At 40.5% G+C, this 72,089-nt stretch overlaps 1 protein-coding gene across 1 annotated transcript; it reads right to left on the bottom strand.

Annotated features, from left to right (window-relative positions):
• Positions 1 to 33,206: 33,206 nt before the first annotated feature.
• TRHR (thyrotropin releasing hormone receptor) lies at positions 33,207 to 70,643 on the bottom strand. Its single transcript, XM_004771310.3, has 3 exons — positions 70,401 to 70,643; positions 68,988 to 69,860; positions 33,207 to 33,899 (listed from the first exon to the last, which is right to left on the bottom strand). The coding sequence occupies exons 2-3, from the start codon at positions 69,774 to 69,776 to the stop codon at positions 33,492 to 33,494; spliced, it is 1,197 nt and encodes a 398-aa protein (XP_004771367.1). The 5' UTR covers positions 69,777 to 69,860; positions 70,401 to 70,643; the 3' UTR covers positions 33,207 to 33,491.
• Positions 70,644 to 72,089: the final 1,446 nt, after the last annotated feature.

Here is a 72,089-nt window from a genome sequence, read left to right as displayed (position 1 = left end):
GTTTTTCTAAAGCCCTATTTGATTCTGGCTGAGCTGTATAAGCAAACAATAATGTTGATGCTTGGGTTAGAAAGCACACACAAATATACCTTCAACAATATAGGCACAAGGAAATTATTTGTCAGGAGAACTTTCTCATGCTAAGAACAACTTCAAGGCTCCTAGCTCCCTGGGCATAAGCAAATTCAGTGCAAAACACAGCGTGGCTTCTTTTCCTCAGTTGTCTCTCACTTTGAGGCTTTCCCCACTCAGCTCAGCTCTTTGGAGTTTTCCTTGCACACCTTGTCAGATCTGAGTTCCCCTAAAAGGCAGCCATCTTAGCCTTCCTTCATTCCCAGCAGAATAGGGGGAGTTTTTCTTCATTACTGTCTCTGCAATGCAACCCATCCCCTACTCACTGGTGCCTTCAGGTTCCTGAGGGACCCGGTATTGTCCCCACAGAAATGAATACTTGTTTCCGGAAGAGACATTTGCCTTGAATCTCTACCTTTACAGAGCTGCCTGCACCACAGTAGAAGAATTGCCAGTGTCTCCTTTACTCTCTAATCCCCCAAAACTCACACCACTCTAGAACCCGCTTGTATCCTCTAGGTGTGCCTCCTGGCCCCTGTTAGATTCTGAAACGAAACAGCTCCCTAAACTACACAGGCAATTCTCCTACGCCAACTGTATAAAGGAATCAATTAAAGAGGGCAGACATGGAAAGCCTTTAATTATTTAATAACCACTTAGAGTGAGCTGCAATAGAAATTATCTAGGTTAACCCTGTGTGAGATCTCTTCCTCACCCAGTGGCCAGCAATCCTTACTTACATAAGTCAGATCATGTCACCCCTCTTCTAAAAATCTCCAGTGGTCTTTTAACTCACTAAGAAGAAAATCTAAGTCCTTATCACGGCTGGCAAAGCTCTATGGGGTCCGCACCCCTTGGATACTGTGTCTCTGTCTCTTGCTGCTTACTGAACTCCACATGCTTTGGTCCCTGGGTGGTCTCTGGGACACACCCCACACCTCAGTTTTAATAGCCATTTCCTGGGTCTGCCAGGCTCTTCCCCCAGAGGTTGTCACGTCCTCCCTCCCCTTACGGGAGAGACAAGCTGAGCTGTCTATTTAAAACACCATTTCTACTTATTTCTCCTACTCACTCTCTCTTTACCCTGCTTTCTATTTTTTCACAGCATTTCTATCCTCTTGACACATCATAAAGTCCTTGGTTTATTGTCTGTTTTCTCCCACTAGGATGCAACCTATATTACAGCAGAGGCTTTGTGTTGCCTGTGGCTGATTTTCCAGAGTCTAGATTAGTGATGATTAAATCTACATCGGTCTCAAGTAAAGTTTCAGAACATGTGTGGAGGGACCTTTCAGATGGCACCTCTTAGCAGAGATTTCTCTCTGGAACACTAAGGGCAGCTGTCTGACATTTCCACTTAAATGCCTCAGCATGTTAATAGATTGTAAGTCACAGCAGGGTTGGGACACTACGGTCTTATTCACCAATTTCTCTTCAGCACCCAAGTTAGTGAAGGGATAGAGCCCGTAGTCAACATATATTTGTTGAATGAATGTGCAAAACTGAACCCTCTCCCACTCTCTAGCCCAATCATAATGCTGGAGTCAGTCTTGACTTCTCCCTATTCCTCATCTCGTACAACAAATCACGTATCAGTCCTTGTAGACTGTATCTCATTTGCATCTATGAAATATGTTTCTCTTTAAACCTATGGCCTTATTCTAGTCTAAACTTTGCATATCTACAATATTCCTAGCCGACAAAATACAAAGATATCAAAATACATCAAAGACTATTCATTGTGGAAAGAGAACCAGAGAACTTCTATGGAGATATTTCTAATGGAGATCGTCTTTAAGTTTTCGATATTGGGTACTTTATGGTGTGAGTTTTAGCTATTTTAATGTAAGTCAGAGATTAAAAATTGTTTGGGCTGGGGGCATCAGGTGGATATTTTTGGACAGAGCTACAGAAGATGAGTGTTTACAAATGACCAGGGAATGTATCATACACGGATGATGGCAGAATGCAACGCACCATTCAGACCTTTCAGCCTACTAAGAAAACTAGAAAAAACTCCACAACTCTCCACAGAAAACGTGTATGGAATTTTCTGAAGCTCAGTAGGGGAGAGAGCAAAGTAGGAATCTTTTTTCGACTTCCCAAAAGGATTTCTAAGTTTCGAGAAATGAGTCATTTAGAAGGAACATCTGTTGCATCTAGAAATGGACTTTGGGGAGCAAAAACATTCACTAGAAGACAGAATTTGAACTTTTGTCACAGGCAGTTTCACAAATAGTTTCTGAGACAAAAATAAAGAGAATTAGATTGGGCTCTCGCGGTTACCGATGTTCTGTTGCAGCATGCCAATCTTACTGCTTTTGTCCTTTCATGAGCTCTGATCTTTCAGATTCCCAAGAGAAACAATCAGAATGAAATTCCAAATGTCAGGGTCACCCAAAATTCTGTTCTCTTAACTCAGCATGCACGTGCCTTTGTTTTTCCGAACGGTGGTTACACTGAAAATTAGAAGACCACCTGTCCAAAATAGACTCTCAGTGGCATTCTAAAGTGATGAAAAGATAGTAGACTTTGCAGTCAGGTCTAATGTGAATTCTCATCTCTGCCACCGATAAGATGCGGGAATTTGGGATTACTTCCCTTTAATTGAATGGAGTTGCCGCCTATGTAACGTGGGAAACATAGTATCTACCTCATAGATTTGTTGTAAAGAATTTGTGAGTATTTGATGTGCTTATTACAGAGTAGTTCTAAATGTATTCTCTCGTAGCTTCACAAACTCCAGCCAACTCGAACATGGTCTCCTGGGAAGGTCGGACAGGGACAAGAATTGTTAAGGATGGAAATGCATCTTGCCCTGCTCCTTGGACCCTATGGGCAGTCAGTCACTGTCACATTTCGTTTTCTGATAAATGATGTTCAGAAGGGATCGCGTGTACTTGATGATCAGCTTAGAAGAAAAAAGTTTATTAACCTTTTGTTTGGAATTTGATTTTGCATGCAAATAATTAAATAATTAAGCACACATATGCCTGTAATTTATTGACTGACTTCTATGATTCAGGAACTTTTTATACAATATTTCATTTAAATCTCAAAACCACCAGACTTAGTTTGCCTTTTTATCATGGCTAGCATACAGAGGGAAGCCCTGAGATGCAGAGTTTTGCTTACTGAAAGTCAGAGCCAGGTCCAGTGTTTAAACCCAGGCCTGATTCTAAAACTGGGCTCTTTTGCTTTACCACTCTGCCCTCCTAAAGCATGCCTTTTGAAAGGAGTGTTTGGAGCTACAGGATTATGTAACAGCCCTAAGCAGTATAATATAATTTTAAGAAGTTGCTTTCATTTGCTCCCTTCTATGATCATTCTACAACCTCCGTGTTGCTTTGTGACTTTAAGATTTTGATTCCAACTTGATGTCTAAATAATCCAAACTCCTACTTCTAAATTGTATTCCTCCTCTCATTCCCACCACCCTCCCTGCCTCTTCCCTTCTCCTCTCCTTCGTTTGGTCATTCCAGACCGCTAAATATTATATATGAATATATACATATGCACATATAGAAATGTAGAAAATGGGGCGCCTCGGTGGCTCAGTAGGTTAAGCATCTGCCTTCTGCTCAGATCCTGATCTCAGGGGTCTGGGATGGAGTCCCACATTGGACTCCCCACTCAGCGGGGAGTCTGCTTCTCCCTCTCCCTCTGCCCTTTCCTGCCCCATGCTTGTGTGCTCTCTCTTTCTCTCTCTCTCTCTCTCAAATAAATAAAATCATTTTTTTTAAAGTTTGTTTCTTTATTTGACAGAGATCACAAGTAGGCAGAGAGGCAGGCAGAGAGAGAGGAAGGGAAGCAGGCTCCCTGCTGAGCAGAAAGCCTGGTGCAGGGCTCGATCCCAGGACCCTGGGATCATGACGCGAGCTGAAAGCAGAGGCTTTAACCCACTGAGCCACTTTAAAGCCACTGAGCACCCCCTAAATAAATAAAATCTTTAAAAAAAGTATCAGAGAACTACAGCTGTCTAGTCAAGAAATAACATTGAGACAAACAGGGCTCCCTCCCAGTTTTGCCATTTATTAGCCCTTGTTCTGGTACTATTCACCTTGTAAAATACATTCGTGTATCTCAGAACTACAGGGGCCTGGCCCAACACTTCTTCCATGTTTTCTCATGGTTGGGACGTGTCTGGTCCAGGCCAGGAGTCCAAAGCCCTCCTAATTTTAGATGAACAATCTCTAAATGAATGAAACAATATTTAATAAGTTGAATTTTTACTCCTTTTCCTTCTGTAGAAGCAGATTTCATTTAATTTTTTCTATTTGGAAACATTTCACTAACCATTTAACTAGGGTTTTTAGAGCTTGTCCATGACATTACACATGACGAGTTAGAAACACTCTGGCTTAAATCACTAGAAAAGGCACAAAGGTAGAGCAAATTGCAGAATGGGAAAGAATGAAGCTTCAACATATATACAAATGAACTGCCGTCAAGCAAGATGAAATGGATTTCAATAAAAACATTCCCATGAATATATGTGACCTGGGTTTAAACTGAGTTCTTAAAAAAAAAAGGAAATAACCTCCTAAACAATAAATAATTAAGTGAACTTTTATATGAACAACTTATACTATTAAGATACTAGTTAAAAGGAATTTTCTTGTTTTTTTTTTTTCTGTGAAAATGTCTGCCTAAAGTGATTTAGTTGTGTTACTGTTTCCAAGTCCTCTGATTTTTTTCGCATTTCTTAGACAACCTCATTCACAAAAATATTACCTATGTAATAATTTAATGAGGCTGTGGAGAAAAATCAATCACACTTGAGCTCCTTTCTGCTGCTGAAATCCTAAAAATACATACTAAAGATAGGTATGCTATTAAAATATACACCTGAAAGAATATATTAAAGAACATACATAATAATAAAAAAGGTAGATATATGTTAATGATGATGCTTTATTTGGTAGAACCAACTTAACCTAAAAATGATGGCGGTCACAAATGTTACGTTGTAAAATCCTCGAGCACCATGACATACAGGCAACAGTTACATGTCTCATGTTTCAAAAACAGTCCTTATTTTGATATCTGCTGCTACCATATCAGATGCCATGTACATGTTATGGCACCTGTCTCAAGTTTAGGGTTGGGAAATTCTATCAAAGTACACATGAATAAAACAACAAATAAACCAAAAAAACCCACAACAACATCCAATGATTTCCTCCTTCCAAGAGACCACCAAAGGAAAGAAAATCAGGACACAGAAAGACTGCAAATAGTAAGATGACAAGAAAAAAAATACATTGAGAAAATATTAACAAAATAAAAGAGAATGTGGCAAACTTAATAGACAAAAAATACATTTCTGTGAATTACTATAATTCATTTTTCTGGGATAAGAGTATTAAATGAAAGGAAGAGATCTTGTAGATATTAGAGGACAAACATTTTACATCAGACTAGTAGATATGTAAGTCTATGTAAGTCTGAGTGCACAGCTGTAAAATATGTAAGGCAAAAATATTAGAAATACAAGAAGAAAGGCACACACCTAAAATTGTTGCAGAAAAATTTAACACACCTTTCTCAGAAATTGATAAAGTATAAAAAGGATAGGCAGATTTAAATAATATAATTATATTATATAATAAACATAAAAATATTGTATCCATGAATATAAAAATAAATGTTAAAAATATAAATATAAAATACTGTATCCATGAAAATATCATACCCATATTATATTTATATTATATTAAAAACATATTGGGACGCCTGGGTGGCTCAGTTGGTTAAGCAGCTGCCTTCGGCTCAGGTCATAAAAACCCAGCGTCCTGGGATCGAGTCCCACATCGGGCTCCTTGCTCAGTGGGGAGCCTGCTTCTCCCTCTGCCTCTGCCTGCCATTCTGTCTGCCTGTGCTCGCTCTCTCCCCCCCCTCTGATAAATAAATAAAATCTTTAAAAAAAAAACTATATAAAAATATTGTATCCATGAGCTAAGAATATGCAGCCATTTTTTGTATGTATATGGATAAGGAAAAGTCTAAGACATGACTCTACATATTAGTTCACAAAATATAAAAATTATTCAATAAATGGATGTGATAAGGATTATGTTATTTGATCATAATGCAATCAAATTAAAAATAAAGAAATTTAAAGAATAAATTTATAGTAAAAAAATTAATCGTGTAGACATTTAATCCTTTCTAAATAAATTGTGGGTTGAAAAAGAAATCAAGAAAAATTAAAATTTATACTATGGGATTTATACAAAATATATACTATATTTTATATAAAACTTATACAAAAATGGGAACATGATTTGAATATAACATGGATACCAAAATCAGGTAAGAACAACACATAGGCAAATACACATACACATCTAAAGACTGTTAGACCACAAGACAGAAGATACAACCATGTATTTATTTGAAGATAAGACTATAAATACAAATAACAGAAGAGGTTAGTTGTCCAGATTCAAAGTCAACATACAAAATTGGTATAATTTTCTGTACATCCAGAATAACCAATTTTAGAAGTCAGTGGAAAAGAATTCCATTTATTGTAGCACCAAAAATCTATAAAGTTCTCAGGAAAAAACAAAACAAAACAACTACAAAAAAACAAATAGTAGGAGCACCTGTTGTGGCTCAGTTGGTTAAGCAACCAACTCTTGATTTTGGCTCAGGTTGTGATTCAATGTTGTGAGATTGAGCCCTGTGTTGGGCTCTGTTCTGGGTATGGAACCTGTTTAAGGTTCCCTCTCTCCCTTTCCCTCTGCCTCTGCCTCTCTGCCATGTTCTCTCTCTCTCTTTAAAAAAAAAAAAAAAAAAAAAGGGAAAAGGAAAATAAAACTACCACTTTAGTGAGAGACTGAAAGGGAAATTTGAACAAATAGATAAATACCACATTTCTGCATGGGAAGGTTCAATATGGCAAATATTCACAAATTCATCTTTTTAAAAATTTTTATTCATTTATTTGAGAAAGACAGAGAGAGAGAGCAGAGGGAGAGTGAGAAAGGGGGAAACAGACTCCCTGCTGAGCAGGGAGCCCTATGCATGCCTTGATCCCAGAACCCTGTGATCATGACCTGAGCTGAAAGCAGACACTTAACTGACTTAGCCCCCCAGGAATCCCTACAAATTCATAATTTGATTTGTTTTGAATAGCAGAAATTTTCATGGAATTTGATATTTGTAGGAGAAACATACACAAGAATTTAAATAAAAGAGAAATAAGAAGAAACTAGCACTCTCAAATTTCAAAGTAAGGCATATAGCTAAGTTAATCAAGATACAGTGGTACTGGGCAAGAAAGAAAGAAATAGGTTAATTTAGAAAAGGAATCCAGAATCAGAAAAAAATATATATAGTATAAAATATTAGGGTATCAGCCCAAATAAATTCTCCCCTGACAACTGACGAAGAGGAGGTGTCTGATTTTCTGAAGGCTGATACCAGAGGACCTTACCTAGGACATGTTACCAAGAGTATGAATAGTGAATATGACAAATGCGCACTTTCAATTCTTGAGGAAGTAAGAAATTCTTTAATTAATGTGTAACAACAGTTGACTTTCTATTGGAAAGATAATTAAGTTTTATTTCTCTCTTATTTTAGATATTTCAAAATAGAAAATTTTTTAAAATAGCACTAATGAAAAACACCAGTGAAATTTTTTGTGCTTTGACATGGGCAAGACTTTCCCAAGCAAGGTAGAAAGCACAGAAATTATAAAGGAAAAGATTAACAAGTTTTGCAACTAAAGAATTAAATTTGTACAGTAAAAGATACAACAAAGCACAAATGACCAAAAGGGAGAAAAGAATGCCCAAATGGGAGAAAATTTTTGCTATAAATATAACAAAGAATATTCAAAGTATATAAAGATCTTCTATAGGACAGTGAGAAAGCTCAGTCCAAAAAAGTGGACAAAGACCATGAAAAAGCAACTTACAGAAAAAAAAAATAATGAGGAGGGGTAGGGAAAGAGAGATATAGAGACAGGTAGAACGCTCACCTGTATTAGTAATAAGGAAATTACAGTGTGAAATAATGTGTTTTTTTGTTTTGTTTTGTTTTATTTTGGTTTTGGTCCATCAGTTTCAGAAAACCTTCAAAGACTAATGTATTTGGTGTGGGGCAAAGTGTGTCATGATCACTGATGTATTGTTGGTTGGAGTGTGAATAGGTATAGTCCTTTTGGAGGTCAATTCAGCAGTATATAGCAGAATTCCCCTTTGATTCAGTGATTTTTTTCTAAAGGAGATATCCTGTAAGTTTGCTGGGAAATATATGTAAAAACATCCATAATGTTGCCCATCGAAGCATTTTTTGTGACAGTAAAGTGCTGGAAGGAGCCAGAAATTGCAGAGAGACAAATGAGATTAGATCACGGTACAGCCATGGGGGGCGGGGGGGGGGCGGGGTATGTGATTGATCGGTGTACTCCAACTTGAATAATGCATGGATCTTCTCTAAAGGGACTTGTAAGTTTAATTCCCAAGGTAACATGGAGGAATACCCACAGGAACAGGCTTTAGAGATAGAAAGATCCTAAATGAAAAAAATCAGGTTACAAAATTACACACTCAATACAATACTTTTTAAGACAACAAACTCAAACTGCCTATTCTCTTTCTCTCTCTGAATGCTCAGAAAAGACTAAAAATTATATTAAAGTATTAATAGTGGTTACATTTAGGGCTTGAAATGAGATGAAGAAATGTACTTTCTCTCTCTTTTTTTGACTCTCTATGATTCTGCTTTTTAAAATTTGTTTCCATAAAATTGTGTTCCTTATTTTTAATAATAAAAATAATCTTTGAAAAAATCTAAAAAGTAAAAATAATTTTAGAAGAAGAAAAAAGCCCTTATATTTCTAGGATTTCTTTTAATCTTAAAAAGTTTACTCTGAGATGGGAGTTATGAGATTTCAGAAGCAAACTGAGCCACACTTCCTTCAAATATGTCATTATAAAGTGAATTTTTCATTAGTGATCTCTAAAACCAAGTACTCAAATCATAAGATGCATAAGAAAGTCAAACATTCTTTGTTAGCTTTTTGAAATATCATTTGTCACTCTAGCTTGCTCTGAAATATTCCGTTATCTGCCTCATTCCATGGAGTGCTGCAGACAGACAAGTTCAGCATTCGTCTTGCTATGTCTGAAAAGTGCTCCCGGAGAGAGGATAATAGTATAAGCTAAGGGGCTTCGAACTTCACTATGGTTTAGGGCAATGGAACAAATCAGAGAAGACAGGAAGGCTTATACCATGCTTGCTCCTCTTTTGTTCTGCTGTAAAAATTAAAATATGTAAATTCCTAAGTTAGAGGGCAGGAATTAATATCTTTACTTTTGCATATGAACCTGAAATTTAGAGGACTTCAATGAATGAAAAGTCTGAGTAGCTTCTCCTGCCAAGTAACACAGTCATATATGGCTTCTTGTTGGTTATAAAACATTTACCAAAACACTAGGAATCGGGGGAAGGAGTGAATTGTTCTGAAGAATGCTGGTCTGAAAATAATGAAGGTCAAATTAAGTGAACAACAATTCGTATAGTAGGAATTGGGTAATAACAAGAATTTTATTGATTTTTCAGGGCAGGCAGGGTTAGCGCTTGTTGTGATAGGGTGGGCAACTATCAACATGCTATGATGGGAGGAAGAAATGAATTCATAGCTCAATGGATGGTGTGGTACCTTAATGTCCTTTATAAAATGAAATTTTGTTCTTCTCTGATTCAAAACTTAAATAAAAATTGCAAGCAAAAACTCCTGTATGCATAGTCATATTATTTATCTATATTCAGATATCTAAAATATATATTTTAGGGACACCTTAGTGACTGTCCATCAAGTGTCTGACTCTTGATTTCAAGTCAAATAATAATTTCAGGATTGTGAGGTTGCGCTCCATGGCAAGCTCCATGCTGGACATGGAGCCTGCTTAAAATTCTCTCCCTCTGTCCTTTCCCACCTCTGTGTCTCTCTCTCTCTCTCTCTCTCGAAGGAGGAGGAGGATGAGGAGGAAGAATAAAGGAAGGAAAGAATATTTTATGTAAAATTTATCTAAAAAACAAAGCAAACACCATGCTGTCTTGGTAATCACCAAGACAGCATGGTACTGTCACAAAAACAGACACATAGACCAGTGGAACAGAGCAGAAAGCACAGATATGGACCTACAACTCTATGGTCAAATAATCTTTGACATAGCAGGAAAAAATATACAGTTGAAAAAAGACAGTTTCTTCAATGAATGGTGCTGGGAAAATTGGACAGCTATGTACATTAGAATGAAACTCGACCATTCTCTTACACCATATACAAAGATAAACTCAAAATGGATGAAAGACCTCAATGTGAGACAGGAATCCAACAAAATCCTAGAGGAGAACATAGGCAGTAACCTCTTCAACATCGACCACAGCAACTTCTTTCAAGACATGTCTCCAAAGGCAAAGGAAACAAAAGTGAAAATGAACTATTTGGGACTTCATCAAGATAAAAAGTTTCTGTACAGCAAAGGAAACAGTCAACAAAATAAAGAGGCAACCCATGAAATGGGAGAAGATATTTGCAAATGTCACTACAGACAAAGAGCTGATATCCGAGATCTATATAGAACTTCTCAACTTCAACACCCAAAAAACAGATAATCAAGTAAAAAAATAGGCAGAAAGCATGAACAGACACTTCTGCAATAAAGACATACAAATGGCTAACAGACACCTGAAAAATGTTCATCATCATTAGCCATCACAGAAATTCAAATCAAAACCACACTGAGATACCACCTTACACCAGTTACAATGGCCAAAATTAACAAGACAAGAAACAACAAATGTTGGTGGGGATGTGGAAAGAGGGGAAGTGGTGGGAATGCAAGTTGGTGTAGCTACTTTGAAAAACAGTGTGGAGATTCCTCAAAAAATTAAAAATAGAGCTACCCTATGATGTGGCAATTACACTTTTGGGTATTTACCCCCCCAAATACAGATTAATCAAAAGAAGGGCCATATGTAACCCAATGTTCATGGTGGCAATGTCCACAATAGCCAAGCTGTGGAAAGAGCCAAATGCCTTTCAACAGATGAATGGATGAAGAAGATGTGGTCCATATATACAATGGAGTATTATGCCTCCATCATAAAGGATGAATACCCAACTTTTGCATCAACATGGATGGGACTGGAGGAGATTATGCTGAGTGAAATAAGTCAAGCAGAGAAAGTCAATTATCATATGGTTTCATTTATTTGTGCAACATAAGGAAAACATGGAGGACATTAGGAAAGGAAAGGAAAAATGAAGGGGGGGATATCGGAGGGGGAGATGAACCATGAGAGACTGTGGACTCTGGGAAACAAACTGAGAGTTTTAGAGGGAAAGAGGGTGGGGGGTAAGAGTGAGTCTGGTGGTAGGTATTAAGGAGGGCACGTATTACATGGAGCACTGGGTGCGGTGCATAAACAATGAATGTTGGAATACTACATCAAAAACTAATGATATTGTATGGTGACTAACATAACACAATAAAAAAATAATAAATTAAAAAATTAAAAAACAAAGCAAATAAATTAAAAACATAAATACAGAGAACTGGTGGTTGCTAGAGGAGAGGATGTTAGGCAGATGGGCAAACAGGAGAAGAGGATTAAGAGGTATAACCTTCCAGTTAAAAAGTCAAGTTATAGGGATGAACACTACAGCATAGGGAAGATGGTCAATAATATTGTAATAATGTTGTAGGATGACAGATGGTAACTACGCTTATGGTGGTAAGCATAGCATGATGTGTAGAACTGTTGAATCCCTATGTTGTACTCCTGAAACTACTATATCATTGTAGGTCAACTATACTTTAATAAAAAATTGCAATAAAGAACTCCTGTATACACATTTACATTTACATTATTTATCATTTTTTTCTAACTCATTTGAGAGTAAATTGGAGACATCATACTGCTTTGCCTCTAAGTAATTCATCGGACTATTTATAACAACAGAGATGTCATCTTAAATAACCACAGTGCATTGGTCAAAATCGGAGAAGTTACCACTGATACAATGATGGAATCCAAAGTCTGTACTCAAAAATTTTCAGTTGACTTCAATGTTTCCTTCACAGCTATTTTCTACAACAGTCTAGGATTGAATCAAGCATTACCTTTACCTATTTTATTCCCAGGGGCTAACTGGTCCAAAAATAGTTCTGCCCTCTATCTGCTGTGTATGGGTGCTAGTAACAGGGTAACAAGAGGCCAGTGTTCAAATCCCCCTCAGAGGAGATGGAGGGAAGACTGGGGCTGGTAGAAATGGAGTGTGTCTAGGACAGCACCTGTACCTGCCACAGTAAGGTCAGGGATTGTCTCATGAAGCATTTAAGGGAGATTAACATCAGTAATCTACAGATGAAGAAAGAGACCTACACTATAAAGTGGCAGAACAAAGATTAAAAGCTGTGTCTCTAGAATCTCAGTCTTTTTATTTATTGATACTTTTACAACCTATCTATTCCTTTCCTGAAATCATCTTAACCATTTTCCTGCACATTAACATTCTTTGACATTCTGATGCTTATTCACATTTTGTGCTTTTGCCCATAAAATTCTTTTTTTCTCAAAATGCATTTTTCAGCTCTTTTCTCTATCTCAAGATTTTACCTATTTTTTTTTAAGAGAGGGAGGAGGAAAGGGACAATGGGAAAGGGGAAGAGAATCTTAAGCAGGCTCTTCCCGCATTGCAGAGCCCTACTGGATGCCAAGCCCTACAGGGGGCTCAATCTTACAAGACTGAGATCATGACCCAAGTTGAAATCAAGAGCCAGATGCTTAACTGATTTATCCATACAGGTGCCCTGAGATTTTACTTAAAGACCTTTCTTAAATGTTGTCTTCTTGGTAAGGAGTATCCTGAATTTCCCTCTTAGTCCGTGTGATCCCAGAGCACTTTGCATATCCATAGGTAAAAAAGCATAGTTCATTATAGCTATACCTATGTCAATTCACAGTTGAGGATAAGGGTGACCTTGCACTGTGCCTCATACACAGTAGATACTTAATATATTAATTACTTAATAAGAGCTTTCATAATTTATACATTCACTGACTCCAGTTGCTATGGGTTTATGCATTGGAGAAGGTATAAACTCTCAGAAGCTAATTCTTAAAGTCAGTTAATAGCTGAAGGATTTATAAACTCAAATAACTGCCTCAGAGCACAAAGTCTGATTTTTTAAAAATTGGTTTTTGGAGTCCAACAGGCTAAGCTTTAATCAGATCACGTTAATTCTTTTGATAGGTGAAAAAGTTTTAACTTGAACAATCATTTATTCAATTTCCACAGAGTACAGGTCAAATTGGAATATGTAGGCTATTTGATCATTTGGGTTTAATTCTGTTTTTAATGCTGGAGAGTGCTAGGGGTACCGGATGGAAACCCAGGCTGAGTACCCACAGGGGTTCAGGCATATCTAGCTGTGTCTGAATGACTGACAGAGTGAAGTCACCAGCCATCGATCTCCTGGAGGTGATGTAAAAAGCTCACCGTAAGCAGTTCATCCCTTACGAAGGAAGGGATTGAGGAGGGAAATCTTGTGTAAATATAATGGGGTATTTTGAATTTAGCAAGATGATGACTTCTAACATAACACTGCGGGCATCAACGAAGGAAAATGACCATAACCGTTTTACGTTTTCATACTACTCACATACTGAAGATGGAAATACTTTTAGACTTTCAGAAAGTTGCTCTCTCAAGTTGCTCAAAATAGAGAGGTGTGCCTGCAATTTTCTACATCAGCTACTCCCAGGAGACCATAGCTCCTCTTTTTCCTACACCCATTTCCTCACAAAAATAATCATCCCCTACAGCTACTAAGCCAGGGACTGCTGGCTAGCTACCTGACATTCAATGCCCTTTTCTCTTTCCTACCGAAATCCCGATTTTGTTCAAGTATCCATTTCTGCCCCTTGCAGCTCATTAAGAGGAAACTGCCACAGCCCCCAGGGGAGCCAAGGTGGATAATTAACCTAAAGCAACCAGCACCTGGCATTCCTCCACAGCAGTTTCTGAGGCAGGAGTGGGCTTCTGACATTTTGGGCTCATACCACAGCAAAAAGATACATTCCATCTTTGGGCAGTGATTCCTCTCTCTCACTCTCTCTTTCTAGATATCAACAAGACACCATGTTGCTATAGTTGCTGCCACAGACATCTGCGGACCAAAGCAAGAAGCATGCTTAGGATAGAGCCGACACTCCAGACAGCAGAGCAGAAAGGTAGAAAATTCTGGGTGCCTGATGCGATAGCTTCAGCCACTGAATCACATCACTCTGCAGTTAACTACTTTACTTCCTGCTATCTGAATAATAAAGTTCCTTATTGTTTAAGCCTGGGTGAGTCACGGCTTCTGTTACTGCCCTTGAAATATACCAACGGATATACTATAGAAACATCTTATTATGAAGACTGAGAACCGCACATTTCATGTTAGACTCAAACAAAGCTTGAAGTTAACCTGACTCATTTGGTGACTTGTGTAATTGTTATCTCACCACATTACAAGTAGATATAAATGATAAATAATGCACAGGAAGGACAAATTTTCCAGGGAAGGTGACTTGGAGCAAGAAAAAGCATGCCTTATTCGGAAATGCGGGTACAAATCTACCCTGATTAATCATAAGAAAAGGAGCTGCGCATACATTTGCGATGAGCTCCCACCAGACAGCGCCTGCTGTTTGTCGAGTACTCACTGAGGCTGGGCACTGTCCTGGGTGCTTCTTACTCGGTGGGATTCAAGCAGTCGCGAAGCGAGGTGGGTGTGGAGTCCGGCAGAACTCCTTCGGGGTGGGGGGTGGGGAGACAGGGGTGCTTGTGCCCCAGCTGACCAGGTTTGAATCGAGAGAGCAGACGGGCTGCGTTATCTTCTCTCCGCTTCACCCACATTCCATGCTTGGATTCCCAAGTTGGCTGTGTTCTTGGCACGGTCACTGTTTCCCAGAGCGCAGCCGCTGCGCTCCAGGGGCCTGGCGCCCGAGAACCAGACGCATGAAGTCCAGAACCAGACGCAGGAAGTATTCGCATCAGCTCTACCGCCCAAACTCTTAGGCTCTGGTGTTAAAGCTCAGCCAAAAGCCTGGAATCACGAACCTTTTCATTCAGGTCAGTTTATTTCAGGTGACCCCTTGTTAGTTCTTGCCAGTGAAACTTGGTCAGCACAAACCCAGAAAGCTCCATCAGGCCTCCCTGAGTTCTTGTCTTTGGGGGTGCGGGGGCAGGGAATGCTGGGGCTGTGACCCCCTGTCTCCCAGGGCCCTGCAGATTCCTAGGTATCTTCTGAGATCATGACCTCATCCAGGTACAGGAATCTAAGAGGGCTCACTTTCCCACACTGGAAAAAAACAAAAAAAAAAGCAAAGCAAACAAAACAAAAAAAAAAACCAAGGGGGCTATCCAAGTAATTCTTCCCTGGGTAAAGGATTTTAAACACTTACATAAAAATAACATTCAAATTAACATAAATAGACATGGAAAATCAGATCATTACACAAATGCAGTATCTTGTTAATGGTCCCATGAAATTCCGTTTATAAGAATACCATAATTTACTTAATCTTCTGAAGTTGAGTTTTTATATTGTTTCTAATTTCTGGCTGTTATAAATATTTGTTTGCAATGAACATCAGATGCACGAGTTTAAATGTTCCTGTAATATTTTTTTTTTTAAGTGGGCTCCATGCCCAGCGCAGGGTGGGGACCTGAACTCATGGGCCTCAAACTCATGAACCGGAGGTCAAGGCCTGAGCTGAGGTCAAGACCCGGATGCTCAACGGAGTAAGCCTCCCAGGCATCCCATTTCTGTAACATTTTAAAAAGCCTTTTCAAACTGGCAGAGTGAAATCAGGGCAATCCAAGATCATTGCGAAATGAATCTGGGACTGCTTTAGACCATGTGGCTAAGTCTACAAGGGAGACTGAGCTAGAACTGCATAGTTGTCCTTTTCAGGGCAAATACTATCCAAGCAATGGGCCCTATTTCCTCATTCTTGACTATTTCTTTACTCCTGCCATGATGGACCCCATTTGTCCCCCAGATCTACATCCTCAGTCTTCAGTGTCTCTTGGTTGCTTTCCTCAAGGTGGCCCTTCTTGACGCAAATGAGCAAATCTTCTAAATCTCTAAAACAAAGAAAGAGTTTTCTTTGAGCCCAAGCTAGCCCAGCTGCCCAGGAAACTCAGTTTCACAAACAACAGAGTATCCTGGAGAATGAACAGCTTCTATAGTTACAAACTTTTTTACGTCTTGTGAAAGCTCAAAAGATGATAGAAGAACATTAGGCAGGAGTCATCAGTTTTACCGTCAGGGAAGGCAGGGAAGAGCAGCTCTGATGGACGAGATGGTTTTCCTTGAAGCTACGCATGCATACAGCAGGTGTACAATGCATGGTTGGGGGGGCCATAAATGAGACTTAGGGTTTAAACCTAAATCTAAAATGACTCCCTTACATATCAAGGCTTTAGAGAGTTTTTTCTCCCATCACCCTGGACCAAGGCCTTACTCTTTATTCCCAGCCAGGCACCGGGTGCTTCTCTGAGCCCAGGCCAGCACCTCCCTGCACTCGTCCTCAGCTCTCTTTAGAACCGACGGCTTGTGCCGCCTCGCTGTCAGGGGATGCACAACACGGTGAACACAGGAGGGTTCAAAAGTGCTCCTGGTCGGGCAGGAATTATGGGAAAGACGAGCAGTGCTGAGGCGAGGTAGGCGAAAACCCCCTTCTGGGGCACAATCGGGCACTTTCCCCAGGAGACTTTCAGACATGACATTCTGCCAAGGCGCTTTCCGTCCTCTTTCTGACCGAGGCTGATGGATCAGCCACTGCACCCAGGCTTCAAGTTTTGTCCATTTTTATTTTTCTATTTGCAAGTAGCTGGGCTCCTACATTTTACTGAAAGACCCTGGCTTCTGTCTCTATCTCTCCCTCCTAAGCCTTCCTGGATCTCCTGGAGACAGGGTGCCTTGCCTGCCTCAGGCTCTCTTCCTAATGAAGAGGCTGCATTTCTCTGCCCTTTATGCCGTCATTCATATTCATAGGAAAGCATAAAGACAATTTCCTTAATTACCGTACTTGATGCTGCCGTGTGTCTCCCAATTTTCTGTGTGTGGTTTCATCTGGGTAACAGGCGCTCTGCATGAATTCAACACCTTTAATTGCTGGGCAACGTGCTCCAGGAGAGGGACTATGCAAGAAGAGAAAGGACTTCCAGGATTCCATTTAAGGGATGCTTATTGGACTCTGGTCCTGCTGGGTTCAGGGGGCCTGGCTGAGCTGCCGCTTGCTGATTTGCATGTACAAACCAAAATCAAGACTGTGATTTGCATCCTTCGTTTGCTAACAGAAATTCTGTTTTGTATTTACCAGCAACTGAAGATGTAGACCTCCTTCTCTCCTGAGACCACCATGAATGGAGGGAATGAATAGTTTGAGACTCTAGCATACGGAGAGAGAAATGCTGCAGCCTTTCACCATAAAATTGAATTTTCTGAAGCCCTCCCTGAACGGTTACAGCTGGTGGAGAAAGTGGAGTGTAGTAGATTCTGGGACCTCTCTCCAAATGCACTGAATAAAATCAGGGTCTAGGTTTGTTGGTTCGAATGCTGTTATCTCGATCTGGTCTATAGGATTTCAGAGGAACGGCTAGAAAGTGGAATAAATACCACTGAATACGTTTGCTTTTAGCATCTTAACTGCTACATTATCCTGTTTGCTTTCAAAATTCCATTTTTATCAATTGTCAGTTTTGGTTAAACTAAGCAGTTTGCAGTTCTGTTTTCTTTCTGTTCATTTTGCTAATGGGAGCTAAATAGGTCTCATTTTGGCCTTCCACATTCATGTCCCCTGAATGCTTGGGGGGCCTGCTGATTCAGACGGTCTGAGGCCAAGAACGATCATGTCTAAAGTTGATATCAAAAGTTCTTATTTGAAAAGAAAAACAGGGCACCTGGGTGGCTCAGTGGGTTAAGCCTCTGACTTCGGCTCAGGTCATGATCTCAGGATCCTGGGATTGAGTGCCCCATTGGGCCTCTCTGCTCGGCAGGGGAGCCTGCTTCCTTCTCTCTGCCTGCCTCTCTGCCTACTTGTGATTTCTCTCTCTGTGTGTCAAATAAATAAATAAATAAATACATCTTAAATATAAAAAAAAGAAAGAAAATATAAATATAAAAAATATAAAAAGAAAGAAAAACAAACCAACCAACCTTGTTTGGGTAGGACTGAACTCAGATTTGCAGCAAGCTAAGGATCCCTTGAATTTTTCTTTCCTTTAATATTTGTTCTTTCAAGTCCCCCAAAGAAGTAAACCAGCAACACCTACGTCCTTCCTCACACTTAATCTGTTTTCAATACAGCTGTAATTTTCACTGAATCTGCACTGGGATCCAGTCTGCTGCTCCACTGGGCCACGGACCTTCATCATTTACATTCATGAGTTGATTTGTATTAAAGGAGAAAAAAACCAGAGGCAGAAGTCTTGTGAAAAGTCTCTGAATCAAGCAGAGCCTGGAGGAAGGCAAAGAGCAGCCCTGCACCTGGGCTGGATTTGACCTTCGAGCAAGAGAACTTTTGCAGGTGGAAGCTGGAGCCTGTTTTCATAGGACATATTGTTAGGCGCAGGACATAAGCAGTGGTATACAGACCCGGTTTACTACAAAAGATGATATGAGGGGCGCCTGGGTGGCTCAGTAGATTAAGCCACTGCTTTCGGCTCAGGTCACGATCTCAGTGTCCTGGGATCAAGCCCCGCATCGGGCTCTCTGCTCAGCAGGGAGCCTGCTTCCCCCTCTGTCTCTGCCTGCCTCTCTGCCTACTTGTGATCTCTCTCTGTCAAATAAATAAATAAAATCTTAAAAAAAAAAAAAAGATGATATGAAGGAGGGGCGAAGAGCATTTTCTGTGTAGCAGGAAAAGAAATGCTTTTCTTTCTGGCAACTCAAAAGCTCTGTACATTTTGCAGTCCAAAGAGATGGTTCTGTGGGCAAAACTGGGTTATCATGGTGAGAGAAGGCAGCATGGCAGCTGGGGGATGGTAAGCGTTGGTGGTTTGGGTCATTGAGGAGCCTGAGGTCGAAGAACGAGCTGACACAGCATCTCAGCAAAGGGATCCCCTTCCCCGCCAGATCCACACGTAACAACGGAACAGGATGCTGAGGCCCTCTGGTTAGCTCGGCAGGTTGACCAGCCAGTGACATTCAGGACTAATGTGACTTCATTTGTGTTCATGGACTGGTGGTGACACCCAGGAAAATTCAGAATACATTTGCTTCTATTTTAGACAGCACAAACACCTACTCAGGACTCCAGATTTCAATTCGCTTGGAAACAGAAACATTGCACTCTTGCCTTGGGGCACTGGGAGTTAATGTCAAATTCTTAGCAGAGAAGATCACCCTTTTTGCTGCCTTTCCATTATTTCAGTATATTTGCGTTTGATATCTTTTTCTGAAATCTGATAAGGAAGAAGACTTTTTTATTTGCTCTGTGTCCTTTCAACAATAGGAGACTACAGAATGCGATATCCTGCTTTGTCCTCCTAGGAGTGGCACTGACAAATGTACAAGTTGCCTTTCTGTGGTCCGGTGGTTTGCGACTGTATTTTCTGCCCTCTCACAGGGGGTGGGGGGTGAGAATGGAGAATGAGGGTGCAGGGAGTTTCGTTAAGACTTCTAGAATGTGAACTTAAAACGAGAACGGTAAGAAGAGGTACCAAGAGTAACCCTTCAAACTCTTAAAGAAAGAATCTGTCACCTTTTAGCAACTTAAGTATTCAAATAGCTGCCCGTCTAGTGTACATAGTGCATTTCATAAGCCGCCAGTGACAGTGGGGTTGCCTTGTAGATGCTCACTCCCCACTTGTCCTAAGTTGAATTATGTGGGAGCCATTTTTCTTAATGGGCCGGGTTCCCTCTCTGATTCTGTAGATAGATGGCCTTCACCTCAACTTCCTTCTCAGTGCTTGCTTCATGGAAGTAGCAGTTTTGATGCTGAATCTGAATCCCTCTGGATTTTCTAAGTGTCACTCTATTTGACTCTATCATTCCCATTATAAGATATAACAATATTCATTTTTTCTTTTCTTTTTTTAAATTTAAATTTTTTTTAATAAACATATAATGTATTATTAGCCCAGGGGTACAGGTCTGTGAATCGCCAGGTTTACACACTTCACAGCACTCACCATAGCACATACCCTCCCCAATGTCCATAACCCCATCACCCTCTCTCTACCCCCCTCCCCTCAACCCCCCTCAGTTTGTTTTGTGACATTAAGAATCTCTTATGGTTTGTCTCCCTCCCAATCCCATCTTGTTTCACTTATTCTTTTCCTAGACTCCAAATCCCTCACGTTACCTCTCCACTTCCTCATATAAGGGAGATCATATGATAGTTGTCTTTCTCTGATTGACTTATTTCGCTAAGCATCATACCCTCTAGTTCCAACCACGTCATAGCAAATGGCAAGATTTCATTTCTTTTGATGGCTGCATAGTATTCCATTGTATATATATATATATACCACATCTTCTTTATCCATTCATTTGTTGATGGACATCTAGATTCTTTCCATAGTTTGGCTATTGTGGACACTGCCGCTATAAACATTTGGGTGCACGTGCACCTTTGGATCACTATGTGACAATATTCATTTTTATAAAAATCCAAACATATGTAACTGACATAAAAAAATGAAAGAGCACAGGGGAATCTGGGTGGCTTTCTTGGTTGGTCCACTGGCTCTTGGTTTCAGTTCAGATCATGTCTCCGGGTCTGGGGTTGGAGCCCTGCCTCCAGCTTCAGGCTCAGTGGACAGTCTGCTTCTCTTCCTCCCCCTCTGCCCCCGCCCCCACTCAATAGCATGTATGCACTCTCTCTCTGAAATAAATAAATCTTAAGACAAAAAAAGTGGGGGGGGGTGCCTCGGTGGCTTAATGAGTTAACTGTCTGCCTTCGCTTCAGGTCATGATCCCAGGGTCCTGCTCAGTGAAGGAGTCTGCTTTTATCTCTCCCTCTGCCCCTCCTGTTCCCCCACCCCACTCATGCTTTCTCTTTCTCAAATAAATAAAATCTTTAAAAAAATAAATAAAAAGTCTTTAAAAAGAAATTAAAGGGAAGCAATTCATACTAAGGCATACTAATAATGTCCATCACTCTCTTATTAGCAAGTAGGACAGTGTGAATTATAGCCCAGATGAACAATGTGTGATGTGGGTAAACTTAGCAAGTGTCCAATTTGAAAGAAACTATAGCTCACCATTTGGCTGTAAAAATCAGTGTCTCCACATCCTTCACATCTTGGCATTAAAAAGAATGTGTTCCATGTTCCAAGCAAGGGCACTGATTCTTTTAGCTGTCTCCAGTCCTTCTGGTAACTAATTATATCCTTTCCAGAGAAAATGACTGATTGTGAATGAAATAAGGGTGCTTGCATTAAATATTGAATATTAAACACTAAAAGAACTCTTTCTCCTGTAGATCTAACACAGAATATGTTATTTGGAAGAGTTGTTTTCGTTGATCCCGGCTCTTTTTTGTTGTTGTTGTTGTTGCTTTTCTTCCCTTCAGCTGGCTGTTGGGATGTTGTCTCAGGATATTTCCATACACCTCTCTCCAGTCATGGCCAAGAGGACTAAGAAACTAAACAAACAAACAAATCGATATTCTAATATTTATTATTGTCACCGATTTTCACTTTTTCTTTTCCAGTTTAAGACTTAGTCTTTGTCAAACTTGGAAGTTGCCACAACCGTGTCACCTAACATGAGACATGTGACATTCAAGGTTTAGTGTGGGGCAAAAGTTGAAACATCATTTTAATTATCAGTACTGGAGTCTCTTTGAGAGAGTAAGTTGGAAAAAGCTGTAGAAATAGATCAGAAATAAGCTGGAGTCAACCAGAGTCTCTTTTATAATACCTGAGAATGACCAAGTCATGTACTAGATTCACAACATATTTTAGATGATAAATAAATGTGTGGATAAAGTGAGGAAAAAAGATGACTATGGACATTCTGAGCTTCCTATTATTTTATACTTCTATAAATTCTATGATCTAGGAGTGTGTGTATGTGTGTGTGTGTGTGTGTGTGTTTGGGGTTAGGATGAAGCTTTCGGGCTTACACTGTTATATAACAAAATATGAAGCTAATTGACTCAGGTAGAGCATTTTAAAACTCCCTGAAAAAAAAAAAAAAGCCCTGTTGCACTTGAATTATAGTTTGATGGTTACAAATTTTGTTAGTGATTCTGATAAAAGGATTGGCCTAATTTTGCCATTTAACTAATTGAAAAAACTGTAGAACTGTAAATGCCAAAATAATTTTGGGATTCATAAGGAAAATATTCTAGACCAAATTGTTTTCCTCCTCGACTTCCATGATCAACATTTAAATTTTGTTTTAGTAAACATATTATTTTGTAATAATTTAGATTTATAGACAGGTTCCAAGATAGTACTATCATTCTGCTTACTTTCTATTTATTTTAAACCAGAAACAAGTTAAGTCACAGAGTATTTGTCTTAGCTCATTGGGGCTGCTATCGCAGAATACTATAGATTAGGTGGCTTATAAACAAGAAAAATTTCTCATAGTTCTGGGGTCTGGGAAGTCCAAGATTAAGGCACTGATAGATTCGGTGTCTCATAAATAGATGGTAGCCTTGCTCTGTTCTACCTAACGTGGCAGAAGGATCAAAGGGAGCTTCTGTGGTCTTTTTATTGGGGGCTAATCCCATTCATGAAGGCTCTGTTCTCAGGACCTAAAAGCCCCACCCCCAAATACTACCACCCTGTGGGGTAGAATTTCAACATATGGATTTAGGGGGATGAATATGAGCATGAATATTGAATATGAATATTCAGTCCATAATAGTATTATTATTTTCACACCGGATATTTTCAAGATGTCTTAGTTTGCAAGAAAACAGCCCCCCCAAATTCCTCTTTCCTATGAGCACTACCTGAATTAGACTGTTATTCTGCTCTTGATATCCTATTGTAAGCAAGTTAAATTTTCATAGTTCCTATTGCTCTGCTCTGTCTCTGTGCCATCTTATGCCTTCTCATTTGCTGAGGTGTGCTGTGAATGCCTCCCTTGCTGTTTGTTGCACCTGATCCCTTCTCTGCTCTTTCATATCTCTCTGTGAACAATCAACTCATATCCCACTGCCTCTTCTTGCAGGCTTAGCCTGGAAGGCTTTTTCTCTTCTCTCAATTTTCTTGGCAACTATTCTCTATGTTAATAATTGGGGAACCCACCATGCACTTCCTTTTTGCTTCTCTTGGCATCTTGAACTGCTAGTTAAATATTGTGCTATTACTTAAATTTTAAGTGTTTGCATTTGGTCTTTTAGCAAGATTATAAATTATTGAGGACAATTTTTATTGCCTTTTTGTCTTATCCTAGCATGTAGGAAGTGCTTTGTGCACAGCATTTCTCAATGAATATTTGTAACTTGATATGGTTAGAATTCTGATTAGTCTTGAGTCTGATTAGTAATAATTTAGATTAATGTTGAAAATATATCCTTGGCTGTGTATCTTATAACTACTTTTATGTATAATTTAATTTAATCCTCACAGTGCATGCATAAATTAGGTGTTTCTATCTTTGTTTTACAGATGCAATGATTGTATGTTAAGTACTTAAGAATTACATAATAGAGAATGAGGAGACAAAAATGAATAGACAAGATCCACTATGGTTCACTAGTACAGAGAAGGAACTTTTTTGTAAATCATAAAATTGTACCATATTAGGGGTGTAACAACTGATATACATAAGCAGTGCCAGCTCTTTGAGATTTTAGAAGGCAAACTCTGAATAGAAATACAATGAGATCTATTCTTGGTGTCTCATTCTTATGATGGCATCTAATCCACCACTCGTTAGACATCTACTTAAAAAAAAATTGTAGCATTGAACGGTACCTGAAACAAAGCCTCAGGCAAGGATTTGGGAGGACATACTACATTTTGGAGGTAAATTCAGGAAGCAGAAGTGAGAACGTTGGGAGAGCGAGACAGAGGAAGGAAGGGAAGTGAATGAAGGGTATGCTTTTGAGTTGGTTACCAATGTGTAGAATGGGGGCTGGATCATGCTGACCCTAAGGAACCATTTTGAAGATGCCTCAGAAATATTCCACCAAAAGAAAGGGTGGAACATTTGTCCATCGGTTTTTTCCCCTCACTGTTTCCCTCCCTTTTCTCTCTTTAGTTCTTGTCCCTCACCAAAGGGGAATTTACCTCCTAACTCTTGGCTACTATGCTGCAGCTGAGTAGTTTCCACAGTTTTGGAGAAAACCAGGAGGAAGAAAAGCAGTCACTTTGGTTTGCTGGAGACGGGAGAATAGCCCTGCGTGAGGAACTGTCCACCACGCCTGTGCTGAAATCTTGGGGGTTAATGAGGAGATGGAGCCCACAGCTCCACAAGTGGCTTGCTACCACCATGCAAATTTATTCACACAGATTCATCTACATTGTCTCAGCTTTCATGACAAACCTAGCAGCAGAGCTGGCCATTCTGTGGAGCAGACAGGATGGTCACATTGAGCCTTGAGTGGATTTTCAGGCCGGAAGAAATAGTACTCCATCTTGAAGCTGAACATATTTTAAGGTTGAGATGAAAAGGTGGATGATGTCTGAGATTTAGGAGGTCTAGGACTTTTCAGTGTCTATATGCAATTTACACTCTTAACAGTTCTTATCTGTGGTGTAAGTTCTTTCTTTTCATTATATTCTTTAGTAAACACATTCGTTTACATCCATTAATAGATATTTCTGGAGGATTCATTGCATGCTGGGCACCAAGTTAGTCACTGTGCTTTGCTAACCACAGTGAGTACGAAACGTGTCCTTATTGATTTTTACACCATTTTCAGGAGTACTGGGGAAAAAGAATATGTTACTTGGTATAATACCACTAAACTATTTACCTGGGGGAAATGAGAAAAATTTACATAGGCTGGAAGTGCTATACATCATAATATAAGAACAAATTTGAAATATAGATAGTGTTAGTGGTGGCAAGATTGTTTTATTCTTACTTAAAGAATCCTCTCTTGTTCACTGAATGTTACAGTGCTTCAAGTGTATTTTTTATTTTATTTCCCCCATGTTTTCCAAGTGTGAAAGAATGAGGTTGTTCAAGCTAAGCTTGAGATTTACTTAAGCAAGCATTTCCTTTTCCACATGAAATGAACTTTATCAAATGGAGTCTGTTAACTAGAGTGGTGACCCCAGGGACTAACTAAACCCACTTTCATAGAGAGCCAGGCCTTATAGTCTGTATATTTTTACCTGTCTATTCCAGGTATGTTGGAGATTACTTGGAATTACAAAGGTAACAGGGCAATCTGCTTTACAGGAACACACAAGTATTTGAGTTTATTTGCTATTGTTCAAAAAGGGACCGTTATAGACATTTAAAAGAATTACTTCAGTCCTGCCGAAACTTCAGCATATTTAACCCTCATGGCTTTGTCTTATCTAAAGTCAACATTAAGGGAATTCATTAATATCAATGACATCATGAATTTGATGGGGTAGTTATATTTTTCCATCCAGTACATATTAAATTTGTCATTAAAAAGGGAAATGTCCGTCTGTGTATTACTTCTAATCATTTCAACCAACCAATAAACCAACCCACAGTGGATCATGTTGGGTGTCACTGGATTAAAAAGAAGTTTCGAGGTAAGCGGTTTAGGGTTAAATTACACCAAAAACTAAATAATTGGGAAGAAAAGGAAAGCTGAAGAGCCAAGTCTTTCAGTTTGATTCTTTATTGCTCACAGTACACGTATTGGAACAGACACATCGTTTCCCACAGCAGCGCACGTAATACTGCACTTTCTTGTACAAGAGTCTTTGTCCCACAAGGACACAACAGTTAATTCCCAAGTGATGAAGCAAGTCAGCATACGACTCTCTAAACCTGACAGAAGGAAGCCAATGCATTCAGAAGCACAGCAGAAGCAACATGCGAGTCTATGATGTTGTCAGAAGTAATCTAAAGCTAAGCGCTTACATGCTTTTCGATTTTCTATTTAATCTTGAAGCCTAAGTTCATGAAGGGCCTAGGTCCCTGAGCTAGCTCTGATTTCTATGGTTCACATAATTTGCTAAGTCCAGAGTTGGTAAGGACCCCTGAACAATATATACGAGTATAAATACTTTTAAATATATGGTGACAATATAACATAAAAACAAAGATATATATATATATACACAAATATATTTTTTCACTTGGAAAATTAAGACTATAAGAACACTTTTAGAATTATAACATCTATAAGACCAATCATGTGGTATCTTTTCTATAGATAATAAATGAAATTCACAAAGTTTAGAAAACAAACATGCTGACCCAGAAGTTTTTTTCCCTTCATATTTACACTCAGAGTGTATAGGTGGAATATTTTCTCGCCAACTATAAGTTGACTTCATTCCCTTTTTCCTTACTTGGGGCTTTATTGGTGGTGGCAAATATTAAAGGACTAGCTGCCTTCTTTAATTAATCCCTCATGAAACGGACATGCTTTGGATATCTACCTTTAACATCCAGAGACCTTCTCTAAGATCTGTTGTGTCTCCCTGTCCCCACTCATCTTATTTCTCTCACATATGTTCTTTTTCCTTTAAATATCTAAATCAAATATATCATTGAAAGAAGTTCTATCTTTTCTTCAAAGTCCTCCTTAATTACTCCAGTCCCACTAATGCCCCTTTTCCTCTGAAGCACTCAGCTATTTGTAGTCTGAAATCATACAGCTTGGCTCCCAATTATGTACTTTAATTATGTATTTTGTATTTCTCTCATGTTTCTCTGTTAATATGTTGTCACTAAATTATAATCTCCTGAGGGCAGAAACAATGTGTCAGTTTTCTTTATTTTTTGTTATTAAATTAGGAGAATTAGTAATTTAGGACATTAAAGTGTTACTGAAATTTCAAGCAACGTGGTATACAAGGGATAGTTCTAACCATGATCCAGTATACTTACTGCAATGCTTTCACTGAGCTGAAAACTATTTAAAAAAAAAAAAAAACCCAAATAGAACTAATTATCTTATTATGAGGATAGATCTACAGGCAAATTGGGCATCACCAGAAAACTTTAAAATCTATTCCTTAATCTGGGGTTGATTTTTTTTCATTAATTTAACAGATACTTAGGGACGTTGTTCAAGTTTAAATAATTTGTGGATTACAAAGATGAAATAGGTTGACTCACAAGAGGTTCTCCATGTGGCTGCTTATCAAGAATTGGGCAATTGGAGCACCTGGGTGGCTCAGTCATTGGGCGTCTGCCTTTGGCTCGGGTCATGATCCCCGGGGTGCTGGAATCGAGCCCCGCATGGGGCTCCCTGCTCATTGGAAAGCCTGCTTCTCCCTTTCCCACTCCCTCTGCTTGTGTTCCCTCTCTGGCTGTCTCTCTCTGTCAAATAAATAAATAAAATCTTAAAAAAAAAAAGAATTGGGCAATAAACAAGAGACTTAAAGGCTCTACAGCAGGGACTAGGAGTCAGTAGTTTTCAAGGTGCAGTCAGGGGACTACGGCATAGAAATCATCCAAACACGGAGAATCTCTTGGGGGCAGGGCCACATCAACTGCCTTTGAAGATAAGTTTCCAGGTCATTCTTCTGTGTACCAAGTGGGGAGTGGTTTATTATTGCTGACCAAGACATTCCAAGAATCCAGAAACTGTTCTGACTGCTGAATTCAGACCTTTGGTTAGGTGGATTCTTATTCTGATACCATGTTGTATCTGTTCTCCTTTTTTGGAAAGTCTCCATCTTTATCAATATCAGCCCATACCACTCCAGCTTTCTCTTTGTTACAAGTCAAAAACAGTCTTGTGCACAAAAGTTAAGTTCATTATTCCGAGAGGAACCAAATAATCACTTAAGAGTGTTGCTCTGGGGCTCAAATAAGTTGCAGGAGCTCCAGCCAACTCTGCTGCTTATCTCATCCTTCTTTCATAATTTTCAAAGTGCTTTCATTTCCATTACTCTACTGGAAAGCCTGCAGTACGGACTTGACCCAGATGCTCCTCCGTGAGGAAGGACATGCAGATGATCATTATGTGAATTTGTTTTTTATTGGCCACAAAACTGTCTTTTATTTTCTTGCTGAATCCAGATTTGACAGTTCCCACAATGTGCTGTCCCAGCTGTACCATTTCACGGAGCCCCTTTATTTTTCTAGACCAGATTTCTATGGCATAAATCAATCACCCCAGGTTGGCTTTTTCCATGCATGTGTTTGGTGTAGAAGAATGTAAACAGGCCTCACCACATTGTATACAGACATTCATGGCAACTCTTTTCAAGAGATTATTTGAATATCAAAATTAGAACCACCAAGATTTAGTTATTGTCAGCATAGCTCATTTAGTGCTAACTGTCTCAGCAACAAAACTATTCCCTAGTGTGCAACTTTGTAAACGAGATTTTCTGCTGAGTGATTTGAAATTATACTTACAGACCGAACATACAATAAAAATATCATAGGGCCTTATCTGACCTTTTTTCCCCTGGGTAATTAATGAAATTAATGATTAAATCAATTGGTATTTCTAATTGTAGTTCACAAAATAGAATCATAATATATAAGTTGTCTTAACAATTGTTCCTTTAAAACATTTCTGACACCTCTAATTTGTATTCTAAATATTGCCAACAGTTATATCTTGAAATGGTATCACATTGGTTTTTGGTTTTCCTCATTGGACCATGAGATCCTGAAGAATGGGAAGAGCCTTTTGTTCCCTTAAGTACATTTCTGCAGTAGTTTTTCACATATGATGTGTTCTTCTCTTGGCTTCTCATTGAGGTTCTGAGATGCAGAACCTCTGCCTGGTTCTGTGAGGACAAAGCCACATCGAGTGGCTCAACTCTACAGCCGAGCCACCCCCCCCCCCATGAAAATGGGGACTTAAGTTAAACAGAAATATCAGAAGCATCCATTTTCACACTTGAAACATGATCTTATGAAAACATGAAAGTGTTCAGAACAACAAAATATTTTCTTACATATAAATATATTTGAAGAATATTTACATTTTTCCTTAAGATAGTTCATGTCCAGGTTTAGTCTTGAATGAAGTCAGATGAAATGGCCTGCTTTAAGGAAAGCCATGTTTTAGGAGGAATAAGAGTTTGATTAAGGAGGAGGTGTGGGGAGGGGAGGGCAGGAGGAGAGAAAAATGTTATTTGTTATTACACAGCTCTGTAAGACTTCTTTATGAGTATTTTTCTAAACACTTACAATCCCTCAGCCAAATCTTGGTATTGATGGCTACTTACTGTAGACAACTGAAGATAAACCGAGAATAAATTGCCAGAGATTTTCCTCCTCTCCTTCTTCTATGAGAAATGAGTGATTCCAAACATTTGAAAACCATTTTCTTTGGACCTGGGACTGACCACTTGTTTCTGGAGGCTCTTTCACTCCTAGTTTCCTTATTCCATGGACAAATATTCCCACCCCTTAGGGAGTTATTGATTGACTTTCCAAAAAAGGAGAACAGATACAACATGGCATCAAAAATAATGTTGAATACAGTATTTGTAGAACTCACAGAATCATGGGTAGACTATTTAAAACCTCCTCCTCTAAAAAGTTAATATTGTCTCTCTTCTATCAAGTTTACAGAATTTAATGTAGTTTAGAATGATGTAACTCTTTTAATCTTTAAGAAGAGACCAAAATTGTATGGACTCAGCTTTACTAAGATACACTGTCCTTAGTATTCCAATGCATTCTTCTGAAAATGATACAATCCAAGTTTAAGATTCAGCTACACTAAACCTTAAGGCCAAAATTTTCCTTTTACTTTACTAGTTGTTTAGCTCAAACCAGTTATTTGTTCTGAAATATTTTCAAAGTGTATTGTTCTGTACGCGTAGCTTGTTTAATAATGAATATGGTTTGGACTTTCCTCATTTCTCTTCAGCATATTTGTGGTGGAGTGAAACTCTAGAAATACACTCACAATACTCATGGAAGAAGTTTCAAGGGTAATTTACATTTGCTTGTTCTATTTGTGATCCATGACCTTTACCTCAGGTGCAAGATCTAGCCAAAGACACTCAGCAATTAATGAAATTGGAAGTAATAAAGTAACCGAAGGGATTTTCTTAATGGAGGCCCTTAATATTGCTCTACTCCATAGCAATTTTTTTCAAGTTCTTTATTTTTCATTTGATGGTGTATTAAGTTTTGACAATTTAAGGAAATACTTTGTGATTTAGTACACTGTGGTAAAGAATACTTTAGAAAATCATATCTCTTGTGTGTAAACCCAACTATCTATTGGACATTGTATGGGAACATTTAATTTCATAATAGTATTTGCTTTAGTGTTGAAACACTATGAACTATGTTCTCTTGAATTTCCCATGTGGTCTAAAACTAACAGATTATTAGCAAATAACTCCTTAAAAGTGGAAATGGAAAAACTGAGCCCCTAAATTAAATTTCCAACAGTGAGAAGAGTACATTGTGTTCATGTACTATAACATGTAAAATTAATTGCAATTTTTTCAACATCTAATATTACCATTCAGCAAAATGTTTATGGTTTTTTTTAGTTATTTATCCTATCAGGTCATAAGCCGTCATCAGAATGTTGGCTTAAAAAAAGAGAAACAAACAAACAAAAAGGCAAATTTTCTGTCTTCAGTATCTACACAATTTAGAGACGCTGTATTGATCCCTGATCTCTGATCCCTGATTTTATCATCAGAGAAATCACAGCTGTAGTGAGACCATGATGGAGATAATGGGGTTTAAGTACCTACCGGCAAGCCTGAGACATAGCTTGATATGATGATATCAGCTCCTCTCCCTAACAACAAAGCTAATATATTCTAATTGCCTCGGTTAAACAGTTGATGCTCTTGTGTGTGTTTGTATGCGGCTGCACACATGCCTTGTGGGATTTGGGGTGGGGTTCCCTCTAGTGCTTCTATCCATGTGATTCCAAGATTAATATTTAATCCAGGCTGAAAAATCAGTTAGAATAGATTTCTTGGTGTCATGCAGATAGACTTGTAATGTCTTTCCCCTAAATATTTGCTTGCATTCGTTGACTGATGTAGTGACAGGATAAGAATGTCTTCCTGGAGGAGATGAGGCCACTTTTCTCAAAAGCATATTCTGGTCTGATGTTCTGCATGGCAGAGCCTTCACATAGCAGCATTTCAAAACTGAAGTTTCCGGGGCGCCTGGGTGGCTCAGTGGGTTAAAGTCTCTGCCTTCGGCTCAGGTCATGGTCCCAGGGTCCTGGGCTCGAGCCCCACTTTGGGCTCTCTGCTCAGCGGCTCTCTACTTCCTCCTCTCTCTCTGCCTGCCTCTCTGCCTACTTGTGATCTCTGTCAAATAAATAAATAAAATCTTAAAAACAAACAAACAAACAAAAAACAAACAAACAAAAACCCCTGAAGTTTCCAAGATAGAAATGATGTACTCTTCACAAAGAAGGTGGGGAGGGGTAATTGTCATTAGTGATTAGGTTACCCAAAAATCCATGAAACAGAAATATAGACTGAAGAACGCAAATGCCAGCACCCAGTACTTTCTGACCCCATCATTAAAAATGAGGGATTAAATTAGACCTTGACCCTACATCCTACAGAGATTCGCATTCACAGCCCTCTCATAATCACTGCAATAGAAGAGCAGGTATAAGTCATACCTAATAAAGATAATAATGATGAGATGAAATCAGCTTTAGCTCTAATGAAAGTAGAGCCAACAGAAGTCTGCATTGCTTTGACTTGGAATCTGTAAACCAACCATCACTAGTATTAAAAACAAACAAAACAAAACAAAACAAAAAACAAACCCTAAACCTACAAATGGCAAGCAGGCAGGAAAGAAAGGCAATTGCAAACAAGTGAAAGATCCATAGACTGCAATGCTCCACGGGGAGTCTTCATCTGGAAGTTTAATAGTCAAACTCTCACTGACTTAGAATAGCAACTAAGCTTTTGAGAATGTTTTAGAATTTTTTTCTCTCTCCTTTTTTTATTGTGTTATGTTAGTCACCATACAGTACATCATTCGTTTTTGATGTAGTGTTCGGTGATTCACTGTTTGAGTATAATAGCCCGTGCTCCATGCCATCCGTGCCCTCCTTAATACTAATCACCAGGCTCAGTCATCCCCCCAATGCGCCTTCTCCTCTAAAACCCTCAGTTTGTTTCTTGGAATCCGTAGTCTCTCATGTTTCAGACTTTTAGAGCTAGATTTGCTAGAAGGATTCACGACATGGCTCAGGAGTTTTTACACAAGAATGCTCATAAAGGATTTTCTTCCTTAAAAATCTTACAGAAGGAGTAAAGCCTTATTCTAAATACTGGGTCTTGTCTTGGCTCTACTTTTCAATAATGACTTATATTGTTGGCTTGTATCTTCATAGTTATTTAATCTGTTATTTCTCCTGTCTCAGCCATCAGGCAGGAGGCTTGAAGAGTTAAGAGATGGATTCAACTAAAAATCACATCTACATGTCTTCTCAAGTTGTAATTCTGGGTATTTTGAGGTTTATCTTACATTAGAGTTGAATGATGACATCTACTTTGTAAGACATAAAAATGGTCTCCGGGGATGAAAGGAGCAGCTGAGGGAATATGGTCGCTGATATTGTAACAGTGTTACATGGTGACCGATGGCAGATACTACTTGCGGTGAGCACAGCAGAATGTGTACAGCTGTCAAATCACTATATTTTACGCTGAAACTAGTGTAGCACCGTGTGCCAACCACCCTTAAATTTAAAAAATCATCTCAGAATTTTATAAGGATTATGACATTTGTTTTTGTTTTTCACTTAGTGAATATATTTGGAATCTCATGTTTACTCAATAAATAAAATCTTTTTCTATTTTTTTTCCCCTGTAGTTTCAGATATTCATCAAATAGCACTTATTCTGGGTTAAAATGAAATGCTAAATGCAAACATTTAAACATTTCCATGTGGCCAAATTACCAAATGGAGAAATAATTTGACGGAGTTTGAGAAATTACATTTATCATGAATAATGTTTCGTCAAAGTCTAGATTTAATCTACGCTTCACAGCCCCAGAAAAGATAGAGAATTTCTCAGATTAAACGGAAAGAGCCACACTTCTCTTTCTATCATTTGGGTCTTTCACAATCTGCTCCACTTCGGGGGACACATTTTTGTGATACTAGAAGGAAAATATGAAGCGTTCTTATGGGTTAAAGTATCTTGGGCCAGGATTTATTAGAGCATTGGCAAAGATTTTATCTGCACTGTCTTCAGGTACAAGCACTGGCTGTTTCCTCTTGGGCTGATGACGGCACAGATTCTCATTTACTCTGTGGTCCATTTTCTTCTCATTCATGAATCAGCTTTGGCTAAAGGTTATTTCCGAAGCCAAGCAGGTATCATCAAAAGATACTTTGGTGGCTGATAAATAAGTGTCCGTGACAGTGATATCATCCAGCTCTGTGCTGAAATGATCTGACTCCTTGATGACGCTATAATTCAAGGCCACACTGTAGTTAGCGGGTTTCTCCACTGGCTTCTGCTTGCAGTTGCAGAGGTTTCTGAAGGCGGCACGGAATTTCTGGGACATGAGATTGTAAATCACTGGGTTGATGGCACTGTTGAGATAAATGCAAATTCTGCAAAAGAGCAAGAACCAATTTTCTTGGAAAGGGCTAGAGAGAAATGAGTTGACAACCACAAGAGTCCTGTAGGGCATCCATAAAAGGGCAAACAGAATTACAACCACCGCCAGCATCTTGGTGACCTATGGAGAAATCAAGAGAAATGCAGTGCAAACACAAATGAAAAGAAAACAAACAAACCAATGAAAGTAAAACAGCTTCCCCCCACTCCCAATGCCGAACCCCTAACCATTAGCTCCCAAGATATAGTCTGAGACAAGGACTTCAATGCAGGCAGTTAATTTGTGAGATCATCCCAGGAAGCAGTATTAGGGTAAGAGAGAGAGTGTGATAGAAGTAAAGTTAAAATAGGGTGTATTATTGCAGTGGTTGCCCCTGTAGGCAACTGTGGATCAAGTCACGCATTTCAGGATTATCTGTCCAGGGAAAGAGAGGCGGGGCATTGATCCCCTGGTGGCCAATCTCCCCTTTGTTGAGGAGTGTCCTTAGGGTCCTTAATGGTCCACACTTCCACGATTCTCGTGCATGGAATTACATGGGGGGCTTTAGAGAGAAACTTGAGGCAGAGAAGGTAGACAGCCCGGGCACAATGGATACCAGAAACAGGATGTTTTCTGCAAACAGGAATGAACACTCCACTGTAGCAATGGCTGAAATCAGAGGCCAGCTAAGAGATTGTGACACGGGCCACCAAAGATGTCTGTGACAAGTGTTAGGAGACCTAGGGTTTGATCTCGTCTACTTACTTTATATGTGGCCCTGAGAAATGATCTTAAGCTTATAGTTTATCTGTAAAATGGAGCCAGTACTGCGCCCCTCAATCAAATGAGGTAACGTAATAGTTTGAAAAGGATAAAATGTCTTTTAAAAAAGCTGATGGTTATTGGATGTCTACTATGCTCCAGACACTACTACACTAGCTCCTTTACATACGTTATCATATTTAAAAGGCCCCAAATCCTCCAAAGTAATATTGCATCTTCCATTTTTCAAGTTAGAAAATGAAGTGTAGGTGCTGGTAAGTACTTTGGCAGAAGTGGTAGAGTCTTAGAGCCGGGACTGGAAGCCAAGTCAGCCTGGATCCCAAGTTTTGCCCTTCCCATCGTCCAGCTTTCCTTTAGGGTAATGGGAGATGCAGGACAGAGAAAACAAACTTAGAAATTTTATATAGAGCTGACCCTGCTCCTAAGAACAAGCAATGCATGAGAACCAGGACAATAGGTAGGATGAAATTAATATCCAAGATTGCCCAGGGACAAGATTATCAAAGAGCACAATTTTGCAGATTCTGGAGATTGTCCTCGACTCAGGGTTACATCATTTGGTTTTGTCTATGTTAAGTGGTTTTAAGACCTTAATACTTCCATTTCTATATCTGAAAATATGTCTCATCATATTTTCATTCATTTCTTTCATATTCATATTTCATTCATTTACTTCACAGAGATATTGAGAAAATAAAATTTAAAAATAATGAACATGATAAGGGCTTTGAAACTCTAAAGCACTTTGGAAATATTACCCTTTGATTCATGTCTATATAAAGAGACCATAATATTTCAATTTTATGAAGGACATATTAAAATTGTAGCTGTGGTTATCTTTGGGTAGAGAAGATAATAATTGATTGCTTTTCTTCAAAAACAACACTTTACATATCTCGAAATAAGTTTTCAGGGGCAGCTGGCTGGCTCATGCAACTCAGTCGCTCATGTGACTTGATCTTGGGGTCATAAGTTCAAGCTCCATGTTGAGTGTAGAGATTACTTAGAAATATAAGTAAAAAAATCTTTAAAAATAAAAAAAAATACATTTTCAGTTACCTTTAGTCTCTCACAGATTTTGAGAAATTTCAGCTTCCTTGGCCCAAACTTTCTAGATGCTCTGAACTTGAAAACTACCCAAAATGGAAGGAACAGATTCTTCCCCCTCACCCCTTTTGACCTTCTGGCTGTTTTACCAAAGCTAGCGCTGACAGTCTCTATCTAGTTCTGGCCTTCAGGGGGATCCTGTTTTGAGAGAGGGCTATTTAAGGGTCTTCAGTGTAGAAAGAAAGATTCTACATCTAGACACATACTCCGTCATCAGAATCTAGTATAAAGTCCTCACCCAACCTTGTTCCTAATCCTGGTGATAGACTCTATCTTGGTTTCCTGTGTTGTAAAACTTTCCTTTTCTTCCTGGCATTTTTTGTCGTCTGATCCTGGGGCTCTGTCTTACTCTTAGCCATATCTCTTCTACCTGAGCTAGGAATGCCCCTTGTAGCCTACATTGTGGGAGTAATGCTACTCTCTTACTGTTATTCTTCTCAGATCTATAGTTAACTACTTCTTTCCTTGGCTCTCGAGATATTAGCTGTAAGACTTTGCAGCCCAGGGCACAAATAGCCTTTGTCTTTTTTTTGGTTTGTTTTTAACCATTACTATCTCTTTTTGAACAACTCTTACTACTTCCTTGCAATGCCACCTAGGATCTATCCGCCTACTCTCAAGTTACTATTTCCCTCCCTTCTAGGGCCATTTGATCACTTCCTGAAGGTCTCCCTGCCCTCCAAGAATGTGCCCAGGCCCCCTCTTCTGCCTCACTCACTGTTCCCTGAGCTTCTCTTTGGACTCAGTGCATGGAGGGTAGTGATACTTCATATTTTGCTCACTGGGGTAAGTTGTTCTGTGGGAGAAGGTGTAATTTTCACATAGGTTCATAAAATACCAGGTAAAGTATTATCCCAGAGATTCTGACTTCTTTCAGAGATAAGAAGGATTCACTCAGTCCAGAGGTTGACTGAAGCCTAATTTTTTTCTGAGCAGACTTTTAAGATTATGAGTAAATATTTTAACCAGTCCTAGGAAATCAAAGACTTAATTTAGTGATAAATACTCTGAGCTTTGGAAGGAGCTACAGTAATATCATCTTTATCGTCATCATCACTTACATCCTTGTCTTTGTCTCCTGTCTAGTACTCCAGGTTCTCTGACCTCCAGTCACTGCTTCAGACCTGCCAACATCCTTCCACTCCTCACCAAGGACTAAGCATCCTAGAGTTGAATCTTTGCTTGCTACACGATGACATTGCTACCATCACATCCAAGTTCTTTATGATGACTCATAAAGATATATAAATATTATCTTATTTAACGCTTATAATAACTCCATGTGTAAGCTAATATTAGTTCCATTTTGCATATGGAGAAATTGGGATTTAGAGAATATATGTGATTTGTTTAAAGATACGTGAGTAGTAAGTGACAAAGCTGTGATTCAACCTGTCTACTTAAGTCAAAGCCCATGTTCTTTCCTTTATACTTGCTCTTTGTCCCTGTGAAAGTCTTTTGCTTTTCCAATGTTGAGATTTCTACTGTGTTATCCCCTTGTGGTCACTTAAACATTTAACTTCTTCTAAGCATAAACCCAACATATATATTGCTGCTAAATTTCCAAACTTAAAGTTTGAATTTCATCTGTCTTTGTGCTTTTCTCTACAACAGTCAGGGGGGAGCACTGAATCCACATTTAATATCAACTGACCTCTTTTCACTTAATGTCAGTGAGGAAGCACTGTCTTTAAGAAAAGGCACATGTTTCAAAGTTAATATCTCTGCCATGAGCTTCCACAGTCCCCCAGGCAAACTTTGCCATCACTATGAAAACTTTTTATTGCGATGATCTATATTTGTCCATCTCTCTAATACATGGTAAACTTCTTCAGGAGATGGGTAAGTTTATTAATTTCTTTGTCCTCCAGGGATGTAGTACAGTGTGTAATATAAGATAGCCCCCGGTAAATGTTGAATAAATTCAGGCATGGAAATAATTACTTCAAAATATGTAGCCATGATCCTTTCCTAATACTGCAAAATTTTATTAGAAGATTTTTGCAAACATTTTATTCTTTAATATTAAAAAATCTCTTTTAAGTGGAGATTGGTTAATTAACAAAATGAGTCTCCAATACATTTCAGCTTTTTGTTGAAATAAATATATTTTTAAAAATTTAACAAAGTGTGGAGTAAAACAGTGTGTACAGTGTGTAATATAAGATAGCCCCCGGTAAATGTTGAATAAATTCAGGCATGGAAATAATTACTTCAAAATATGTAGCCATGATCCTTTTCTAATACTGCAAAATTTTGTTAGAAGATTTTTGCAAACATTTTATTCTTTAATATTAAAAAATCTCTTTTAAGTGGAGATTGGTTAATTAACAAAATGAGTTTCCAATACATTTCAACTTTTTGTTGAAATAAATATATTTTTAAAAATTTAACAAAGTGTGGAGTAAAACAAATATAATGATGTTTCTAAAATTAATCAAATGGAAAATACATCTCCAGTGGGATAATAGAGAATATATTTAATCCCACTTGTAATTATCTTCAGTTAACTCCCAATATCTTAGATTGAGTTTAATCATTTTCTAAAATATTCACAAGATTTTAGTGTATCCATAGCTTGGATTTTAACAGCTGTTATTCAGTATAGAAGCAAATATAAAAAAAAAAATGTTCTGGAGATCTTTCATACACCATTGCTAAAGTTTTATTTCTGTTGCTATTCCTTATCCCAAGTAAAGTGACAAAGAGGCAAATCTGAAAATATCTCTGGGCTATTGTTTTTAAGCCTTGACAATTTTGCTAAGGCAATGCATGAGATATGAGATGAGATGAAGATTGCTTCTTTACAAGCCTCTGTACCAGGACGTAAAGTTCCTTGAGAAACAGTATGGCACAATCTTCAGGGGAAAGTGATTTTACAGTATGTTTTGATTGGGAAGGAATTTATCCATTCACTTAGGACATTCATTTGCATCCTTCCTATGTACCAGTCAATGTCCTGACCCTTGAGGATTCGACAATGATCCAGAGAGACATTGCTAGTGGCATCATGTACCTTATAATCTGATGGGTAGTCATCAGACATTGTGATGACTCAGAAGACAGAGAAAAGTTTTGGTTCTATAAGAGCATCTGATCTGGAGTTGAGGTCAAAGGGTGTTTTGTGAGGGCTTCCTGGTCTCAGGGGCATCTAAGCCAAAATCTGGAGGTAAAGACAGACAGGAAGAATGTTCCTGCAGATATGTGTAGCATTCTGGAGGCGTGTGAGATAGCGAGAATTCTCAGGGGGACCAGAGGTAATTTAGTATGCAAGTTCTAGGATGCCTGGGTGGTGCCGTCTGTTGAGCGTCTGACTCTTGGTTTCAGCTTGGGTCTGATCTCAGGGTCATGGGATGGAGCTCCATGTTGGGCTCCAGGCTCAGCACTGAGTCTGCTTCCGATTCTCTCTCCTTCTGCTCCTCCTGCTCATGCTCTCTCTCTGTCTCTCTCAACTAAATAAATAAATCTTGAAAAAAAATTTAGTATGCAAGTTCCAGTTGCAGATCATGTGACTAAGTGGAGCTCTATCTCTTTCTCTAGGAAGCTTGTGGAAACCATTACAAAAGTCATCATTGTTATCTGATGAGGTGATGTCATAGCCTGTGGGGTGCTTGGCCTCCCGTTGCTAAGACAGAAGGAGAGATGCAGCTGTCAAAGGAGATACAGCATCGTGTTCTGAAAACGTCAGCTCCATGAGGCCATTTTCGTAATGAGGAGGTAGGCAGCCACTTTTGCACAGTATAGTGAGGGTCAGAAAGGAGACTGATTAAATTGATAAAAATTAATCAGTTATTTAAAACATGGTGTTGAGAGAGAGAGATTACATACAGAGATGGTTGAAAAGAGCAAGGTGGGAACTACAGAGGAGATAAGCCAGGGCCTCTGTCCTTGGCCACCATGGGGAAGGGTTATCTCTCTCATGAGGAGCCACTAGAAAATGTTAAATGAAGCCATACTATATATATTCTACTTTTCATTATATTTAATTATGCAGAATAGTAGCATATAGTTCTTATAAAAGAGTTTGGATTCAGTCCTTCTCAACACATCTTTTTGTAATCATTATAAAGCCTCTAGATGAAGACCCTACTAAGGATTTATTCCCCTCCCCTTCCTTTTTTTAAATGTGAACTGGACAGATTTCTATCTTCTGATTGTTGAAGTTTATGGTTCCTCCTGGGGGCACTCATTCAGCTTGGCATATAAGTGCTGCATGTGAAAAACCAGATAATGAAGTTCTCTGGTTCAGCCTGCTAAGGATCCTTGTATTACTAACTACTATCCCTATTACTAGTACTACGACTTTAATACATGTTTTAGAACTATTAGCTAATGTTTGTATATTGCTTTTTTAAAAAATCATTAGATTTATGGGAAAGTTGCAAAGATAATACAGTTTCCATTCACTTTACATCAAAGTCCCCTTATTATTAACACCTTCCATTCGTGTGGTCAATTTGTCATAATTAACAAACCAACATGGATAGTTTTTCTAGGAAGTTAGTTAACGTCGTACATTATTCAAATTTCCTTAGTTTTTTCCTGGTGCACTTTTTCTGTTCCAGGATCTTACCCAGGATTCTGTGTGACAATTAGTCATCATGTCTCCTCCAGTGACAGGATGTGACAGTTTCTCTAACATTCCATAATTTTGATGGCCTTGATAGTTTTTAGGAGTACCAGTTTGGTGTTTAATAGAATATCCCTCAATTTGAACTTGGCGGATGTTTTACTCATGCTTAGAATGAAGTTATGGTTTTGGGGCAGGAAGGCCACAGAGGTGAATGGCCATTCTCAACACAATATGCCAAGAGTGCATGTTGTCAACTTGACTTATGACTACTATTAACCTCATATAGTTCTTTATTGAAATATAATATATATAGGGGCGCCTGGGTGGCTCAGTGGGTTAATCCTCTGCCTTTGGCTCAGGTCATGGTCTCAGGGTCCTGGGATCGAGTCCCGCATCTGGCTCTCTGCTCAGCAGGAAGCCTGCTTCCCCCCTTTCTCTCTCTGCCTGCCTCTCTGCCTACTTGTAATCTCTTTCTCTGTGTCAAATAAATAAATAAAATCTTTAAAAAAAAAGAAATATAATATGTATATATATATAATTAAATTTGCCCACTTAATGTGTATGATTCAAGAGTTCTTAGTATATTCCCAGAGTTGTGCAACCATTACCACACTCTACTTTTAGAACATCTTCAGTCATCCTGAAAAGAAGCCCCATACACTTTAGAAGTCATGGCCCCCTTCCACAGAGCTAGATTGCCCTAGGCAACTGCTAATATATTCATGGCCCTATAGATTTGCCTATTCTGAACAACTCACATGAATGGAATTGGTCTTTTGTGGCTGGCGTGACTGGCTTCTTTTACTTAGCATAATGTTTTAAGGCTCATCCATGTTGAAGTTCGCATTGGTACTTCCTTTCTTTTATTGCTGAATAATATTCTACTATTTGCTGGAAATGGGACTGGTAAAATAGAAGGGTTGCCAGAGGGAGGGAGATGCAGAGTCAATTTATGTTTTTCAAAAATGGAAGAGGGGTGCCTGGGTGACTCAGTTGGTTAAGCAACTGCTTTCGGCTCAGGTCATGATCCAGGAGTCCCGGGATGGAGTCCCACATCAGGTTTCCTGCTCAGCAGGGAGTCTGCCTCTCCCGCTGACCTCTCTCCTCTCATGCTCTTTCTCAAATAAATAAATAAAATCTTTGAAAAAAAAAAAAGAAAGAAAAACGGAAGATATCACATCTTTGTTAGCCAGGGAGGAATCCCACAGAGGGGAAAATTTGTGATCCAGGAGAGAAAGAAAGACAATTGGAAGAGCTATGTTCTTGAATAGGGAATAGTTCTTGAATAGGGGTGCACACGTGGTAAGGTTGGCCTCTTCTGGGTCATATACACAAAAACCACTTTTTCAATATCATCACCTTTTTCTTAGCCACACTTGATCTAAGATATCAAGATCATGCAGGAGAAAATTACACCATTCTTGTCAATACCCTGAATCCTGAATGGAGTCCTAATATCAGCGGATTGTTTTTATATCCTTGGTATTAACAAAGTACTTTCATTGTCATCAAGTCAGTTTGTGTTCATATCCCTATGAAATCTGTAGGACAGGTGTTATTTTTCCCATTTCATTGATGAGGGATGTAAACTGAACTCAGAGAAGCAGAGAAACAAGGTCATACAACTCATATATACATATAAACAGCAAAGGTAGTTATTGGATTAAGTTCTTTTGATACTACATCTAGTTTTCTTTCTAGATAATTACAGAAATCGACATATATACTGAGTTGAAGACTTCTAGTTGTTGTAAAGAATGTTTATGAAATACTTGGAAAGGCTAATATTGTTGGTAGGAATCATCAGTAGCCCTGGGATTACTTGTGGGGTTTTTTGCCCCAAATCAGAGTGCTCCATTTAGAAAGTACTGACTAGGGAGAAGAAAGTTGTCATAACAAGGCAGATAGGGATGCTGCATACCTATCTATTTCCTAGGGGAAAAAAATAAACAATAAAATTTAAAATGCAAAAGTAATACAATGGAGTAAAAGATAAAATGGAAACTTTTATCTTGGGGGTCACAGTTCAATCAGTAGCATGTCATTTGTGAGGATCTGGTTACATGGGATTTGGGGACATTTTGATTAATCATCAGAGATTAGTTTATTAGTCTGTCCAGGAAGTCATATAGGGAGTTGATTGATTCCTCAGTTCTATAGGGAATTGATTGATTCCTCAGTTCTCTGTAAGATTTTTAGAATTCTTTCTTCCTCTTGATTCAGAAAAAAATTCTGACTTTTGAGTTCATGTATAATTCAGAAGAGATTCTGAGCATGGTCATGGGTCGTGCTATTGTCTAGACATTCTTCCCAGGGGGAGAAAGCCCGTGGCATAGCCCTGTCTCTTAGTGAGTGGCAAAGTCTAGTGAGTCTGGAAGAAAGAGTTGGAACTGGCGTGTAGCATTGTTTCACAATCCCTCTCTGAATCTAAGAGATTGGGCAGATCACATGACTTATGCTTGAAACTCATTTTCCAGAGTCAGTAAATGTACAATCTATATTTTCCCCAAACTCTCTCGAGTTCCAGCATTTGAATAAAATCTAACTTATAGGTTACTCATGGTAACACAATATTCAGACATGCCTGGGATCATTTTCACATAATTGGGTTTTGTTATTTGGGGGTTGTAAGGCCAGTCATAGGGGAAATAGTACCTGGAGCCTACATAATCCCTCAATGTGTTGATAAGCTATAGGAATAGATCCAATTCCTAATAACAGTGATTGTCAGTAATCATCTTAATTGCTGTGTTCACAGGGATGATACAGTTTCCTGAGGTGCTGAAGAAATTACTAGAATTCATTTTAACTTCCTGTAGCTAATTAGAACATGGTGCATCTCTAGACCCAGAAGGCTGGCTTCCTAACCTTTTAGCATTTTCTCTTTTAAAGTTTATTATAACTGAAATATTGTTGAAGAAATTGAGTCATTGGAGTGTATTAGAGCATCACCTTGAGAAGAAAGCAAACAATTGAATCCTCTTTTAAGAGTCCTGTCAATTTAAAGACTGAATCTGTTGATTCAGAAGTTTTAAAGGAATGCTGAAATAAAAATTATTTAATACAGGGTCCATTAAAACATTTGGCTGTAAGTCAGTGGCACAATATAAAGATTTCAGGGCAATCTTAAATACTGTGGAAAAGCTTTCTTTAAATTAAAAGGGCAAAGCCATGTAACAGGAGATGACAGCCATATCAATAATTTTTGTTGGAAGACTATTACCATTTTTATAACAAATTATCTTCAACAGCATCAAAGCAGTAGCTTTAATTTGTGGATCATAGGCTCTTTATTTATTTTGGATCCCACACTGTATAACACAAAAGTTCTGTTTTTGGCTTCATGACCAGAGTAAATCAACAAACTTTTATTGGATCTCTAGTACACAGAAGTTGGGAGAAGTCCTTAGTAAATATACCTGCCACACAAAAGCACTCAATGCATGGTTGAATTATTAGTGAGTAAAAATTTGTTTTTCACAAATGTTAAAATATAACTGTGGAAGTATGTGTAAGTTTAGGACTCTTTAAATTAGCAAAGTGTTCTAGTTCTTGTACTTCTGACTGAAATTTTTTGGGAAAAAAAATTCAAAATTGTACTTCCTTCTGGAAACATTCTCTTGGTTAATGAATAGAAAACAGTTAGCTTTAATTGTCTAATGCCATTCTTCGAAGAGTAACAATACTTTCTGAGTTGGGCTCCTTTCCATGTTCTCCTGCACTACTGAATTTTAACAGAGTGTTCTGTTCCTGGGACTATTTTGCTCTCAGATGGCCTTCAACAAAGTGATCAATGACCCTTTGCATTTTGTTACATTAATTAAGCCGGTTGAAGAATACACTTGAAGAGACCGTTATATAAATCCGAATGTAGGTAAGCTTCTACACTGATTGGAGCTCCGGGATTTTCCTCTTCCAGAGGTGTTCTGCTTTGTTTTGACTTAGAGTCTGGCAATGCAGTTTTTAAAACACAGTTATAATCAATGTGGGGTGCTTTGTACTATGGAGTGAGATCATTGGTGGGGTTTAAAAAATTGAATGATGGGGCCACCAAAGGGCTTGGAATCAACTCAAAGTCAGTTTAAGAATGCTAGAAGTGAATAAGGTCTAAGTGGTGATTCATGGTGGCGAGATCATGGACTGTCAAATTCTGCCTTGTGGATTACTTATGCATTCCTTGGCAAGAAGCCACCTAGGAATGCTAACGCATGGGTTCTTGGCTCCACCTGTCAAGTCTATATCTAAATATCAAGTACCATAACTAAATCTAAAAATTAAGAACTTAGAGCCATTCTGGCTAGAATTACAAAGTATTTTCTGGATTCTATTCTGATTAAAAATGTCCATGAAAATAGTAGCTGAGATTCAAAATAGAGAGGTTTTGGTGGTATTGGTGATGCTGGGGAAGAAGTAGGGATTAAGGAAATAGTGATAAAGATTTTTAAGTATAAATTTGTAAGTGGGGTACATCCAGTGAAATTGGAAAAATAAGTCTCCACAATTGTAGGGGTGCTGAGAAAGCAGACTTGTCAGGCAGAGCTGTTTCCTGAGTGAGACATTTGTTGGTACTGGAAATTGGGCTCCTCATTCTAGGGGGGCCACAGGCACCAGGGCAGTCACAAGATGGCACTGCTCTTGGTAGGATGCATGAACACAGCTGAGACATGGAGCTGTAGAAGGATGTGTTTCCATATAGAACACCATGCGACCCATCCTCCATGACACCCCCAGATACTTAACCAGCATCACCAAACACCAAGTGTGAGGACACTCATGGGAAACAGAGTTCTGCACCCAAGTCTGATGTGGGATGAACCTTCAAAGCCATACTTTCTTTCAAGAGCAAAGATAGAGAGAGGTACAAACACATGAAGAGTGGAAAAAGGGAAGCGACATTGAACTATTCTCGTTTAGGAATTAGCATATGACAGGGAGTCAGAGTGTTCAGAGAGATGCAATGCCTCCTGTGTGTCCACCATGTGCTTAGCATTTTCTTCACATCAGTCCTACTTTATCTGCATTTTACAGAGGATAAGACTGATGCTGAGAGGGGTGCCTGGGTGGCTCAGTGGGTTAAGCTTCTGCCTTCGGCTCAGGTCATGATCTCAGCATCCAGGTCCCGCAGCAGGCTTTCTGCTCAGCAGGGAGCCTGCTTCCCCCTCTCTCTCTGCTTTCTGCTCTGCCTACTTGTGATCTCTCTTTGTCAAATAAATAAATAAAGTCTAAAAACAGCAACAACAGCAGCAAAACTGGTGCTGAGAAAGTCCTATGCTGATGAATGGAAGCCACATTTTAAAGGTATGTATATTTGACGGCAAAATTTCCCTCTTCTCTTCATTATAATACCTTAACTGTGGGACAAAATAATTTTTTTTGAAGTTTACAAAAACCAAAAAGCAAAGGTGGCTTGAAAGTTTAGAAATGGTAAAGACTGTCAGAGTGGAACAGGGAAAATGAAAGATGAATTCCTAGTCCCACCCAAAGGTAATACCTTAGCACCTACCAGAACTGTCCTGTTCCCTCCACTAAGCTCTGAAAGAACATGGTTTTTCAAAGTTTCCGTTTTGTAGGCTCTCCAGTTGACAGTGGAAAACAGCCTAGGGCTAGGTAAAGTTGGCAGCTAGACTTGAGGATTTGCTACAAAATTTCCCCCAACACTAGCAACTATTGTGATGTGGAGGTTTCGGGACTGGTTACAGTCTGGTAGTTGTGGGGGATGAAAGGCTATCTCCTCTCTTGTTGCTCTGATGTTTTCTTGTTCACAGGAGGCTGATGTTTGGAACCAAGCTGGGAAGGAGACAACTCAGCTGTCAGAGCTGGGATTCAAATTACAATAACATCTCCATTGTAGAAAATAAAATGTCATTCCAATTTCTTTCATGAGCCATCCTGGAACAATGCTACAGTGTATCTGCTGTGGGTTGTGTGCTACATCACCTTTTCTAAATGTTCTACTTCAGGTAAATTACTGGTGAATGACTAAGCAGGAGGAAAACCTGTCCTACCACCTTGAGTGGGTTTTCTTTCCTTTGCTCTCAAGGATGTGTTTACTTCTGACCATTTTTCTCTTTGGACCCAGACCTTAGAAAAAAATTGAATGAGGAGGCATCTTGACTGGCTGTGAGGGAGGCATTCAGTTGCTGGCTCTAATACTTCTTTGAAGATATCCATCCTTTCTGAGGGAGACATTTCCCGGTCTCTTCTCACCCCTGTGCTTCTCTGGCGCTGCAGCCTGGTGAGGGTAACACTGTAGACAACGATCCAGACACACAATCCCTCAGCTCACGCAGCAGGGGATGGGAAATCAATGAGAATGTTTTAAAATGTAAAATGTCAGTGATGGAGAGGAAGAGAGGTAATCTCTAAACAGAAGTAAAGCTCTCAGGGCTGCCAGGTTTTAGTGGGCATTTAGTGGTCTTGCTCCTAAAGGTATTGGACAAAATACCTCATCATGGGGCTAAGAGCACACGGAAGGAAGCCAACTCCTTCTCTATCTGTGTCAACCCCAGAACGGACCAACTATAACACGCTTGGGTCTATCTGGAGTTACAGAGTGAATTTTCTAGCTGTCCCAAAAGAACTCACAGCAACAGCCAAATGGGGAAAATATGTTTCTTTCCGTCCGCAAGTCATAAACTCAGCACTTTTCACTGATTTTTAGCTTTCTGATGACTCACCACGGGACTCAGAATCAGAAGACTTGGTTTGGAATGTCAGCTTACCCCTCAAAGCTTTCTGAGCCTTGATGTCTCAGTTAACATAATATGTGAATATAATGTGTTTAAGGATTAATTCTAAGGAGGACGTGAAAACACACTGACATATATACTATAGCTTCCTAATATGAGGTGCTCTTATATTCCTGATCCTATCTTGAAGTCAGCCTCCTCGGTGAGGGGTGCTGCCTCTATCACGCCTTGTTCACCTAACAGACTGAATGGAGCTACTTTGCATTTACCTGCTTTTAGCAGTTTGTCTAAAAAACCTGCATGAGTCTACAAGGTATAAGATGTAAACCACAGCAGGCTGGGCCTATGCTATGAAGTCCAAGGTTTTACCACAGATTATTAAGTCATTAGAGTTTCTCTTCAAAGGTATTATCCAGGCCATATTAGTAGTGGTTGAGGGAACAGGCTGGATTCTAATTCTAGGTCTGCTTCTCTCTAGCCATATACAATTGGGCAGGATATACCATGCCTGTACGCCTCAGTACTCATCTGTGAAATGGGAGTAAGTGTAAAGAATACATGATGTGCTTCGGGCTCTCTGCTCAGCGGGGAGCCTGCTTCCTGACCCACCCCCGCCTGCCTCTCTGCCTACTTGTGATCTCTGTCTGTCAAATAAATAAATAAAATTTTAAAAAAAAGAATAAATGAGGTGATGTATGTAAAGCATCTGCATAGAGTCTGGGCTTCGATAAGCAACATATCATTTAAACCATCTCTGGGAAAATGTGGAGAATTTAACTAAATAGCAGAGAAGGCTGACAACCACCACCACCACCACAATAGTAATTCCTTACTATACTCAATATATTTTAAACATAACACCAGGGACTTTATGCAATTATTCAATCATTGCAGTATTTATGAAGTAGGTATTCTTTTCATTTTATAGATGAAGAGACAGATCCAGAGAAGAAAATGTTAACTTTCTAGAGACAGTGGCAGGTACTAACTTTTTCCCGGGTTGCTTTCTCTCTCATGTCCCTGCTTATTTCTGTGAACTAACAGATCCATTCTGAGAGGATGCTGTTGCCTCATTTGTTCGTTTGTTTCTTGTTTCTTTTTCATCTCTAGAACGATGGCTTCTACCTATCCCTGCACGCAAAGGGCAACACGAAGGTCCGGCACTTAGTAGGTGCCAAAACTAGTCAGGAAATGAATGAATGAAAAAAATGAATGAACGAACAACTCACTAACACTACTCTATTGTTTCTTCTGTGGAATTCCAGATGTTTTCTTGGTACTTCCAGTCCTAATCACAAATGTCACCATTGGTTGGGTTCTGATTTCTTTTCTGATATGTAAGATCTTGATGGCAGGAATAGGGTGGACTGCATATTTTTATCTCTAGCCCTTGAATCAAGGTTTGGCATTTAAAAAAATGCTTGGAATTAACAATTAAAATCAATGTGTAAAGATTCAGTCTCCAAAAGGGGGCATGATAGATCAGACTGGAATTATGGTGAAGAAGATTTTTGGGGAACAGCCTGTTATTCTGTAGAAATAAGCAGTTGTTGGATATAATGTTATGAGGAACATAGGAAGTGTGAACTAATGAGATGCTAAGTCAATAGGATTTATGTTTAAGTCACTTCCCCTTACTGATGTTGATTGATACTGATGTATTAATATATACCAGGGCAGGTTTGGCCTTCAAAAATACAAACCCACTTTGACAGTCATTCTTGCGCTGTCTTCTCTGTCTGCTGTCACATCTAATCATCTGTGGTTTCTCTGTCCCTCATGAAGCTGTAGAAAACCATTTCTCTGGAAGTCTGCACTCTGCACCTTAAATTTGTACTTTTAGAGCCCAATGAAATCAAAGATTTCCCAATCAATGGGCAAAGCATTTTCTTCAGGGGATATGAGTCAAGATGCTGGTTGGGGCTACACCAGCTGCTAATTTAGGCTGCTTGTGATAAGCTTGAATTTTCTTGTTTTGGGTAATGTTTTGGTAATTTTTGTTTTGATAATATTTGTTTAATATCTATAATTTATTTTTGAGCACCTCTCATGTACCTGCACTAAATCTATAATATTTTCACAAATAAACTTTTAAATAGGAATAGTTCAAGGTTCAGCAAACCTTTATTATAGGGAGCCAGACAATAAATATTTTAGACTTCATAGGCCCTTAGAGTCTCTGTCATAACTATTTAACTCTGCTGCTGTGAGAACAGCCATGAACGACACATGGGCGAACAGGCATGGGTATGAACATTACTTGGTAAAACAAGCCACGGTGCTGGATTTGGCCCATGGCTGTAGTTTGCCAACGAATGAACTACCCAGTACTTCCAGTAAAGAAGATAAATGGCATATAATTTATTTCGAACTAGTCTTGTGATTTACGGCTAACTTTTTTAAATTATTCATCTAATTATCAACAGATCTTATAAGAAATACAAACCGAATAAGGCTGGCTGTCAGCATGGGGACCAGAGTTTTGATGAAAATTTGATCCTCTCAGGAAAGAATCATCATGAGCATTACCGCTCTAAACAAATGCCACCTAAAAAAATACCCTGTTGATATAGTACTTTTAATAATCCTGGGACCTACTTTCCCAGAAGGTGTGCGCTCCTATGGATGTTGGATTCAGGCAGGGGTGCAGAAACCAGTACTGGAGCCCATTGGAGCGGACACACTTCCGGACTGATGGCAGAGGGCCCTGCTGGGCCCGAGTGAGCCAGTCCCTTGGTTCTGCTCTTAGACTCTCTTAATCTGTGCTGGAATCCAGTTGTTAGACTTGGGGCCCATTTCTATTTCTGAGTCTCCATTTTCTCTTCAGCAAAGGTGGTGAAAGACATTTTACCTGCCTCCCAGAGTGGTTGTGTGGATAAATGCGATGATGTCACTCAAGGGCTTATGCAGTGTTTGGAACACCGTAAATGCGAGAAAAGCAAAGCTAATTTTAAAGCCTACAATAAAAATCACTCATTACTTACTGTGCATCAGACCCTGTTCTGAGTGTTTCATTTGCATATCAGCTCTTCAAATCTCTATAATAACATCTGAAGAAAGTGCTACCAGCAAGGGAACCCATCTACACTTACACTGGGATTTCATCCAGCTTGCCCCTGTGTGTGCTTGAACCACTCTGGCTGCCACTGAGAAGATAGAAGCCACTAGTCCCATCTGTCCTTAAAAAGGCAACTATTTCTGATTGCCCAGGTGGAACTAGGTAGATGTCATGTTTTCTCTTACAAAAATGAAGAGAACCAGCACTGTGTGTAGGTAAAGGAACATTGACCACGAACCTCTCTCAACCTCTGACCTACTTAGAGGTCTCCATCCCCACCAGTGGAAAATGTTTCAGTTCTGAATTAGAATGGAGGATGCCGGGAAACCTGGGTGGCTCAGTGGGTTAAGTTTCTGCCTTCGGCTCAGGTCATGATCTCTGGGTGGAATTGAGCCCCACATCGGGCTCTCTGCTCAGCGGGAAGCCTGCTTCCCTTCCTCTCTCTCTGTCTGCCTCTCTGCCTATTTGTGATCTCTGTCTGTCAAATAATAAATAAAATCTTTAAAATAAAATTAAAAAAAAAAAGAATGGAGAATGCCTTTTCTTCTAGAATGAGTGTTAATAAAAGCTTATGAAAGGGATGCCTGGGTGGCTCTGTTGGTTGGACATCTCAGGTCATGAACCTGGGTTTGTGGGATTGAGCCCCGCATCAGGTTCTCTGCTGAGGGAGAGGGAGAAGCAGAGAGCCTGCTTCTCCCTCTGTCTGCCGCACCCCCTGCGTGTGCTCTCTCTCTCTCTCTGGCAAATAAATAAATACAAATCTTTTAAAAAATAAGAAAATTTTGAAAAAAATAGTTTATGAAAGATAACTGAAGAGTATCACTGCTACACTTACTATGCATAAAAGCTAAATGACTTATGTAGACTGGCCTGGTGTTTTAACATTACATTAATGGGAATAATCCTGTTGTTTCAGGCATTGGTTTATAAATGACATTTGCTGGGCACCTGGGTGGCTCAGTCATTAAGCCTCTGCCTTTGGCTCAGGTAATGATCTCAGGGTCCTGGGATCAAGCTCCACATCAGGCTCTCTGCTCGGTGGGAAGCCGGCCTCTCCCTTTCCCATCCTGGCTTCTTGTGTTCCCTCTCTCTCTGCCAAATAAATAAATAAAATCTTTAAAAAAACAATAAGTAAATACATGACATTTACTCATGTCGACATCTAGAATTAAAATGACAGTACCGTCTGAAAATGAGCTGTTTATTTTATGTCTCTGAAAATCGTCTCCCTCCTACTTCAGCAGCGTCCTCATCTGCTTCATTTTTCTCCAACATCTGATATACTATGTGTATATGTTTATATACTGTGAATAAGTTTGTATATTGTTTCCCCTTCCTCCTTAGAATATAGGTGGGTATAGAATAGAAGTCATGGGTCAAGGCTTTTTGTCTCATTTTTTCGCTACTGTGTTCCTAAGATCTCAGGCAGTGCCGGGAGCACTCAAGAAGGTGTTCAGCACCGTTTGTAGAACACATAAATCAATGCAATTGTCATCTATACAAGAAGTGTCCTTTTTCTTAGGCAGATATGGCCTAAGACATGTACCTCATCTGTGAGATACTAGTACTGTGGGCAAGTGTGTAAGGAAGTAGAGTATAAGGTTATAATCAGAGGCTTTGGATTCTATGCAAGGATTCGATCCCTGGTTCTTCCCTCTCTTATTGGATGACCTTGAGGTTCATGTTGCTGAATCTCAGACTCCTTGTCTTGAAAACTGAGATGAGAAGTTATACCCATGTCCTAGGTAGAAACATGATGCAGTACAAACATCCCCGAGCACCACACCTAGCACACGCTCCAGGCCCAGGAGTCCTGGTCACCTGAAAGGCGAGTAAATGATTGACAGCCATGTAGGTGGGCCACACTCCTTTCCGGGTTACATCAGGTGGGAGGGAGAGGACACACATAACTTGGGGCATGACATTCACTGAAGAATGTAAGATAAAATATTAAGGCAGCAACTCAAACGGGGATGCAGAGGTTTTGAAGATCCCTTGGGGGAAATTTTCAAAGCTCTCCATGTTCCCGGGGAGTTGGTAACATTGCCTCTCTTTATAATTTGTGCCGTGATGTGCTTCTGGACTGAAGGAACATGTCCTATTCCTTGGGGTTTTGGAGTAAAATAAAAGTTGATAACAAATTTAAAGTACGTAACTAAGGTGTAATATGTTCAAATCTTTCTGATGACTGCAAACGCGGCGTATGCATGAAACAGTGGCTGGTTAGCACACAAGGGAGGGAATCACTGTTCACCATCGAGGCTTTCCTGCATAGAATTTCCCTAGCATGACTGTGTAACAGCTTACCCAGATGTTTTCCTTCTGAATGAGGATGTTTCTATGGCTCTTTAGGGAAAAATGCTTTCATGAATTTTATCATTGTTAATTACCATGATTCAAGTCATCTTTATGATTAATCTTTGTTTTTCAAAGAATTCTTTATATTCCTCAGCGTGACTAAAGAACTTGACTCCATCCTTAATCCTGAGATCATATTGGTGGGTTTAGCTGAGGCAAAAAGGTAACCTTGAATAAATAGAATTTTAATTATGACAGTTTTACTTTTCTCTTTATGAAAGCATAATTATCCAAAAGTGCACTTAAATTTCAGTACCCATTTGTAAAAATTAGAGTACCTTCCTTCAATGCTACCAAGAACTTCTTAATGACCATTAAAAATTATTTGAAAAGTGAATTCACACTGTCACAGCCCAAAATTTTCTGTATTTTGACTCACTGGGCCTCATGGGAACATGAGTCTTCTTTGAGTACCTCAATGTTCGTGATTAAAAAATAAATCCAAGACAGCCTTTTCTACCTGTGGTCTATGCATGAATAACTGTCTCTAGCAAAACATGCTTATGATGAGTACAATGAGACTGATGTAATTTAATAACCATTCTTAATTATTCTAAGGAAATAAGCAGAGTTGGGAAGCAGCCAGTAACAGAAACCATTCATTAGCTTAAAAAACCACAGTCCATAATGACAGTTTTCTACTGGTCTGAGTTTGGGTCTGTACTGGATTTTGAGTGGCCGGCTCCAACTCCTTGAGTTGGCAGAGCTCCCTCAGGAATAAGTAAAGGGCACATGTGATACAGAAAGGGTCAGTACGTGGAACCTCTCTGCTTTTGCCTTTCCTGTCTCAAGGCTGTGGCAAGGCACAGAGGCTCAGTGGTCTCGCGCACACACACGGGAAGGGACAAGCGCCCTTGATTTTACTCATCTCTGTTTATTAAGTGTATCTGGGCTTCATAATGCCCCCTTCCTAGAGATAAAGTCAGCGGCAATGTCCAGGCAAGAACTGTCTGCAGAATGGAGCAGTGTTCCTTTGATCAAAAGGCTAATTGCTTTTAAGTGTGTTCCCGGCAAGCTTCAGTGATAAATTGGAAAGAGCCAGGATGTTTGAGGCGAAGGCAAAGGACTGCGAACCCCAGACATGCCCTCTGAGGATGCCAATAAAGCAGAGACCCAGCTCGAGATTGCGAGGAAGGAGTTAACAGCCCCTGAACTGGCCTTGTTCACGATATTTTTGTGGAAGGAATTTATTGAGGCACCTGGCTTCTGTTGATTTAGAGGGCAGGGCTTTGGATGGAACTTTCTGGCAAATGTAGGAATCTCTGCCCTTGGTAATGCATCAAATCCTATCTCTCTTTATTGTAAGATCCTTGCTGCAGTGTAAGGGAATGAAGTGCTAAGTATCAATTGTACTGGTTGTGGGGGTGTCATGCTTTGTCGCAGAGAAGGAGACGACCTTGAGGACAATGCAATGGCTCATCTAAATATGGCATCACACCCCTCAAGACCTTCAGGATTAGTGCCTTTTCTTGTCCAAACAGAGGGATGGCTTTTCCTAATTTGCTTAAGATGTTTATTGGGAATGAATCCCAGAACAGGCCCACTGCAAAGTATTTAGATGTCATTAAAAAATTCAGATCGCCTGTCATTTACTAGCACACCAGCTCCTTGTTTCTAAACGTGAGTCAGACTTCTTCTTGCAATCATTTCCTCCATCATATCTCTCACTTCCCACAACAAACCCCCGTGCTTCTGCTCACGACCCCTCCCTCCCCCAGGCTCGGCATGCTTAGTCCTTTCTTTCCCATTCCGTGTCACCAAGAAAAGAGAGACCAGACTATGAGAACGAGTGGTCTCCTACCCCATAACCTAAAAATAATCTGCAACCAGGATCACCCTGATCTCTTTTCCTGTATCGTTCATTCTCATGAAGTCACTCATTATCCATTCATTTAACATTCATTGATAACTTCTGCATGCCAGACATGGGGCTAGGGGCTGCAAACGCGTCGGGGAGTTAGATGCAATCCCTGCTGAAGAAGAGGAAAGAGCCGTTGCCTTCTCCTCTCTAAGGTAATGGCTTTGTCTGTGCTCTTGCTGGCACCCCTTGTGTCTCCCCAGGAATGCAGCCCTAGCAACAGTGAGTCTGGCTCTTGTCTCTGCAAGTAATTCCTCCCACTCTGCTTCGCTCTTTCCCATCAGGAGTTAAAGGCTTCAGGTTGGGCATCCTGGGAGGCTCAGTTGGTTAAGCATTTGCCTTCTGCTCAGGTCATTATCCCGGAGTCCAGAGATAGAGTCCCACAGCGGCTGGCTCCCTGCTCAGCGGGGAGCCTACTTCTCCCTCTGCCCTTCTCCCTGCTCATGCTTTCCCTCCCTCCCTCTCTCTCTCTCTCTCAAGTAAATAAATAAAATCTTTAAAAATGAATAAATAAAGGCTTTAGGTTTCTCCTGTCTTAAGCAGGAAACAGAATAAAATAGACAAAAATACTCTGCCTTTTTTCTCCCTGCCATTGCTGTGCACACCCCCACCCACCCACCTTCTCTCAGAATCAAATTTGTTAAAAGTCATCTCTCTTACTCTCTGTTGAGTTTCCTGGTGCTCCATCTGCTGCCCCCCCGCCCCCGCCAATCCATTCATTCGCTACTTCATGGAAGCTAGTGTAGTCCCCCGAGCACTCTATGGGGATTGCACTCACAGAGGCTGCCAATGACTGTTCGGGGTGCTTTTTCAGTTATCTTCACCTCTTTCTTTTGACCTCCATGGAAAGTCTCCTCCTTTGGCCTTTGTGACTCTACTGCCTCCTGGCTTTCTTCCTCTCTCTCTGGCAATTCCTTTTATTTACTTTATTATTTTATTTATTTCCTATGTTTGTTTATTTTATGGGCTCTTCATCCCATTCTCGCCAGAATTCTGGCTACTCCAGGGTTGCTTGTCTATTCCACAAAATTTCCCCTAATAATCATGTTTACCCCAGAGTCCCCAGCCAACCGTCTGGACTCTGATTGCTCCCAATCTGTATCTCCAGGCCAGGTGTCCTTCTGAGCTCAAGTCTGTATTTCAAAACTGTGGCCTTGTATTCTCTAGACATTTTGAATGGAACATGGGCAAGACCGAACTTAATACGCTCACTGCCCTGGAAAGTGTTCCTCTACTAATTGTCCTCATTCAGGCAAATTATACTACCCAATTAATAATAATAGTACCTAGCATTTGTCATGTCCTTGTTTCAAGCACTGTGCACAATGCTTTGTATGGATTATTGCACCAAATCCTAATAATCACCTTGAGAGATAGGTCCACTGTTAGCATCGCTCTCACAGATGAGCAAAGGGAGACAAATTTACAGGCTCATGTCACATCGTCAGTGGCCAACTCTGGCTCTGCTGTGGGGCACGAGATTCCAGAATGCAGATTCTCAATGGTCACACCTCTTTCCCAGCGGTTCAAGTGACTTACCTTTGATTCCTTTCTGCACATCTACTCAGACCAAGTCTGATGATTAAATTCCAAATATATCTATTTCTTTCTATTCTACCTTATCATGGGAGGCCTTTGCCGAACCATCCAGTTATTCTGTCCCTATTGTTGTGGACCCCTCCTAGCCAATGTCCTTACTTTGGTCCAACCCTTCGCCTACATGAAGACAGGGATCTTCCTCAAGCACAGATCTGAGCATAATATGCTTCCCTTGCAATCTTTCCGTGACTTTACATACCCCTTAGAAAATTGTCCAAATACCTCTGTATCTTAGCTGAAGTCTTCGTTTCCTGGTTCCTGCCTGTCCCATCGGTCTCAGCTTTTGTTGTCTAGTCTTAATGAGCTATGGGACCTTCTCCAGACTGATGGTGATCTTTCTGGACTGCTGGCCTTCCCCAGTAGAGTTCCCCATGCATAAACCATCTTCCTTCCCTTCTTCACCTATAAAATTTCTACTGATTTGCAAGGTGCAGCTTGGGAGTCCTCTTCCAGGAAGACTTTCTGATGTCCATCTGGCCCTGAGCCATCTAGGTCAGTAGAACTAGAACTACACCACTCTGGGCTTCTTCTGATAGATAACACTTAGTCCTTTATGACTGTAAGTATCAGTTTACTTTCCTGTGTTTCCTATTAGACTGTGAACTTTTTGTGAGCAAGAGTTCTAACTTACTCATGTTTGTATCCTCCTACCTAACACTGTGCCTGATACATAGTAGGTTTTCAATTAAGCCATAGATGAGTAGGTGCAAATTTGTCCTTACCGCTCTGTTTTCCCATTCCATATAATAGCACCCTGGAAGGGACTGGAATTATTGAACAAGGATAATACCGCCATTGTGTGCTACAGTTGGTTTATACAAAAGTATTGATTTGATTGCTCCTAATTGATTAACAGAGAAATAGCTGGAGATCCACCTAGCACTTCATAATCTCTAGATTCTATTTCTCCTGTAAATTCACCCAGAATCCGAGCCTATTCCTATCTTTCTTTATAGAGCAGAAAATATATCCATGCACATTTTTTTTTCTCCTGCTCTCCCCCACCCTCATTTTCTACATACGTCATCTTTCAAAGGTTTGCCAAGTAGAATCAGTCACTGAGCAGAACTCCTGTCAGAGGAAACGTGGCACAGTATCAGTCCCAGACATTGCTGGAGGCTCCCGTTACTTGACTTCACAAATGATCTTTACAAATTCCTGGGGTGCTCGGCGTGTACCCTGCCTCTGTTCTCTCTCACCCTCACGATGGGGCCGCCTCTCTGAGCCACAGCCTCCTTCTCTAAGCTAAGAGCGGCTGGCTTGCAGAAAATCTGCTGAGTTCTTCCGGAGCCATAAATCCCATTTAAAACTCAAAACGATGAAGGCACAGGATGGGAGGCACAGGACGCTTTACCTATTTGCAATTACTGGATAATTCTGCTCAGGCCAGCTGTCCTAGGGGGACAGCCCAAAGTCACCAGGGCTGTCCACGAAAAGTTGCAGGATTCTCTTTTCCACGATGATTTTATCTATTTTTATTGCAACAAAACAGGGCTATCAGGTGTTTTGCATTATCCATTCTATTTTGCGTGCACATTTAGCCTTGTGGAATTTTCATAGCAAACTTAATTTGTAGTTTAAATTCTCGTGCACCTCACACGCAGCTCCGGAGAGCCGCGTTCGACTCTGGTTCGCCAGGCCATGACTTCCCAGTTTTAGAGAGATCCACTTACTCTTTTCACTGAAACTTCTCTCTCCCTAAATCTTCTCTCTCTCCCCGGCTTATTCTTCCTTATTTATTTTCCCTCCCACCTGGAGGGAAAGCAGCCACTAAGACTCTGTCTTTGGCCCTCTGGCCGTATTCCAAGAGGGGAAACTAGGTCTTTCTGTCTCCAGCAAAGACCCTGGTCCTCTTCCAGCCTCTTAATCAGAGATTCCTCCCGAGCGTGATTTTTGTCCACTTCTCCTTTCCTCTCTTTACATTTAATCCTAATTAGACCTTCTTTCCATTATCTTAATGATCCCCAAAGGCCCATATCTGATCTGATCCAGCTGACAATGTAAGTTTTTCCCAATGCTGAAGACATAACAATCTACAATGTCCAAATCCTCTCCTTAAGCTGAAGGTTTCTGACGGTGCTTTTGACATCTGTCCCTCCAGGTTGCCCTCAAGCGTCCCGCCGCTTGCAGGTCTCCTGGAGGGAACTGGAGGAGTCACACTGGACCCTCCTGTCTTCCTCATTCCTCACACCTGGTGTTTCCTCGTTATGTGTCAGTGTGTCCCTAGCACCATGGCAGGACACAGAGAGGAATGGGATGATGTCGCCGGGGTTGGGGAAGGCACGAGCCGGTGGGAGAGACCCTTGAACAAAGTACTGCGGCAACAGGGCGAGCCGCAAGCTGTGGGAACAAAGTGCTGATGAGAAGAGAGAAGCGTTTGCCAGGGGGGGCTCGGGGAAGCCTGAGCTGAGCGGTGAGTCAGGACGTGCGGATTGGAACAGGTCCAGGTCCAGGTCCAGGTCCAGGTCCAGGTCCAAGGGCGGCTGCAGAGCGCAGGCAGCTGGGGGCGTGTGCACCCTGGCTTGGACGCAGAGTAAAGTGGGGTGAGTTTAGGAACCTCTCCATGGGATGGTGTGCTGGGGACAGGGAGAAGACGGGTTTGGGGAATCCAAGAGTAAATGTAAAAAGAGCTGGGATTTAGGTTTTTCGGACTCTAGAGCTCGTGCTCCCCTGCCTTCCAATACATGTACCGTGTATGGGACCTCGTGATCCAACTGCTGCCTGGGCTGGGGACTTTTCACAGAGAGGTGTGGAAGCATCAAGATGGGGAGAGCTTTACAGGTGGGAAAAATTACATGAGCAATGTTGCAAAATGTACATGAGCCTGGTAGGTGTGGGGAAATGTGGTTTGATGTGCCTGACTCTATGGGGAAGGAATACATACAGATAAGCCCCCTCTTCCTCTCTGCTAGGTGCTGTGCTTTCTAAGGCTGCGGCCTGTCCAGTCACCCTAGCTGAGGATCTGGGACTCCACTCAGGAACTTCTCTCTTCTTCATTGGTCAAATTAGTTGTTAAATCCTACTGATCATTCCTCCTAAATATTTCCCATACATGCCCCTTCCTCCCCATCCCTGCTGTTACCCCCTAACTGAAGCCTTCCTGGTTTCTTGTCTGCATAGTGAAAGCTTTATCTCTAGCTCCCTGGTTCTTGGCTCCCTCGGCTGTACAATTTTATGAGCCAAGTTCCCAAGGTCAAGGCCTTCGGTGGTTCCCCAGTGCCACAGAATCAAGTTCAGACACCTTCGGAAGACACACGGGAACTTCTGTGGTCTCGCCCTGGGCTCAGCTTGGTTACATAAATGACTACTTGTGCCGGTCTGAAGGTTTTCTCATTTTTCTTGTTGGGCTGGTGAAAGCCCACTCATTGTTACAGAGCAGAAGCGACTCTTACTCTGTTGGGGGCTTTAAGAACAGCGTTTGCCCTCCCTGTTGCCTCTTCTGCGCACTGTATAGCCCAACATCTTTTTCATATTTTTAAAGGATTTTATTTATTTGAGAGAGAGAAAGAGAGCTTGCATAAGAAGGGGGAGGGGCAGAGAAAGGAGAAGCAGACTCCCCACTGAACAGGGAGCCTGACGTAGGCCTCGATCCCAGGACCCTGATGTCGTGACCCAAGTGCAGGCAGACATTTAACCAATGGAGCCACCGAGGTGCCCTCTGAGCGTTTTTAACAGCAATCTTTCATATTGCACTTAAAGACAGTGACTCTCACTGGTTTTCCAGAGCAATGCCTGGCTTGAAATTGGCACTCAATAAATGTTTATTGAATTAAATAAATAATGGATAAACAAAGCCAAAATAATGACGAAAGGGTCAGATGTTAGACAGTTTTAAAAGCGAGTCAGAGGAGATTGGGGATATTCCTTTTGAAAGAAGATGATGTGTACAAATTGTTTTAGGAAAATGAGTCACATAGGGGTACTCAGATAGATTTATTCTCATTTTTATATTTTTTCAAAGGATTTTATTTATTTATCTGAGGGAGGGTCAGAGGGAGAAACAGATTCCCTGCCAAGCAGGAAGCCTGATGCGGGACTCAATCCCAGGACTCCAGGATCACGACCTGAGCCAAAGGCAGTCACTTAACCAACTGAGCTACCCAGGAGCCCTCATTTTTATACTTCTGTTCATGTTGTTTTCTTTCTCTGAGTTGCCATCACTCTGCCTCTCTCTCCATCCTGTCCAGTGCAGATCTCTCATTACAGACAGTATTTTAAAGGCTCATTGGAAAGCCAACAGGATTTTGTATAAAAAGTGAATTATTATTTGAGTCTGCCATATTTCTAAGTTAGCCTGTCCTGTCTGGGAGAAGGAAATCTCCATAAAAAGTTTTTCCTACTCACATAGTCACCGTTATATTGGGTAGTTGCTAATTTGGCTACTTTGGCATAAAAAAGGGATTCAACAGGGACACCTGGCTGGCTCAGTCAGTGGAGCACAGGACTCTTGATCTCGGGGTTGTGGGTTCAAGCCGCACGTTAGGTGTGGAGATTACTTGAAATAAAATGAAATAAAATCTTTTTTTTTAAAAAAGATTTTATTTATTTATCAAAGAGAGAGGGGGGGGGAGAGCAAGTACAGGCAGACAGAATGACAGGCAGAGGCAGAGGGAGAAGCAGGCTCCCCGCCGAGCAAGGAGCCTGATGTGGGACTCGATCAGCATGCTGGGATCATGACCTGAGCCGAAGGCAGCTGCTTAACCAACTGAGCCACCCAGGCGTCCCTAAAATCTTTTTTTTAAAGGGATTAAAAGAGAGATTTAATAAAGGACAAGAAAATTTTATTTAAAATCAGAGAAGTATATGTCATAAATCAACAACAGTATTTCCACAGAGCAAAATAGTATTGGAATTGACTGAGCCCCAAAGGAAGCAGGCATGTACTTTCTTATACCTTCATTCATTATACGTATAGAATTCTCTCTCTCTCTCTCTCTCTCTCTCTCTCTCTCTCTCTCACACACACACACACACACACACACACACATACACACACACATACACACACACACACATACACACATACATACACACACACACACAGGAACGTGCTGATAAATATTTAACCACTGGCTCTCCACCAAAAAGAGAAAGGCACTGAATTGTCATATTTGCTGATTTCCATAGATTACAAAACTCCACCCATGGCCAATTGTAAGCAACTAATGTGTCATCACTGAACACAGAGTTAAAAAGAGATGCTAACAACCCGCTCTTCCAAAGCTTGTGCTTTCTGGCTGCAACACACGACTGTGTGTACCCACTTTTGGAAGCCTGCTATGTGCTAGACACCGTGCTGAGCTCACTGAGGACACAAGGTTCTGCTCTTAAGGATATTAATGGCAATAGGGTGGTGGACAGACCACCAATTATGATACTTAAGGATTACTAAGCTAGCAGTATATGCAAAGTATTATGGAAACATAGGTAGAACACCTAACATTCATAGTTAGAGCTAGGAATTTAGTTATATAAGTCGGCCTGAGAAATTCAGGGAAGGCTTGGGGGGGTGCCTTGGGACATCATCTGACCTGAGACTCAGAAGATCACTGGGAGTTGGCCAGATGAAGAGCATTCTGGCTGAGAGAACACAACAAGTTCAGAGAACTACAAATAATTCAGGATCACTGCAGCATGAAGTGTAAGTGAGGAAAGCCACAGGAGAGTAAGCTGAACACACAGGAAGGAGGCAAGATCCTATTTGCTAATGCTAAGATGTTTCAACTGTAGGCCTCAGGGAACCATACAAATCACTTGGATAATATATCTCTGGGAGAGGGAGCCCCTAGTGAACAATGTACAGAGTGATTTGGGGAGATTGGAATTGGAGCCCAAGAGGCTGGCGAGGTGTGTGCTGGATGAAGGGTGGGGGGAGTGGGGCGCGAGGCCCATGGCGGTGTGAGTGGGGTAAACGAACAGGACAGTTATGAGCTAGAATCACTTGGACTTGGCTATATAAGGTGGAAGGCACCTTAGAGAGACTCCCAGATTTTTGACGTGGGACTATCAGATAAGAAAGAGGAAAGTCGGGATTTACGAAGAAAAATAATGGGTTTAGTTTTAGACACATTGGGTTTGATGCGCTTATGTGATGTCCAAAAAGCAATGAACTGTTGCTAGAGCCCCGTGCTAGAGACTTGTAAGCGGGTCTGGACACAGAGCAGGAGGATGACAAAGGGCGCAGCTGCAGAAGCGGGAAGGGAGTCGGATGCAGCAGGTGTAGACGGCCTTCACCGGACTGTTGCCTTTCGTGGGCCCGCTGTGAGGAGACTAGACTGCTCTGTCCCTGAACCTGCCCCATCATCTCCCAGCCTCTCCTCTTTGGAGCTCTGCTCCCCGCTTCTCCCCGTGTCTTCTCAGGGCTGCTTTGAGATGTTCTGTCGATCTTTACCGGCTCAACTCAACAGCAGGGACTCCACGAAGCCTCCCTCCCCTCTCCCCCATTTTGCTTCTCCCTCCCAAAGCCGTGTCCTCTATCCAGAACATAGTGGGCGGCTCAGGATTATTTGTGCACTTGGCCAACGGTGAGTTCCTCGGAAGATGAAGAGTTCGTCTCTCCGTGTCCCTGCGGCCCCCACACTTACGGCAGTGCTAGGTGCTTTTTCAGGATTGTGAGTGGACGTTTCATTAAGTTGAGGAGGATATTGAATATAAAGTGCCTATTGCCCAATTTTGCTTAACGTTGACCTCACTCTAGCTTCATATCTCTCACCCTTCCCCCAGCTCATAAAGGAGCCTAAAGACAGGGAGCCAGCCGAGCCTTCCTCTGTCTGGAACCTGGGATATCTGCTCGCTATTTGAAGAATGTGCAAAAAGCTACGTAAAGAAATACGGTTTGTCATTTTCAAAGTTAGCTGATTTTTTTTAAAACTTTTCTTAAAGACTTTTATTTCTTTATTTAACAGAGAGAGAGAGAGAGATCACAAGTAGAGAGGCAGGCAGAGAGAGAGGGGGAAACAGGCTCCCTGCTGAGCAGAGCATCCCATGAAGGGCTTGATCCCAGGACCCTGAGATTATGACCTGAGCCGAAGGCAGAGGTTTAACTGAGCCACCCAGGCGCCCCTGGGTTAGCTGATTTTTTTAAAAAGCTTTATTTGTTTATTTGAGAGAGAGCTTGAGCAGAGGGATGGGCAGAGGGAGATGGGAGAGAATCTCAAGCAGACTCCCTCCTGAGTGTGGAGCCTGACAAAAGGCTCGAACTCACAACCCTGAGGTTATGACAAAGAGCCCGATGCTTAGCTGACTGAGCCACCCAGTTGCACCTCAAGATTAGCTGATTTTAAGAAGTGTGTGTGTGTGTGTGTCTAAATTAAGAATGCTACAGGAGTACATCTCCTTTTTTGTAAGCACGTAGGAAAATGTATTTTTCTGTACTGGTGTAATTATGCCACAAAGCTACAAATATAAAACTGGAAATAAACAATGTTCATCTAACCAAGAGACACAAGGCTCATAACTCTAGGGGTTTTTTGCTGAGTCAGTTTATGGGTATGTGCAGAGTCTTTCCTTATACAGAATGGGAAAGGGATCATGGAAAGCTGTTCTTTGACGATAAAGATAAGATGGCTCACTTAGATACCTGTGTACTAAGTGAAAAAAAAATCACATTTTTTTCCCCATCTTAGTGAACTTTATTACTAGGAAGGATACAGGTGAATGCAGACAAATGAAATAAAACCATTAGAAATGAAAAATGGATTTGTGAAAATAGTCCCGGTAAACTCGAGAGATCTCTGATTTAGCCTGATGCAGAGGAGTTTAGTTTCATTAATTTGTCGGTACGATGAACCATAGATGAAACCCCCCGTACAACATAAGGGACTTTCTCCTCTCATATCCCAGCCTACAGCCTGATGTTACACTGTTATGCCTCCTTTCCCTCCTGTCTCAGAGGGGTTTCCTTGTTCAAGATTTCTTCGAAAAGCAAGCAGCGCTGGAGGCAGGATTTGGAGGGAGACAGGGGGAGAAGAGAAAAGACACATTTAAGCCCTTCCTTGATCTGGATTCTTCATTTTCCAGGAGCCTATTGCACCTGTGGAACACGCCTAGGGGGCTGCAGAGGGGGTCGCAGATCAGCGAGAAGGGTAACCAACGGGACAGGCAGGAAGAGAGCAAACACGAATTTGGTCACAGGCATCTCATTGCATTTGGACAAAAAGTCTATGAGTAATTGTTATTCCCCTTTTATTGATGAGAAAATCAAGGCTAAGAGAAACGGATACAATCTTACCCATCTTCTTTTACTCTTCTATATTCCTTGAGAATATTAATTTCAACATTTTATGATTTATATAAATCATATATATATGATTTATACCCCACCTGAAATTAATATTCTCAAGGAAAATAGTATATATATATATATGTGTGTGTGTGTGTGTATATATATATGACTGTAATCATATTAAAAAGACCAAGTGAAACCATAAGAAAAAGAATATAAGCCCATGCTAATAACTGTGGTTTGGGGATGTGGAGTAAAGGAGGCCTTTTTTCTTATCCTGGTGTTCTGTAGTTTTCCATAATACACATGATTGCTTTCATATTGTCATCAGCAGTAACAATAGCAACAGCAGCAAAGGCATGGGTTGCTTTAGAAAGGAACGTGTCTTTTGTTTCTTGGGCATGCTGTGTTCCTCTGGTAAGGTAGAAGGCTTGTAAGAAATTTCTGAAAACAAAGACTGGAATTTTAAAGGCTTCCTCAGTCAAATAAAACCTATAATGAAAAACTTGCCATAAACTCATGGAGTTTGTATTTGGACTCTGTTCCACAGTTCCCCCACCAGAGAAAAAAAGGAATGAATTAGGGAGACTCGGTGTAAAAGAAAAACGGTAGTCTGCTCCGTACGATATTCTTCTGCACACCCCAGGATCCGTGGAAAGCAAATATTTGCATTTGCTTTGTGTGTAGCCATAGTATAGACCATTACCAAGATTTTTTGTGCCTCCAAAATACCAAAGGACCCAATCAATTGCTTCGAAATAAACAGTCAATAATTTGAATATTTTATCCACCCAACTCTCTGCATTGGAATGGACAAAACCGACAGCTCTTCTGCAACTGTGTGAAGAGAGCTGAAATGGGACAAGTGGGCTCATTTACTCTGGGTCTCCTCGATATCAAAACAACCAATTATAAAGCCAAAGATTTAGTCAATCAGATAAATCCTTTATCTCCACAGTTCCAAGCCACGGTTTTGATGTTACACTGTAACATTTAGTCAATTACCAAATATTTAGTCAGTTTCCTAAAATATAATTGAATCTCTAAATAATAGGGAAAGGAAAAGCTCTGATCTGGATTTTCTGCATGGGGGATAAAAGTTAAAAACAAACAAAAGTGCTCTTTTGTCCCTTACATATAAATGCTCTTTTATTTCCTTTTTTAAATGGAGTTCTCTTAGGCTATACACATTTGACTTTAATAACTTGGTTAGGAAGACTTGTCCCAGAGAATATTTGTTAAAATGTAAATTAAACTTGCCTGGAAGAAAAAAATATGCAGAGAAAAATAGTAAAATAAAAGACCCTCGGTTCTAGGAGGTGGAGGTTGGAACCTTTTGAAGACTTGAGAAAAGAACAATTTTAGAAGAGAAAAAGGCCAAGGGAAGGCACGTTGATTTTGGACAAAACTGCTTGCCTTGCGTGGCTCTCACTGGTACTCAGGAGGAGGGGCGCTTGTGTCTCCTGGGCTCAGAGCCCTGGAGCTGCTGTCTCAGCTGGTGTGTCTGTTACGTTCACAACTCACCCTTTCTTTCTTTCAAACATGTCTCTGGTTCACACCCTCCTTTAAGTCCTCCTGATAGAGAATCTTCCTACCTCATGCCTGAATCACCACCAACAATGTCCAAGGCGGCCTTTCTGCTCCCTGTCTCCTGCCCTCCAAATCTGCCTCATCCCCATGTTCATCACCTCCCGAACCAGTTTGCTCACTACTGTTACACACACACACACACACACACACACACACACACTCCTATTTAATCCAATCTTTCTTTTTACTACTCCCCCAAATACATCATTCATTGTAGTCAACCAAATCACTTGACACCATAAAAATCCCACCCAAGGGCCCTTCCTTGTCTCCTGTCCAAACCTGTAACATTCTCATCCCAGCCAGGTTCTGTCTGTGTGGAACGCTGTCCCTCTTGACTCTTTTTATTTTTTTAAATAATTTTTTATTTTTTATAAACATATATTTTTATCCCCAGAGGTACAGGTCTGTGAATCACCAGGTTTACAAACTTCACAGCACTCACCAAAGCACATACCCTCCCCAATGTCCATAATCCCACCCCCTTCTCCCAAACCCCCTCCCCCCAGCAACCCTCAGTTTGTTTTGTGAGATTAAGACCTCTTGACTCTTACTTTGCAAATTAGCTCCCTCCTTTCAGAGCCTTCTCAAATGCCACCTCTTCCACGAAGCCCTCCCGGATCCCTTTAGCCCCACAATGTCCTTTCTCTTCTCTGAACACCTATCCCATCTATAATCAAGACTGAATTTCATGACATATTACTCCAGTGCATTTCCATTGATTCATACACCAGCCCATGTCTCTCAGGCGGTGCGTTATTGGCATGTGTCACAGGGCACTTCTTCAAAGGGTGGGGCTGACTGGCTCGTTTCAGGACATTTGGCGCCCCTCCCTCTTGAATGCTGACAGCGATGCTGTGGTGACAAACCCAAATGCTCCGAATACATTTCCAAATGCCTTAATTATTAAAAAGTCCCTTAGAGAAGTTACTATAACATATACACATCTGTTCAACAACTACTCTGTTTAAATGGTGACTGTGTATAGTATTTCAAAGAATGAATCTGTATTTCTCTAACAGTTGCCAACACACTGTAAATCTGGGAAGGGAGCTAACTGTCAGGTGTCAATTACCACTCCATTTCATAAGATGTCTCACTGAGCCCTCCTGGTGACCCTGGATGCTGCTATTGATCTTCCTCTCCCAGATTAGGAAACTGAGGCTCAGAGAGTTCTACCTGTTCAAGCTCGTACTATTCGACTGGAACCCCTGCATGCAAGCCCAGGATTGTCTGGAGCCAAATCTTTGACTTTTTCTTCTATCACCAACCTCTCGAAAGGCAGCCTCTCTGTAACAGCTTTGAAACAGGAGCGTGAACATGTAACTTAATTACCAATTTAAAGCACATTATTAATGCTGATAGGTACTAATGACGATAATTGAGAGGAAGGACATTAGACCGGACCAACAATTTTTTTTAGAATTTATAACAAGAATATAAATTGGAGTCTAATGAACAAATTTACTCACTGACCTTCTTTGCTGCAGACATTAACCCATGTTTGATCTCTAACTGAGATGTATATATTCTTTACTTTCTTACTGTATTTGTTAATGTTTGTCTTGGCAGATGGTCAACAGCTCTCTCTAAATTTCCCTTAATCAAGTTTTGAGTAATGGATGCCCAAACGTGCCTTGTATTAGGTAACACTGCTAGACCCAAAGTGATAGGAATCTAAGAGGTGGCAATGGTTCTCAGGTCTTCCCTCTCTAGTATTAAAATATCTTTCATTAAAAATGTTCTATTAAATCAGACTTCACAGTATCATTTAAAATGGTTATATACTCCCTTTAAGTTATAGTTTCTTATTCATTTCATGCATATCTACAACACCCAAACACCCACATTCATTAGTAGCTCATTTCAGTGTGTGCCCATATGTCCAATTAAGATTCTTTTTAAAAAATGTTTATTTAATGATATATTTTCAACATTATAAATAAAATTTAGACTTCTTTGGTACTTAGGGAAAAAAAAGAAGAAGAAATATCATTGGGACGCCTGGTCAGTGGGTTAAGCCTTTGCCTTCGGCTCAGGTCATGATCTCAGGGTCGTGGGATCGAGCCCCCCATTGGGCTCTCTGCTCAGCAGGGATCCTGCTTCCCCCTCTCTCTCTGCCTGCCTCTCTGCCTACTTGTGATCTCTGTCTATCAAATAAATAAAATCTTAAAAAAATAAATAAAATAAATTTTTATTTAATTATTTTCAGTATTCCAAAATTCATTATTTATGCACCACACCCAGTACAGTTAAGATTCTTCATATAACAGCTAATCTAGAGTTCAGGAAGTAATAACATGTATATAATCCACATGTGTACTTTAACATTTAAAGTATGCTCAGTTTCTATCTGTGCATGCCAGAAGAGCTGTATTCCCTGCAGTGGATAAAAAGAGAAAAAGCCAGTTTTGCTGATTTCAAGTTTTCTTTCTCAGCTATGAGACTAATTGTTTGCTATGTGTTTATTCTGCTTCGCAAAGAAGAAAAAGGAACTGGAAGCTAAGTCCATTAAAGAACTTGGGACAATTGTGTCAATACAGCTGAAAATGTATATGATATAGAAGTGTTTTATTCCTATATTGTCTTATAAACTGTATCTACTGTAACAAACTTACATTTCATCCACTAGTAAAACCACTGTCTAGCTGTAACCACATCCACATTTGGCCATCTAAAAGCGTAAAGGGATTTTTGATTATGGTTGCCAGGAGAAACACATTAAAAAAAAAAAAAAGTAACCATTCTTTGTGACAAAAGAATTGAGCTTGGTATTAGGTTTTTTACCAGAATACTTCCAGAGCAGAGCGCATTTTCAGTTTCTGCATGCTGGGACACTTTGTAGGGAGCTGGGGAAGAGGGTGATAGACTCACTCCCCACTAAAAACCACTAAGTCCAGGACCGGGAACCCCTTTCAATTATCTGTCTCAGTGAGCAGCTGTAGAATGGTAGAAAAGTTTCATTACGGCTCTGACTCATCTTTTCTCCAACTATCTTATCAAAGCTTTGTCATGCCATAGAATACTTAAAGCTATCCAGCTGCTCCCCAGAGAAGACACAAATAGTGCACGTACTTCGAGAACATTTCCCAGAGAGTCACACACATTTTAAAAGTGGATTTCTAGGGTTTCTGTTTATATTTCATTGTATCATCCCAGTCCCTACACTGAGAACTGCTGGTGTGCTATCACATTTCCCCCCACCTATTTTTAGATCTTTGGTTACTTTAGAGATGGATTTAATAGGTAAAGCAGAAGTTTACACTGTGAAACATGAGCATGATTGTATTTTGGTTTTGCCAACAGCTCAGTAGGGCAAAGTTGATTCCATCCTACAAAGAACTCTATGCCACATTTTTCCCCTGGACTTGGTGCCTCAGATTTGCTTACCTGCTTCCTTGAAGATACTGTGCTGTTGAAACATCTATTGGAGGTCTTTGCATTTAAATTCTTGTTCTGATGGGTTGAGTCATTTTTCCATGTCATAGAGTTTTCTTTAGGATCTGAAGGAAGAGGATTTAAGAAGAGGATCCTAGCTATGAATCCATAGAGGACGGTGGCCAGTATCATCGGCACAACATAAAAGACACCGAAGTCCATTAGGTAAATAGGTGAGTAGTAATTCCTGGAGATCTTGTAGCCACAGGACACCACGATAGCATTTTTGTAGGTGCTAATATTGAGATCCAGCAAGAAGAACCAGAGCATACAGTAAATGGATGTGAAAGCCCAGACGAAGATGATGATCTTTTTGGCTCTGGAAAATGTGCAGAGAAACTGGGCTTTGATGGGGTGACAGATGGCTATATACCTCTCGATGGTAAAGGCTGTGATGGAACAAGAGGATGCATTAATGCCCAAATACTGGAGATAAGTGATGCAGAGGCAGCCAACATAGCCGTAGACCCAGGAGCCATAGAGACTGTCCGTGATGTTGGGGAGGCCGGCAGCCACCAAAACCATGAGATCGGCCACTGCCAGACTCACCAGGTAGCAGTTTGTGGGGGTCCTCATGTGCTTGGTCCTCATGACCACCAGCACCACCATGATGTTGCCCACGATGCCCAGACCACAGATCACGAGCACAAGTAAGATGGTGACCACTTGGTACTCGAGGGCCACCACCGCTCTTGGCTGAAGCTGTGTTTGGTTCAGTTCACTCACTGTCTCGTTTTCCATCTTCACCGGCTGGATGTTTCTCAGAAGCACTTCTCAAAACATCTTCTTCCCGGTGGCCTGCCTTTATCTCCGTGCTTTCTCCCCCTGTGAAAAGTTACAGCCCAGATTCATTCACAGCCTCCCAGTTTCAAAGGGAGCCAGTCCCCGGACGGGCAGCTCTCTCTTCCTCTGCTTTCACCTCCCGTATTTCTCTAGTACCTGGGCTCACGTGTACTTCTGAAAACTCCTTATTGAACCTCTACTGTAGGCTGGAGGTACCGTTTTTGACCAGCTTCATCAGAGGCACCTGTTTCCTCTTAATGGTGAAAAACGGGGAAGTGAAACAGAGGAAGCTCCCTACTTTGAGAGGGTGCCCAGTAGGAAAAACTAAGTGATATCTGCTAGCTGAAAAATAAATACAGAAACCTCTCAGATGCTTGGGAAAAGGGGAAAGAAGAAAAAGGGATGGGGAGGGGGGTAGAGGGGGCAGAGACGCTCAATGATGAAGCTTGGTAGGAATTTAACATTTGCCTCCTTTGCTCTCAGAGGGTGGGATCACCGGGCCACGAAACCACAAGTCTTTGAGCCCCCTTGTCCTCTGCCCTCTGCCCTACCTTCCCCGTAGAAACCAATTTCTTCTCTTACCTTTTCTTCTGTGGCGCTGCCTGCTTTTTCCCGGGTGGATGAAGCAGTAATAAGTGCAAGTTTCCAATCCCGCAGGAGGGTCTCGTCTACTTTGTGGACGGGGAGACCACTTAGCTCCGCAGCTCCTCGGAACCCTTTGCAAGTGCTGGGGGACCGCACAGCCACAGCCTGGAGGGGAGCCGTGCGGGAGCTGCGCGGCGAGGCTGTCAAATCACAAAGCGTCCCCTAATGAGCACACTCGCTCTCTCCTTCTCTCCCTCCGTCTCTCCCTCCATCACCGCCCCCCCCCCGCCCGTCCCCCCCCCACTCCCCACTGACAACTGCCCGTCCCTTCTCACGGATTCATTCATGATCTTCTCGCCTTGAAGGATTTCCTTTTAAGTGTGCTGAAGACACCATCCTCAGTCTGGAAGGTTGCAATTCTAAGCAGGGATCCCCCAGAGCAGTGGGGGACGGCATTTGCTTCTAGTCGAAGTCCTACAGGAACTCCAGGACCTGAGCAGCCCTGAAATAAGTTTTTACACACCCTGTGTGATAGGACTTTGGGGAAAGCAAATCCTTCTCAGTCCAGACACGGCCCTTGAAGCTTGAAATATCTGTCTGAAAAACAAATACAGAAATCAACTTCTTCCTCTACTATGGAAAGAAATCAACTTCTTCCTCTACTATGGAAACACTTAAACCCGTTTCTCCGGGAGCCACAGACACCGGCTCCTTCCTCTCGTGGTATATGAATGGAAAATGAGTTAAAATTGATTTTTAAACCATTTCAGCTGCATTCTTCTGAGGCTTATAAAATTGTATTTCTAAAAACGCTTTGAGCTAGGAATACTGACTTAAATCTACATGTTATCTGTTCAGTTTGTTTTTTAATTCTGGTTCTGCATCACTTACTAGAATCTCTCTACCTGTTCTGGATGCCTCTCCCCTCTTCCCCCACGTCTGGTATACGAGCCACGGGTCCAACCCAGCAATGTTTTGTGTGTATTTATCTTTAGGTGAAAACTTCCCAGGGAAATCTAGGCCAGGGCCGCTCTGGTACCACATATCTGAAGGGAAACGTCATAGATGCTTCTTTTTTAGAAAATATTTAAAAATTTATTATTTAAAAATCTTAAATCTTAAAAAAAAAGGATTTAAAAAATCAGCTTGATTTTTATTACTCTAAAGTAGCTCATGGGAAAATCCTTACCGTTTTATAGAGGCTCAGAAAGCCTGTCTCCCTTCCATAGGCACCAAACAAATGAATGTTAATGTTTTTCTACTTTTATTTTATGAACTGATGCCAAAAAACAGCCTTGAACCAAATTCTCTGTATGATGAATAGTTTGATTCTCTGTTTTAAGAAGTTCAGATGTTCTTCCTTCTAGACGCGGATGGAAGTGTAGAGTTTGAGTACCTAAAATCATGGGGATATCAAAACCCCGTGCAAGGCTAGGTACCAACAAGATGAAGGTGAATTCTGGATCACACTGAGTGATCCCGCCCTCTGAATCCCCGGAGGGCTCCTTGACTATCTACTCTTTTCAAAGCATCGTATTACAAATGAATGGCCCACGACCCAGATTCAGCTCTGAGACATTTGTTCTCTGGTGTGTACAATGGTGGCTCAAGTGTGATCTAAAATAATTTGAAGGTTGTCTGCTTTTCAAAAATTGGGAGATTTTCTACTAACTCTGAATTCCTGTC

Source organism: Mustela putorius, unplaced genomic scaffold, assembly GCF_011764305.1.
Source record: "Mustela putorius furo isolate JIRA1106 unplaced genomic scaffold, ASM1176430v1.1 tig00000228_pilon_pilon_pilon, whole genome shotgun sequence".
Classification (NCBI taxonomy): Eukaryota; Metazoa; Chordata; class Mammalia; order Carnivora; family Mustelidae; genus Mustela; species Mustela putorius.
Note: the sequence above shows the minus strand (reverse complement) of the source record. Positions and strands in the feature narration are given on the sequence as shown.

Coding starts and splice junctions, on each gene's coding strand:
- TRHR (XM_004771310.3), bottom strand. CDS start 69,776: ATGGAAAACGAGACAGTGAGTGAACTGAACCAAACACAGCTTCAGCCA. Junction 33,900..68,987: donor CAGTATCTTCAAGGAAGCAG/GTAAGCAAATCT, acceptor ATTTCTCCATAG/GTCACCAAGATGCTGGCGGT.